The 72,089-nt window shown below is 39.0% G+C and overlaps 1 protein-coding gene and 1 pseudogene across 1 annotated transcript; both read left to right on the forward strand.

Moving 5' to 3' along the window:
- The first annotated feature begins 41,997 nt into the window (after nucleotides 1-41,997).
- Nucleotides 41,998-46,812, forward strand: Speer4f1 (spermatogenesis associated glutamate (E)-rich protein 4F1). Its single transcript, NM_027609.2, has 5 exons — nucleotides 41,998-42,140; nucleotides 43,136-43,289; nucleotides 44,509-44,640; nucleotides 45,277-45,457; nucleotides 46,191-46,812. The coding sequence occupies exons 1-5, from the start codon at nucleotides 42,002-42,004 to the stop codon at nucleotides 46,359-46,361; spliced, it is 777 nt and encodes a 258-aa protein (NP_081885.1). The 5' UTR covers nucleotides 41,998-42,001; the 3' UTR covers nucleotides 46,362-46,812.
- On the forward strand, nucleotides 59,099-59,956 carry Gm7047 (predicted gene 7047; annotated as a pseudogene).

The raw sequence follows: 72,089 nt of genomic DNA on the forward strand, positions 1-72,089 counted from the left end.
TCTAAGGTAAAGTGGCTAGATATACTTTCAGAAATAAAACTCGAGGTTCAGTGAGTGACCCTATATAATAAAGAATCAAAATAAATAGAAACTGATTGTAGAAGACAACAAATGGAAAACATGCATATCTCAAATTCCATGCAATAAATAAAAAAGAAGTGTCTCAGTAGTTAGATGTAGAGATTATTTTTAATAATATATAAAAATCACCTGGCATCCATACTAGTAAAATGATGAATGAATATATGTGTAAATTAATGTCCATCTGTAAAGGCATGGCGGGTATGTTTCTAATTCCAGAGACTGGATGATAGAGGCAGAAAGATCAAGAGTTCAGTTCAAAACCAGCCTTTACTGAAGAGTGAGTTAAAGGCCAGTCACAGAATATGAGGTGCTGCCTCAATTTCAGCAAAGACAACAAAAGTGGTGCCTTTACCTACATTTTATTTAAGGCAAAGCTACACAGCTCTAGAATATCTATTCTAGCTGTTTGGAAATTCAGAAGCTAGTTGAGATACACAGACCTCGGCTTTAGCTAATCTTGCTATGTAATGGCTTATAATTTGAGGTTTCTTTACAATATAGCTTTAATTAAATTTTATAAAGTGCCAAAGTATCTTGTAAAACCTTAAGAGTTACTTCATCATGGAAATTCTGTTACGAGAAGAAAAACTGGCAATCAGAGTATGCTTTTAATGCACAATTTGTTTCAGTCTTTTCCTTCTCGAACTTGTCTTAATTAGGGTTTCTACTGCTGTGAAGAGACACAATGACCCTAACCCTAACCGCAACCCTGAACTCTTATAAAGGAAAACATTTAATTGTGACTGAACTATAGGAATTTAATCTATTATTGTTGTGGAGGGAAGCCCACAGGCAGACATGATACTGGAGAGGGAGTTAAGAATTCTACTGTAAAGTAAATTCCCTTGTGTGCTGTGTGGAAGCATTGTCTGTCAGTTAAAAACCTGAGGCAGGAAATAGGATGTCAGAGTTCCAGTAGAGAGAGAAAAACTCTGGGACAGAGTCAGGCATGTGAAGAAATTCCATCCAAGCTCTGAGGAGACAAAACCCATTGTACTGGCTAGTTTTGTGTCAACTTGACACAGCTGGAGTTATCACAGAGAAAGGAGCTTCAGTTGGGGAAGTGCCTCCATGAGATCCAGCTGTGGGGCATTTTCTCAATTAGTGATCAAGGGGGAAAGGCCCCTTGTGGGTGATGCCATCTCTGGGCTGGTAGTCTTGGTTCTATAAGAGAGCAGGCTGAGCAAGCCAGGGGAAGCAAGCCAGTAAAGAACATCCCTCCATGGCCTCTGCATCAGCTCTTGCTTCCTGACCTGCCTGAGTTCCAGTCCTGACTTCCTTGGTGATGAACAGCAGTATGGAAGTGTAAGCTGAATAAACCCTTTCCTCCCCAACTTGCTTCTTGGTCATGATGTTTGTGCAGGAATAGAAACCCTGACTAAGACACCCATGAAACTGAGGAGAGGTAAAAAGCCATTTGGCAGAACTTAGACCATTTTAAACAAGATAATTGAGTTATAAGCTAATGAGAATGAGCCAAAACTTGTGGCCTAGGCATTTATTCATGGAGAGTAAGTCTCAGAGTCATTAGTTTGTGAACTGGAGCATATGGAAAAGCCCACAGTTACATTTTACATGTGGACTGGATGGTTTGAAGCAGGGAGAAAGAGACATGGGGAATGGCTTGAGCTTTTGAAACCCCAAAGCCCATGCCTACAATGATGCAGTTCCTCCAACAAGACCACACCTATCCTAACAAGGCCACACCTACTAATCCCTGTCAGTAGAACCACTCCCTAAGGAGCAAGCATTCAAACCATGAGCCTATGGAGGCCATTCTTATTAAAACCACCACAATGCATTTAATTTATAATATATTTGCTTATTACTCTATAACATGCCCATTCACTTTAATCCCTAACGTTCATTTTCCAAGTTTACCATAATCTTTATGTCTTGGAATTTCTTCCCTTAGTCTACCTTCCACTTTCCGCCCACTAAGCTTTTCACTGAGTGAGCTCTCCAGGGTTCTCTTTCTTATAAGTGCCCTGTGAACTTCCTAAGGCAGCTCTGGAGACTACAGAAGGCCAGAAGGCTGCCTGGGGAACATGATTCTCTTTATCAGGCATTTGGTCAAAGAGACCAAAGGAAAAGCTCGATAAAGCAAATTATGGGAGGAAGGCCTGACCTTGGTTTTGTTTCAGAGATACCGTGCATCATGGCTGGGAGGACACTGTGGCAGGTGACAAAGTGATTACTGAAGCATGTCCTAGTTTTTGGTTACAGGATTTTGGCAGCCAAGACCCAGAAGAGGGGGAGGAGTGGGTGGCTGTAAACCTCAAGAATTGCCCTCCAGTGACCCTTTAATCATGCCTCTCAGCTCATCAAACAAAACAACCAGTTGGGGACCACATGGAAACTTATAAGCCTGTGGGGGGCATTTTACATTGAAATCACAGTAAAAGGTTAGGAGCCAGAGTCTCTCTTAGCATTTTTATTCTGGTCAAAGTGCAACCACACACTATTACAGGTATAACACATGTACATAAGACCATACTCAATTTACAACTAGCTTTCCACTAAAAATACATTGTGAAATTCTATATTAGTAGCTTAAGTAACTTCGCATTAATGAATGTCATAAAATTTGTTTATTTCTTTTGATAAAACTTTTTAAAAATATTTAATTGAATATTAGTTTATGTTTTAAGTTTTTCAGTCTTATGTTTCTAGAAGTAATACTGGGGAAAAGTGAAAATAATTTAAACATTTTATAATATTTTAAAGTGTTTTCTCTATAGTAAACATATAGCAAAATTAAAATCAGTTTCCAAACCTTGTAACTGCGCGAAAAGGGCTATTTTCATCTATAATAGTAGCTATATATAACACATCTATTTCAGTATTCAGCATTTGATTTGTTTTTGTTTGTTTGTAATAATAGAGTTTGAAGCAGTACCATTTTGCATGCTAGGCAATGTGCCAACATTGAGCTATATCGCCAACCTGAAGTTATTGTAGGAGACACTTTCTCTCATTTTAATTTTACACGTTTATAAACTGCCAAGATGGCTACTTACCATCACCACTGAATTCTAAGGAGTTCTCCTTTGGTTGTCCTAAAAATGTGGTTTGCATCTTTCTCAAATATTTACTAGTAATTACATTAATACTGTATGAAACAATTCCCACTGCTCTGCATGTTACTGTGGCTGGATTTTATGTTGTACTTCATAACAAACAAAAATCATCCAATCTAATTCAATGTTAATTTTTCTCTGAGAGATCACAAGCTCTACTGAGTTCTAACTGAAATCCCATGAAAGACTTTTCTGCCAACACAGGCCTTGGAGGAGAGCTCTGCATTCCTTGGCCTGTTATGGCGAAAGTGCTGGCATGGGAAGAGACAGTGCAAGCAAAAGCTTCTACAGATAAAGCTGATTTGGGGGATCAACACATGAGAGCAATTCCTTAGTGTGTCACCAGAGTCCTGGGCCAGCAAGACATCTCTACACATCATCCCTGCCTTAAAAGAGGCTCTCAACTCATACCCACCTAAACTCAAGGTCCACAGGCTTTATTTTCGTTTTAACTCCCACACCTTCTTTTTCAGGGAGTCTATTTGGTACAAGTGAATCTCAGTTCTCTATCTCCTGTCTTGTTACTTTTCTGGATGTTTACATGTGCCCTAAGTATTCTCATGTGGGTGGTATTATTATATTGTATTTATTTACATTTCAAATGTTATCCCCTTTCCTGGTTTCCTCTCCACAAATCCCCTATCCCAACTCCCTCTCCCTGCCTCCACGCGAGTGCTCTTCTGCCCAGCCACCTACTCCTGCCCCACACCCCTAGCATTCCCCTATGCTGGGGCATCAAGCCTTCACAGGACCAAAGGCTTCTCCTCCCATTGATGTCCAACAAGGCCATCCTCTGCTTTATATGCAGCTGGAGCCATGAGTCCCTCCATGGGGGACTCTTTGGTTGTTGGTTTAGACCCTGGGAGCTCTAGGGAATCTGGTTAGTTGATATTTTTGTTCCTCCTATGGGGTTGCAAACCCTTTCAGCTCTTTCAGTCCTCCATTGGGGTCCCCGTGCTCAGTCTGATGGTTGGCTGTGAGCATCCACCTCTGTACTTGTCAGGCTCTACCAGAGCATATCAGGAGACAACTTTATCAGGCTCCTGTCAGCAAGCACTTCTTGACATCAGCAATAGTGTCTGGGTTTGGTGTCTGCAGATGGGATGGATCCCTAGGTGAGCCAGTATCTGGATGGCCTTTCCTTCAGTCTCTGCTCTATCCTTTGTCCCCGTATTTCCTTTAGACAGGAGCAATTCCGGGTTAAAATTTTGGTGATCAGTAGGTGGTTAAGATTCCTTAACCAGGGGCCATGCTGTTTTGCTTTGCTCACATTGATCATTTCTGAACATAAACCTGTGGTGCCTATCTCCACTTGAGATCAACCCCTACCCTAGGAATGCCTGTTTCTATTCAGCTGTGCTGGTCATATTATTCTGCTGCTTCAGGACTGCCTTATGTCTTAAATATTAAGTTTGTTTGCTCTATTCCCATGTGTGTGTGTGTGTTCCCTCTTAATTTAATACTCCATATTAGTTCAACCTATATACTCTAATAAAACCTGTATTTATACCTTTTCAATGAAAACCACAAAAACAAATGAACAAAATCTTCCTTAATACTTATTTCCCTACTTCTATTATTTCTATCATTTAAACTCTTCCTGAATAGTTACAGAGACAGTATTCTTAGAAATGGTGCTTTAATAATAATTACCTCATTATAAACAAAAGAAAATTATTTGTCCTCCCTGTCATTGTACTTCTCAAAGCAAGTATGCACCATGATCTTCACTGTAGTACACCTTTCATCAGCAACAAAACCAGCTTTCCATGTGACTACATCCTCTTGATTTCTCCCATTCGATATCCTACATAAATGAAGCCCAGCTCCTCAGGGAACTTACTTATTTCTATTAGCGCCATCTCACAACAAGCATAAAGACTTTGATAAGAGATCACATTGATCTATCAGTTGAAGATTAATAATAACACACATTTAAAGATATATAAAGTTGTGTTCTAACGTGCTTCCCTGCCACTTAATAAAGAGGAAGAAGAGGCATGGAATTTGAGAGAATGAATGCTGAAAGTTATCACCAGGAATGAAGAATTAAAAGGAATTATTCTGATAAATTATCAAGGATGTTAACAATAATTCATAAAAAAAAGAACTATGAGAAAGATCATAGGAGTATCATAAGTAAATTTTAACAATTATAGAAGCAAGGCACATTAAAAAAAAGTGTGAGATGAAAACCACACTCTCATTCTGACTACTGAAAATATTTTAGCAACATGACTAAGACACTGAAAGGAAATGGATAGGAAGGAGGCAAAATAATGCTTCAGTAGGTAATGAGCAGAAGGAGTTACTCTGTACTTTATACCCTGTTTTTATATTCAGAAGGAAGGGAGTCAATGAAAAGGTCAGGGTGAGGAGGCAAGCTGTTAGGATGTGATTGATGGTAGACCAGAAGGCAGGAGTGCCTTCAGAGGGACATTATTCTCCTTTGAATTCCTAGTTCCTTTCTTAATTCTTGGCTCCAAACAAAAGTAGAATAAATAGTTTTTGAATTAATAGATGAAAGAAGGAAACCCCAATGCAACCATGGGAAATGATAAAAGCATGAGTAAGCTAATAAAAATGCCTTCCCAGTTACAGACAGCATGGAGAATTTTAATGTACACCTCTTTCCAGCAAAATGGGAGGCACAGTTCTTGATAAGAGTGAGTAATGGACTAAGAGTGGGAGACTGGTTAGAGTAGAAAAGAAATGGTTGCAGGAACCCTGTAAAGGAATAGAGGGCAATAAAGATAAAATATATTTAAGGTACATTGACATTTCCAAATAAAATGACAAAATTGAAGCATCAGTCAATAAATTCCAGAGTAAAGTACAGTGGCCCTGGATTTCTACTATCAATGACTCCAGTATACCTGGTATCAAACATTAAAAACAACAACAAAACAAACAAACAACAAAACAACACAGGAGCAAAAATTTCAGTGATATGTCTCATGGGGAGAAATGCTTTCCGATCATTAGTGGTAATGCACCTACAGCAAATTGCTAAGACATCTCTATCAAATCATTTTGTTTTCTTCTCAGTTCTTTCATTTATTTATTTATTTGATATTTTATTTATTTACATTTCAGATGTTATCCCCTTTCTCGGTTTCCCCTCTGGAAACTCCCTATCCCATTATCCCATCCTCTCTCCCCCTGCTTCTATGAGAGTGCTCACCCACCGACCCACCCACCCACTCCCTCCTCTCCACCCTGGCATTCCCTTTCATTGAGGCATCAAGCCTTCACAGGACCAAGGACCTTTCCTACCATTGATGCCCGACAAGGCTATCCTCTGCTACATACATATGCAGCTGAAGCCATGGGTCATTCCAGGTGAACTATTTGGTTGGTGGTTTAGTCCCTGGAGCTCTGGTGGGTATGGTTGGTTGATATTGTTGTTCTTCTTATGGGGTTGCGAACCCCTTCAGCTATTGTGTTATTTGGGTTATTGGTCTTTCATTTCTTGAGTACTTTATGAATTTAGGATGTTAACCCTCTTTCAGATGTAAGGTTGGAGAACATCCTTTCCCAATATGTAGGTTGCTGTTTTGTCCTATTAACAGTGTCCTTTGCCTTACAGAAGCTTTTCAGTTTCATGAGGTCCCATTTATCAATTCTTGATCTTAGAGCTTGAGCCACTGGTGCCCAGATGAGGAAGTTGTTTCCTGTACATATTAATTCAAAGCTATTCCCCACTTTCTGTTCAATTAGATTCGGTTTATCCAGTTTTATACTGAGGTCTTTGAAAAACGTGGACTTGAGTTTTGTGCAGGATGATAGATAACATCTACTTGTTTTCTTCTATATGCAGACATATGTTATACTAGCATCATAAGTTGAAAATGTTTTTTTCCCCATTCTATGGTTTGCTTTTGTCTTAGTCAAGGTTTCTATTCCTGCACAAACATCATGACCAAGAAGCAAGTTGGGGAGGAAAGGATTTATTCAGCTTACACTTCAATACTGTTTTTCATCAGCAAAGGAAGTCAGGGATGGAACTCAAGCAGGTCAGAAAGCAGGAGCTGATGCAGAGGCCATGGAGGGATGTTCTTTACTTGTAGGCTTGCTTCCACTGGCTTCCTCAGCCTGCTCTCTTATAGAACCCAAGACTACCAGCCCAGAGATGCTCCCACCCACAAATGGCCCTTCCCCCCTTGATCACTAATTGAGAAAATGTCCCACAGCTGGATCTCTTGGAGGCATTTCCACAACTGAAGCTCCTTTCTCTGTGATTACTCCAGCCTGTGTTAAGTTGACACAAAACTAGCCAGTACAGCTTTCTTTATCAAAAATTAAGTGTCCATAGTTATGTGGGTTTATTTCTGTCTTCTATTTGATTCCATTGACCATCCTGCCTTTTCCTATACCAATATTATGCAATTTTTATTCCTATTTCCCTGTAGTCTGCCCTGAGGTCAGGAATGATGATATCTGTAGAAGTTCTTTTATTGTTCAAGATTGTTTTAACTATTTTCGATTTTTTTTCCTTTAGTGTTTGAAGTTGAGAATGGCCTGTCAAGGTCTGAAAAGAATTGTATTATAATTTTTATGGGAATTACATTGAATTTGTAAAGTGCTTTTGGTAAGATGTTCATTTTCACTATGTTAATCTTACCTATACTAGAGGATGTAAGATTTTTCTATCTTCTGATATGTTCCTCAATTTCTTTCTTCAGCAACTTGTAGCTCTTGTCATATAGGTCTTCCACTTGCTTATTTAGAGTTACACCAAGATAATTTATATCATTAGCGGCTGTTGTAAAGGCTGTTGTTTATCAGCCTGTTAATCATTTGTATAATAGAGGGCTACTTTTTTTAAAAAAAAAATTAATTTTGTATTCTCCCACTACACCAAAGGTTTTTTATCAGCTGTAGGATATAAGTTTTGTGTTCACTTACATAATCTGCAAATAGTAATAATTTGGCTTCTTCCTTTCTAGTCTGTATCCTGTTGATCTTCTTTAGTTGTTTTATTGTTCTGGTTAGAACTTCAAGTAATGGAGTGAAATTATAGGGAGAGAGTGGGCGGCCTTTTTTTGTCCCTGAATTTAGTGGAATTGCTTTAATTTTTTTCTCCATTTAGTTCAGTATTAGTTATTGGCTTGCTGTATATTGCTTTGATTTTGTTTAGGTATGTGCCCCGTATCCTTGATTTCTCTAATACCTTTAACATGAAGACATATTGGATTTTATCAAAGGCTTTTCATCTCTAATGAGAAAATCATGTGAGTTTTTTTTCTTTAAGTTTGTTTATATGGTGGATTATGTTGATGAATTTTCATCTATTGAAACATCCCTGCATCCCTTAGATGAAGCCAACTGGAACTTGATGGATGATGTCTTTGATGTGTTCCTGGATGTTGTAGATTTGAGTTAACACTTATTATTATATAAACTGGTTCACAAAATTGCACTAGAATCCCTCAAGTAAGATGCTGAGGGTCCCTGCCCTGAGTTGGTTCTGATTGGTAAATAAAGTTGCTCATGGCCAATGGCTAGACAGGGACACAGAAGTGGGACTTTAGGATTTGTAGTCAGGGTACCAAGAGAAGAAGGAGTTAGGATCACCATGTCAGGAAAGGAATAAGATGCAGGATTCCGAGCTTCAGAAGACAGTGTATCAATCATATAAGAGCAGGGGAAGAGTGGCTCCAGACCGCCCCTGTTGGATCTAGGGTAGCAAGGATAGAATATAGAATTTAGAAAGTAATAACTCGAGAGTACCAGAAGCTTGGCATTGGCAACATGGAAGTTTGAAAGTGACCCAGCCATTGAACTGATTAATTAAGCAATATTAAATATAAGGCTCTGTGTGTGTGTGTGTGTGTGTGTGTGTGTGTGTGTGTGTGTTTCATAAAGGAATCCAGGACATTGGGCTGGGTAGCTACGAAGTTTTGCTTCCTTCACCAAGCAATTTGAGTAGCATTAATCACCTACAGCAGTACTTGGATTTAGTTTGTCAGTATTTTATTATGTATTTTTTATGAATGTTCATAAGAGAAATTGGTCTACATTTCTTTCTTTCTTTATTATTATTATTTAATTTATTTATATTCCAGTTGTCCTCCCTTCTCAGACCTCCCTTTCACAGTTCCTCATCCCATTCCTCCTCCCCCTTGCCACCAAGAGGGTGTTCCCTCTCACCAGGTCTCTCCCTTCCCTGGGACCTCAAGTCTCTTGAGGATTAAGCCCAAAATCTCCCACTGAGTCCTGACCAGGCAGACCTCTGCTATATTTGTTCCAGGGATCTCTTACCACTCATGATGTACCTGGTTGATGGCTCAGTCTCTGGCAGCTCCCTGTGGTCTGGGTAAATTGAGACTGCTGGTCTTCCTATGGGGTCACTCTCCCCTTCAGCTTTTTCAATCCTTACCCTGATTTAACCCTAAGGGTCCTCAATTTTAGTTCAATGGTTGGGCACAGTATCTGCTCACGTCTTAATCTGCGGCTGGTATGGCCATGCCAGGCTCCTGTCTGTAACCACATCATAGCATCAGTAATAGTGTCAGGCCTTGGTGCCCTCGAATAAGGTAGATCTCAAGTTAGACATATCATTGGACTGAATTTCCTTCAGTCTTGTCTCCAGTTTTGTCCCTACAGTTCTTTTAAACAGGAATGGCTCTGGGTCAGAAATTTTGACTGTGGATTAGTAACACTTTCTCTCCACTTGAGGCTCTGTCTATCTACTGGAGGTTGACTCTACAAGTTTCCTCTCCCTAAATGTTGGGAATATTGGCTAAGGTCATGCCCATTGAGTCCTTTGAGTCTCTTACCCCCTGGGCCTCTCCACCTTCTATCCCACCCCATGATTATCTCCCTCCATTCTGTTTGTCCTCTGAGGTTCTTTCCTGTGTCGTCGTCCCCCCCACCCACCTAAATCTGACCCTGTTCCCTTTTCCCCTTCCCCTACTTTCTCCCACCAAGGTCTCTCCCTCCCTATGCTTCCTGTGATTATTTCCTTCCCCTTTCTAGGTGTAATTGAAACTAGGGCCTTTCTGTTCTCTTTCATTGTTGAGTTTTTGTGTGGTTTAGGTTTCAGGGTGACTGTGGCCTCATAAAATGTGTTTGGCAGTGTTCTGTCTGTTTCTAATTTGTGGAATAGATAGAGGAGAACTGTTATTAGATCTTCTTTGAAAGTCTAGGAGAATTCTGCACTAAAACCGTCTCACCTTGGGCTTTTTTTTTTTTTTTTTTTCTTTTTGGTTGGGAGATTTTTTTAATGATTTAATGCTTCAATTTGGTTAGGGGTTATGGGCTGTTTAAATAATTTACCTGATCACTATTTAACTTTTGTAAGTGATATCTGTTTAGAAAATCATCCATTTCATGAAGATTTTCCAATTTTGTGGAGTACAGTCTTCTGAAGTAAGAACTAATGGTTCTTTGGATTTCCTCCGTGTCAGTGCTTGTCTCTCCCTTTTTTTTTCCTTATTATTGGGTATTTATTTCATTTACATTTCCAATGTTATCACAAAAGTCCCCCACATCCTCCCACACCCACTCCCCCCCCCACCCACTCCCACCTCTTGGCCCTGGCGTTCCCCTGTACTGAGGCAGATAAAGTTTGCACGGCCAATGGGCCTCTCTTTCCACTGATGGCCGACCAGGCCATTTTCATTGCTGATTTTGGTTATTTGGATATTGTGTCTCTGTCTCGTGGTTCATTTGGCTAAGGGTTTGTCTATCTTGTTGGTTTTCTCAAAGAATCAGCTCTTGGTTTCACTGATTTTCTGTATTGTTTTCTTTGTTTCTGATTGATTTCAGCCTTGATTTTGATTATTTCTATGCCTTATATTCCTCTTTGGTGTGCTTGCTTCTTCTTCTTTCTAAAGTTTTCAGGTGTATTTTTTAATTGCTGATATGAGAACACCCTAATTTCTTTATGCAAGTTCTTAGTGCTATGAATTTCCCTCTTAGCACTGTGTTTATTATGTCCCATAAATTTGGGTGTGTTGTGCCTTCATTGAATTCATTGAATTCTAGAAGAATACAATGAATTCTAGAATGTCTAAAATGTCTTCATTGAATTCTAGAAATGTCTTTAATTTCTTTCTTCATTTCTTCCCTGGCCAAGAGATCATTCAGTAGAGATTTGTTTGATTTTATTTGTTTGATTTCCATGAATGGATAGGCTTTCTGGTGTTTCTGTTGTTGACATCCAGCTTTATTCCCATGGTGGTCTGACAGGATACAAGGTATTATTTCAATTTGCTTGCTTCTGTTGAGGCTTGCTTTGTGACAGACTATATGGTCAGTTTTGGAGAAGTATCCATAAGAGGCTAAGAAGAAGATATATTCTTTTGTGTTTGTGTGAAATATTATATAGATGTCTGTTATATCCATTTGACTCATAATGTTTGTTAGTTTCATTTTTACTTCTTTACTTTTTGTCTGGATGACCTGTTAATTGGTGAGAGTGGGGTGTTGAAGTCTCCCACTATTAATGTGTGGGTTTTATGTGTAATTTAACCTTTAGCAATTTTTCTTTTACACATGCATTTGCCCTTGTGTTTGGGGCATAGATGTTCAGAATTAAGATATCATGGTGCATTTCCTTTAATGAATATGAAATGTCCTTCCTTCCCTGTCTCCTTTTGATTAATTTTGGAACAAAGTCTATTTTATTAGATACTAGCATGGCTACTCCAGCTTGCTTCTTTGGTCTGTTTGCTTAAAAAACATTTTTTCTTTTACCTATTTAATTTTATTTTCCAGTATTTCTGTATGGGATTTATTTGTTTCTTCCTTAAAGACTTTTACGTTTTTGATTGTGTTTGCCTGTATTTTTTAAGGGATTTATTAATTTCTTCTTTAAAGGCTAAAATTTGCTAAAATTTTATTTATGCTCATTTTCTTGTGGTTTGGTTGTGTTAGGATGTAGGGCTTGCTGTGGTAGGTATCCGTGCTCTGAAGTTGCCATATTGCTGTGGCTTTTGTTGATTACATTCTTTCGAGGGTATTTATCTGGATTGTTTTGGTACCTAGATGTTCCTGTTGTAGTAGGTATTAGGAGTGGGGTTAACATTGATGGTCCTGGTGAGACAGGACTCTGATAAGTATCCTTGGTTTGTATAGTTCCAGAGCAGCAGGTCTGTATGGTTCAAGCTTTGTAGGTTTGATAAAGGTTGGCCAAGAGGTCACAGGAGAATAGAGGTTTCTCTGAGGTAACAGACTTCTCAAGACAGCTGGAGGTGTCCCAGAAGGCTGTTTCCATTCCCTGTTAGCAGCTTTCCTTGACAGGTATCCAATGGCTCTGGCATCTCTTAACATCTTGGCATCTCCAAAGCATCTTCAATTTCACAGCTTCTTGTTCCAGTGTCTAGTGTCCACACATGATTTTCTGGACTTCTCCATAGGAAGTGGGTCACTACTCTAGCTCTATAGCAGTCTAGGCCCTGGCTGATTCAATTCCAGTGTTTCTGCTGTACTTGGTTCTTATCACATACTACTGGCATATCTAATACACTGGGGTAGTCTGCTGCATAAGCTCGTTTCATGGTGCTAAGTCTCAACTTCCTTGAGTGATCCATTCACTTTTGTGCCTTCACCAGTGGCTTTTCCTGGCCTCTTACAGTGCCAAGCCTCAGTTGCTCTGCAGAACTCTTTCATGTCTTCGAAACCAGTGCCACCTGGGTGATTCTTACACTTTACAAAGTCCAACTGCTAGCACGATGTTTATCACTAGAACACAGCTTCTTTGTGCTCCCAGTGAAAACTTCCCAGAATGTTTCACCACAGCAATGCTGGTCTCTTCTTAATCACCACTAATTTCTTTCTTAGCTCCAGCTAACAAGCATCAGTTGTGACTTTAACTACTTCTATTTTTTATTCTAAAACCAGAGTATGTGGCTGAAGCTGCCAAGTTCTACTGCTTGCTGAGGCTGGAACACAGCCCCTCGTTCTACTAGATCTTCAGCAATTTTCTGTTTTTGATGATTTTTTTTCTGCCTAAATTTGGCTGTCCTTGAATTTGCTGATTCTTAATTAAGAAATCTGCATGCCTCTGTCTCCTGAATTCTGTGAATTAAGGGGTGTACTAACACACCTAGAACAAAGCTTTTCTTTACCTAGAACATGTTCTATACCAAGCTGGCCTGAACTCAGAGATCTGCTTGCCTCTGTCTCCTGAGATCAAAGGCATGTACCACCATCCTGTACCTAAGCGTTTCATGGCCACTAATCCTCAAATACAGATCACAAGCATGTGTCATCTCATGTCAAGATCTGGATCAATAGTCTTTTTCTTCTAATCTCAAGGTCTGGTTCACAGATATGCTCTTCATTTATAGAATAGAGTTCATTCCAGAAATAATGAAGTTGATATCTGAGAGTAGTCATCATAATACATTCCTTGTCAATTTGACACACAGTCATATTCCCTAGGTCTAAATGAAAACATTCCTAACATGATATCACTTGTTTAACTGCAAATACATAAACAATAAGCTTAGCTGTGTGGGATACTGCCCTGAGGTCACCAGTCCCTTAATTCCAGTTGGTATCCTTGAACACAGGTTTTAGCTCCATTCAACTTTCTGGTATTCCTTTAATCACTGAACAATATATTTTATATTTTCCTTTCTAATCTTGCTACACTTAATCAAAATGTTCTTCATAAAAGTGAACCATAGGACAAAGCCTATGTTAGGCTTTTTTGAGATTTCATTGTCAATACAATTAATCTAAATCTTTTCACCTAAGCCTCAGGCATACTCTTTAAAAAAAAAAAAAAGGTGGGGGTGGGGGGAGCAGCCACATTCTTCACCAAAATATCACAAGAACAATCTCCAGCCAACGTACTAAAAATCTGTTTTGAAACCTCTTGAGCCAAACCTCCACAGTTCAAATCACTCTCAGAACAGCTGTCTTCCTTCTTTTACTAGTATAGTCTCTTAAACCCAACTTAAAGCATTCCACAACTTTCCTAATTCAAAGTTCCAAAATCCACATGCCTTCAAATAAAAGCATGGTCAGGCCTATCAGAACAATACCCATCTCTGGTATCAACTGTCTTATTTAGAGTTTCATTGCTGTGAAGAGACAATTCTTATAAAAAAAAAACATTTAATGGGAGCTCTCTTACAGTTTCAATGGTTCAATTCATTATCATCATGGTGGAAAGCCTGGCAGTGTCTGGACAGACATTGTATCAGAAAAGAAGAGAATTCTATATATTGATCCGAAGTCAGCCAGTGGGAGAGGTCAGATCATACTGGCCGGTGCTGAGCATACTTGAGTATGTGAGACCTCAAAGTCTCTTCTCCACAATGACATACTTTCTCTAACAAGTCTATTTCTCCTTTAATAAGGACATACCTTCTAACTGTGCCCCTGACCATAGGCCAAGCATATTCAAACCTTCATATCCTGTAGCTGAATTTTTCCCTAATTCCCTACAATAATAAATATAAGAAGCCAATTACTGGGCGAGAAGGAGGCAAGACTTCTGGGTCCAAGAGAGCATGAGGGGACACAGAAGGAAAGGATCTTCCTTTTGGACTGCTGGAGCAATTCAGACACAATGTAGGCCAGAAGCTGCTAGTTTTCTGCCATCGGAAGCTTTCTAACATAGACTAGTTGATAAATTTAGGATGCTAGGTTCTGTGCCCAGCAATTCTGTTATCTGTTGATTCTCTTCTTCTTCTTCTTCTTCTTCTTCTTCTTCTTCTTCTTCTTCTTCTTCTTCTTCTTCTTCTTCTTCTTCTTCTTCTTCTTCTTCTTCTCCTTCTTTCTCCTTCTCCTTCTCCTTCTCTTCTCCTCCTCCTCCTCCTCCTCCTCCTCCTCCTCCTCCTCCTCTCCCTCCTCCTTCTCCTCCTCCTCCTCCTCCTCCTCTCCCTCCTCCTTCTCCTCCTCCTACTTCTTCTTCTGGAATTTTTTATTAGATATTTTCTTTATTTACATTTCAAATGTTATCCCCTTTTCTGGTTTCCTGTCTGAAAACCCCCATCCCCCTGCAAGCATCCACCTCTGTATTTGTCAGGCTCTGGCAGAGCCTCTCAGGAGACAGCTATATCTTGTACATTTACATCTCAGAATGTACAACTTGGAAATTTAGATGAATGAGAAAATATGATGCTTGTCTTTCTGGGTATGGAGTACCTCTGTCAATAGAATCTTTTCTAAGTCCATTCATTTACCCAAATACCTTTACTTCATTTTTCTTTACAGCTTTATAGTAAATATTTCATTGTGTATATACCACATTTTTCTTAACCATTCATCTACTAAAGAACAGTTACTTTCTTTCCATTTAAAATCTATTGTAAATCAGTCAACAGTGAATATTGCTGAGCAAGTGTTTACAAGGTAGGATGTTGAATTCTCTGGGCACAAGCAATGGAGTGGTGTAGCTGTCACATCTGGTAGATTTACTTTTCTATTTATCTTTATATTGATTGATTGATTGATTGATTGATTGATAGTGGTGGCTTCATTAGCTCTCATTTCTACCACTGCTGTTCCTCTCTTTCCAGCCCCAGCATTTGTTGTCAGTTCTTTTGTTCATCTTGGCTGTTCTAACTATTGTAAAAGGAAATCTTATAGCAGATTATTATTATTATTATTATTATTATTATTATTATTATTACTACTGAGGATAATGAACACTCTTTGAATTATTTCTTAGCCATTTTTCTTTCTTCTTTTGACAACTCTCTGTTTAGCTTCATAGCACATTTTTAACCTGGGTTATTTTTTTTTTTTTGCTTGACTCTTTTTTTGAGGTATTTTGTACATTCTGGATATTAAAACTCTCTCAGAATTTTAGCTGTCAGGGAATATTTTCATTCCTGTGAGGTTTTTTTTTTTTATTCAACTTATTGTTTTCTTGGATAGATCAAAGATTTAAATTAAAGGAAACAATATAATTCTTTTTCCAAGTCTAATTTTCATTCTTTAGATAAATGTCAGTAAAGCTACTTTTCTTATGCCCAGCACTAGATAGAATCTAAAAGTAACAAAATTATCTATTAATCTATACAGAGAACCCCTAGAAGTAGATCTCTCTCTCTCTCTCTGTCCCTTCCTCCACTCTCCTCCCGCTCTCCCTACCCCCTTTCTCTTATAATCCTTTACAGCAGCTGTCACTAGATTTCTGCTGCTTTTTAAAAGGCATCAACAGCTGGAACAGAAAAAGAAGGTGTGTAAGCTTCTGGCTTTGTTTTCTTACTTTACCTACCACCTTTTGACAAGGACTGCCATTGTTCAGGAAAAGTTTCTAGATAACGGGTGTCAACAATTCTTTACAAGCTTTTTCTTCGGTGTTGAATGAATGCACAGTAGTGAGAAGGCAGCTCTGCTTTAGGTTTGAGGACAGCACCACTCAGCTGCCAGGATGCTATTCCTTAGCTCATCTACGTTTGAACTTTGTAAGACCACGATGAACGTTTTGAGCCAGGATGAAGTTGATAAGGACTGGACTCTGGATGGAAGTGAAAGTGTGGTCAAGTGCTGGCTCACCTCCCACTTTAACTATGAGATTGAGAAGCTAACTCTGCTCACCATCTTTTCAATTGTTATCACAGCAGCCATGACTTAGAGTTACCGAGAGAAATATACAATACAAATGACATAAGACAGATTCTGGTGCACCATAGGCTCTTAAGAGAAGCATGTCGAAAAATTGTCTCCTTTCGTTTACTTAAAGAAGAAAAGCAGATGAGGAGTGGTCGCACACACCTTTAATCCCAGCAGTCAGGAGGCAGAGGCAGGCGGATTTCTGAATTCGAGGCCAGCCTGGTCTATAGAGTGAATTCCAGGACAGCCAGGGCTACACAGAGAAATCCTGTCTTGAAAAACAAAACAAACAAACAACAAAAAACAAAACGAAAAAAAGCAGATTAAATTTATTTAATAGAGATTTCTCTGGTTTCAATGCGTATTTGTTCTTACAATTTAAAGATGTTTGATTAAATAGGAGAATAAACAGCAGCTGATTTTCTTTGAAGAATGACAGAAATTTTTAGAAATTTCTAATTCTACAGGAATGCATTTACAACAAAATCTAAAATTAGGGCTTTTTAAAAGTAGATATTTTCTTTATTTACATTTCAAATGTTATCCCCTAGTTTCCTAGTTTTCCCTCCGAAAATCCCCTATCCCCTCCTATCTCCCCCTACCCCCCAACCCACCTACTCCCATTCCTGGTCCTAGCATTCCCCTATACTGGGGCATAGAGCCTTCACAGGAGCAAGGGCCTCTCCTCCCATTAATGACTGTCTAGGCCATCCTCTGCTACATATATACCTAGAGCCACAAGTTCTACCATGTGTTTTCTTTGATTGGTGGTATAGTTCCAAGGAGCTCTGGGCATACTGGTTAGTATATAATGATGTTCCTTCTATGGGCTTCAGTCCCCTTCAGCTCCCTGGGTATTTCTCTGGCTCCTTCATTGGGGACCTAGTGCTCTGTCCAATGGATGACTGAGCATCCACTACTGTATTTGCCAGGCACTGGCAGAAATTAAGCCTTTTTTAAATCCTTAAATTACATACATTTTACAGGGAAAATGTTTCCTTTTCTACCCCACGGTTTGATTATTATAAAACTAAATTGTTTGCACCTTGTGGTTGGTATTCTAAGGGATTCAGACAAGCAAACATTGGTCTACAGGAAAAGATTTTCTACTCTGCATTTTGAGACAGAGTTTCAGTATATAGTCTAGGCTGGACTGGAATTCACAATGTAGACAAGGCTGGCTACAAAATCACAGAGATCTACCTGTATCTGCCTCCCAAGTTCTAGAATTAAAGTCAATCAGAAGTAGTCAGGTCACTGAAAGTAGTGTTTTTCTCCAAAGTCATCTTTTTTAGGATTTACTCAATAAAGAGGGGCAATTTTCATCAAGAAATTTTAGTAAACTCATTGTACTTTCAATGCTATTTTTCTATAGGTGGCTTGACCTGAATTGTGAACATATTTTACAGGCAATGTTTTATCTTAAGACCTATGTATTTTGGACAAAATATCAACTTTACTGTTAAGTCATTGATATTAAAATGAAATTTTAACTAAACAATATTTTTAGAAAATATTGGATATTTTAGAAACCACATCAAATTAAATTTCAAGTCATATTTTGTTTACAAAAATTTTAATTTATTTTAATACTACTCTGAGATTAATCATGTAAGTTTTGACTGTCTGTTAGTAGCTTTTATTGCGTGATATTACTTCTAAAAGATACTCTTTCTGTCATTTTTAAATTTTATTTCTAAAACATCTATGTTTTCTCTTTCATGTCTTCTGTATTTTTGTTGAAACACTCTAGTTTTTCATCTGGTTCATTCTTAACCAATAAATGATTATTTAAGCATTTGCCAAAGTTATGTTAACATCCCTGTCAGATGATTTTAGCATCCTTGCCAACTTCAGTTCTCCCCTTTTGTTCTGTGAGATGCTAGTTTTAAAAGGGAGTTAGTCACTCAGAGAATGAACCACCTTCTGTTACCACCCTATGCTAGAGTCAAATCTCTCCATAAGGTGAAGAGTCATACGCTACATTGCTTCTAACCTGTTTTTCAAGCTTGAAGTCTTCATCAATTCTATGTTCCTTATTACATCTTTCAAAAATTCTCCCTCTCCTACCACTGTTGTATTTCTAGGATTTTACCCTGCTTAGCATGGAAAACATAGATGAATAATTGTGATGTCTTCTGTACTTGAAGACAGAACTATCTGTTTCACAGAGTGAACATCTGTTCTTTTACAAGTTAAACACACTTTGTAAAGCAAGCAAATAAAAGGCGCTTTCTTTGCCAGGTTATTTTTTCACCCTGAGTTTGACTCAGAATGTGCCACAAAGATGCAATCCCCTATGCTTTGACTGATGATTTTAAAAATATAAACATAAAAAGTTCAGGGAATATTGTACTTAGATTAATTTTAAAAATCTTTAACAAGACTACAGTTGGTTATAGGAAAAGTCATGTGATGCAAAACAAACAGAACGGGCTCTCATTAAGAAGCTGTTTCTCAGTTTATTGTACAACCATACATGTTTCAATCTGCCTTTGTTCTTGCTTTTTTAATCATGGGATTAGAAAAATCAGGATAAAATAGGAAATCATTAGTATTTCATAATGGAGTTGAGCTTGGAGGAAGGATTAGTGCTGGACAAAGCCATTCTGAGTGTAAAACAGTGTACTTGATCCCCACCCTTTTACAAAATAGTTTGCAACTTATAACATACATTGGTTTATTTACACAGATTAATCCTTAATTAATAATCTTTCTTTTTCTGTCATGCTTACTGAGCATATAATCACTAATATATGTAGTAATTCCTAAAGGAATTTATTTTGGAAAGGAGTTTTTGTTGTGTTAATACATAATGTATATTCACTTACAACCTCATAACTTTATACATGGCAAATACTTGAAAGTCTCTTCTAAATGACAGATTATTTTGCCTATGAAAAAGTCTTCCAGATCTCAGCACACTCCTGACTAAACAGACTGGATTATATATCAATTTAAGAACTTGTTCAAACTTGAACTTCTGTTGAATACTGAAATTGAATGTCTTTCCATCAGATTTGGGAATATGCCTAGCAATAGAAAATGAAACAATAATTTTTGGCTTCTATCTTAGCCTGGTTTATTAAAAGTGTTTGATATGTGTTTCCATTGCTGGCACTCTAACTGGTATGTGCCATTGCCTACAATACATTTCAAACACCTTTATTGTAATTCTTTATATCAAAAATAATGCCAGGAGGATAACAGTGGTTCTTTTTAGTTAAGTTTTAGCTTTTGGCAAATCTTTGTGAGAACAGCAATCTTCCTCAACAGATTACATATTAATCTCAATCATTGCCCATGAGTTATGAAAACATGCCGTATTATGGTTTTGGAAGGCTATTTTAAAACATAAATATATCTAGACTGTTGAAGAGTTCCAGTGAACCTTTACCTTTCAAGAAGACGCAGTAGGAAGTCTGTCAATAAACAATCTGACGGGCAATACCATGTTTAACTATCGTCATTGTTTGATTTTATTATATGTTTGTATCAGGAAACTGATTCACATCCTCTGCGTGTGATCTAAAATTACAGTCTTCAGTCTAAGGATAATTGTTATCAAACACCAAGTACCACATAGCAAAAAGCAATAAGGTACATGCCCAACACATCCTTCCAATCCCTCTAGTTTTCCCTTTTATTTCTTATGAAGTTTTCTTTCAACTGAAAAAAAAGTTACTAGTCATAGTATCAGATTTATTTTTTTCTATATTGTTTCTCATTCTTCTATGACTATTGGAATACTTGAATAACAATCTGATGTCAAACTGAGAAAGAAATATGATTCAGACCAAAACAGATATTGAAAACACTTCTTTTTTTCTTTCTTTCTTTTAGGGAATTCCTCATGTTTTCTGCCTTATTCACCTGTCTTGATATTGATTAGAAATTTCATAGCTCTGTTTTCAATAAATTAATAATAAAAATTTTAAAAACCCAAGGTCACTTTGTTGACTAATTTTTAAACCAACAAGAACTAGTGTAAGAAACTCCCTCCTTCATCTGCAAGGCAGCGAAGGCATCTCTTGTACCTGCACCTGGGCAACTCGCTTCCGAGATTCCAGAAATTTCCAGTCCATTGTCAGGAAATACTGAAATACTTAGGTGTCTATTCGTCATTATTATTATTATTATTATTATTATTAATTAAATCTTTTTTCTCAGTCCGTTTGCCATGCAGTCCATCCTCCAACTGCTCCCCATCCCACTCCTCCTCCCAGTCTCCAAGGGGATGTCCCCACCTCCCACCCACACTCCACCAGACCTCCCCACTCCCTGAGTCCCCAAGTCTCAGAAGGATTAAGTGCATGGTCTCTCACTGAGGCCAGACCAGGCCGTCCTCTGCTGTATATTGCCTAGTGTATGCTGTCTGGTTGGTGGTTCAGTGTCTGAGAGATCTCAGAGGTCCATGTTATTTGAGACTGCTGATCCTCCCATGGGTTCGCCCTCCTCCTCAGCTTCTTCCAGCCCTTTCCCAATTCAACCACAGGGGTCAGTGGTTTCTGTCCATTGGCTGGATTTAATTATCTACATCTGATTTTTTTCAGCTGCCTATTGGGCCTCTGGGAGGGCAGCCATGTCAGGCTCCTGTCTGTAAGCACGCCACAGCATCAGTGTCAGGCCTTGGAGCATCCCCAGAGCTGGATCCCAATTTGAGCTGTTCACTGAACCTCCTCTCCCTCAGTTTCCTCTCCATCTCTGTCACTGCGGTTCATTTAGACAGGAACAACTCTGTGTCATGTTGCCATCGCATAGTCAAGAGGTTTCTATTCTTAGTTGGTGAGCAACCATAAGTCAAACAAAATTCTTTAACTGTGAAAGTGAAGTGAATTGATATCGAAGGGAATCTTTTAGTCTGCATCAGATGGCTCCCTCCCAAGAATTTCTGCAGCCACTGAGCACCCTTTATCCATGCTCCTAAAATGACACTGTGGAAACCTGATTTTAAATACAACAGTGAAAATACGGCATTTAATTTATTCTATCATAAGTTAAAATATGTTTCATTTTCATTGCTTCCCACTGATAAATAATTTGAAGAGCAATGCTTCCTAGTTTTAATGTGTTGTTTAATATTTGGGAATGTAGGTTCTCTGTGTGTATGCAGTAATACCATAAGCTAAAAGGACGATAAAATTTATGTAGAAATAATATAATTTTAGACATAAAATAAAGAAATGACATTATATTTGTAGTAACCTAAGCAATAATCCCTGTGACAATTCTGATGTGACTCTCCAGCCTCTATGTAAACATCTCTTAATTGAAGCAGGGTATTACCTATTGCCAAGGCTGCCTGACTTTTTATTGGAAACGTCAGACTGAAGCTTTCTTATTCAATAAAGTTCTCTCCATAGAGGTTTAATTATTGACTTTCATTTGTGTTCCCTAAAACTATGCCATCCTACATAGTTAACATGTTCTCATATGATTACATAAATATGAATTTTAATGAATTCAAATGTCATAGTAGAGTAATTAACATCTTCAGACATGTTTGTCACATAGCAAGTGCTCAGTAACCATATATGGGCAGTGCCTAATCTCATGGATATTATGCGGAATATCATTACCTTTTCAGTAAGTAGTATTGATCAGGAGAGCATGAGTAAAACGTTAAAATTACATATGTCAGTTCCCTTCTAATATGATAATGCTGTGTCTTTTTGTAAGTTTAGAATCAACTAATAAATCACCTTAATTAAAAAAAATAAGCATCTTACTGTTTCATGTTTTACTTTGAACCCCAGGAGAATTTCACTTAGCAGTGCGAGACTGCCAAAGACAAACACATCAAAGAAAAACAGCCATGTTAAATAAGCAAAGGTTTTAGTTTTAAATATTAACATGAACTGTAGAAATGAGAACTATAAGATAAATGTGTAGGGAACATTAATGGTTCATTAAATCTTCATTTACAAGATTTTGATTAAAGATATGAAAGAGTATGTGAGTAAGTCATGGTCCTAGATAAGTTTCCTTCAGGAGTGAGCAGCGTGAGGAAGAAAAGCATCCAAGCCTACAAGGACACAGCCAGCAAGGAAGTGATCAGTAGGAAGGAATGTAACATGAGAAACGCTGGGCCGTGTGGACACTGCTCTGTAGACCATGGTAAGGACACTGTGAGACTATTGTAGTGTCTTGGCTGGAGAAATTACATTATCTGGTTCATTCTATTAAAGTATTGAGACTTAGTCTTTCAGCAAGAATGGGGTACATGTGTAAGACTAAAATATGGTGTTATGTGACTTGTAAAGTTCTTTCTAAACCCTCTCAACCTAAATTTCCATTGTGTCTTCTACTTAACAATCTCCCTTATCAGTGTCCCCTGGAAATGTGGTTCCAATAATAGGACACAATGTCCCAATGATGTGATAGGAGATGCTCAGGATCCTATTCCTTCTCACGATCTGTATGCCATTGTTCCAGATCTGCTGGATTGTTGTCAAAGCATTTCCTAAGTAACTTAAGTTATTATTGAGGAATTAAACACACATCAGTGTTTATCTTTCTAAATTTTATCCTGATTAATTTAGCCCAATGTTTCATGTTTCCTGCCTTATTTAAAATATAAATGTACCACATGATAGCTCTATTCTTTTATCCAAATTATTAATCTAATTATTCTTAAGGCAGGGACAAGAACAGAAGATTTTGTGTTTCCCTGCCTAGCATCAAAATTAAGCAGGGAAGGACAGACAGAGGTAATACTTCTTTTTCAAGTCAATACAATATCATTACCTATTTCTCAAGGAATAGAGTTCAGCTGTAAAACCACTCATTTCATTCTTCTTTCAAAATGGGTCTAGATCCCAACCCAGTAATCGAGTCTCAGAGGGGATGAATTGAACATATCAATAAACTGGAACAAAAATTTTAATCAATAAATTTTCAAATGGAGAAACTGGCAAAAGTTATACTGAGAAGCTCACACAGGACCTGAAGAAAAACATAGTGTTCTCTCTATGTATATTGCTTCTAGTTTCACATCCTTTGTTTTATGTGTTAGGATGGAAGGCATGTGGTTGTCAGGAAAATAGACATTATGGGGTATGAGCAAGAAAGGTACTCTAGTAGAATCTGGACCCTAGTAGAGCAGAGCAGTACGGGGCTCAGGGAGGTTCAAGCAGGTAGTGGATTGAAGCAAACAGGTAGGGAAACAAGGAATCAAAAGAAAGTCAAAATTCAGTATGTATGAATCAAAACTATATGAAAGCATATGACCATTAAAGTCAAGTAAAAGACATGAGAGAATAATGGAATACACATGATGATATAAAAAATAGAAAGAAAAATATTGGAGGCTAAAATTTTAAGTGGTAGTTTGGGGGAAAGATGAAATTTGAATGGAGAGGTTGAGGCAAGTCAACAAAAAGTGATGATGTGTACAGAATCCCTATAAAAACCCACCCTTTTATAAGCTAAATAAAAATAAGTCTTTAAAGGAAAGACAACCCTTACTTAAATTGCAATACAACTGTAAGGTTTTCATACATTCCATTTCTGAAACATTGCTTATGACACTGTATGCTTTTGCACACATCTAGTTCCATGGACTGAGACTGAATAGCTGAGCACCCATGGATGGGACATTTCTATCAGCCTGTTTTCTCAACATCAGACATCTCAGAAGAGGGAAGAAAAAGTATATAAAGTTGAAGGCTTGGAGGAGTTCTGTGAAATTCTGCCTGCTAGGCAGGACATTTGTATATTAACTGACAACAGATGTGGTGGTTGCCTACACAAGCCCTGGATAAGATCTTGCTATTAAAATTCTAGCCTGGATTGGGTGAGGGCTACCAAGTTCACACCCATAGATGAAAGATGGCTGATAGTGAAGAACACTTTTTCTTTCTTTGTGAGGATGGACATGGATGTGTTGCCCATGCCCAGTGGATAGTCCACATGACCATCAATAACTGAATTCAGTAGATAAAATGAATATGCATATAATACATGCCTACAGATAAAAACAAACAAATGAAGTTGGAAAGAAAATATATTCAAAGATCATAGACTGAGTTGTGAAGGTGCTAAATAAAAAAAATATTTGAATAAGATACATTGTAGACATGCATGAAATTTTCAAAGAACGAATTAGCATATTATTTATAAAAAGTGGAAAATAATTGTGAGGAGAAACAATGAGGTTTAAAGAGTGTATCAGTAACTTTATTTGCTGAAACAGCTCTTTCAATTTAGTAACTATTATAATTTATGAAACTAATTTATGGCAAGGCTTGCTTCTATCTATGATACTGAATGCACATAAGACCAGGGAGTCTGGAACACGTAGTGCCTGGCTTCTGGAGAAACATGTCCCAATGTCACAAAGCTCAGATAACTAAAGAAATGTATCATGTGATCTTGAATGTATGTGAGAGATGGAGAGAAAAGGAAGGCAGGATCGAATGATGAAAAGAATGGAATTTATGGGTAGATTCAGATTTATCTTTCAGAAAGCCATTACCATAGCTTCATGGTGTTGCTGCATTTGATATTATGGACTGTGTCCATTACTGTGGTAATAAAATGCCAGTAACTTTATTATAAATAACTAAGACACACAGGACTTTTCAAAGCCTTGGAAATATTTCCTTACCCAATCGACTCGCGTGTCCTCCACTGTGCCTTTTCCCATAGTATTGCCCTTCTCCTGGGGCTGCTGCACAGGATCCCTCAGAACCTGCCATCCAGGCAAGTTCCCTGCTGAGGATCATCTGTGCATGAAGAGGCTCCCCAATCACGGTTGTCACCTCTTGGATAGGTTGTCTCTTTCTACCTTACATAATAAGCCACAAGGACATGGGCTTTCCTCTCCAGCTGACTACCTTATTTTTCTTCATTTAATTTACTTTTGAAATCATGTTATTATTTTATCTATTTTTTCTATTCCTTCCTAGATTGTATGTCCCACTAAATGGAGATTTTTGTTTATTTATCTTATTACTGTATTTCAAGTACTTAGAACCATGCTTTAAATATAAAAGTTAAGCAGTATTTTCAAAATTTATAAATGAATTTTCATATTTATTGAGATTTCTAAAAATATTTACTTTAGTTGCTATCTGTTAAAAACCCATGAAGTCACTGGAGAAAATTATTTTAAATGTCATAATTATTTTTATTTTTAATAAAATCTCATTGTTTATTCTTTCATTTGAAAACACTTAATTATATATATTTATGAGGCATAAAATGTCCATGATTCGTGACTACAAACTGTTGTGGAGGGCTTTAGTGTTGTTTGTATTTTGATGTTCATTCTGCTTTCCCAGGAGGGGCTCTCTGGAACAGGGAATGAATTCATGTGCTCAGGTGACTTCTTGTGAACTGTCCCCTAACGAAAAAGGAACCAGTCCCTGGGCAACTTCTGGCTTGGAGAAGGGAAGAGAATAGGCAGGAGAGAGATAGGGACTTTTGGAGGAGGATAGTGAGAGGATACGATGTAGCTATTAGTGTCTCCCCGTTTAAATGGCAAATTCTCCAGGATTCGCCTCTGGAGGATTTAGATTTAATATGGCTTACCAGATTAGGACTCTAGTTGTTGCGCCCAGTGATTGAGTTACCATTGTTTCTGAACTAAGTTTGTGTGGTGCTTTTCTTCCTGTGGTGATCGGCTGGGTTCCAGAGAGAAAGGTACAGTGAAAAGTAAAGTGTGGGTTTGCCAGATGTGCACCACAAAAGGCCATGGGAGTTTTGAAGCATGGGGCTGGTGTGGTAGCAACCCATCACTGGGAATTTAACAAGCTGGGTGGAGGGATTTCTGAGCTCTGAATCAGAGAATCTCGAGATAAGAACAGGCCAGCCATTCCCCGCTAGTGCGTGGCCACCTAGCCCACCGGGACAAAGTGTAGCTGGGTATAGAGTGAAATGGTGCCGACTTTTTAGATATTTCCCTCAACAACAAATTAAAATGATTAGGTTGAGTTAGCTAACTTTCTCAATGCCTTAACATTTGTTTGAGATTTTCAAAATTTACCACAGGGATTTTTGAAACAGACGATAATCTATTATTATGTCCATCATATTGTAAAATAGAAAACCATAGTTTCCTGTTGAAATAATATATTACAACCTTTGAGCATCCGCTCCCTACTGTAGTTGGCTCCCATCTAGCCACTCATCAAGTCTCTGCTTTCCTGATGTCAGTTTCTCTAGGTTCCATATGAGTGAGAAGATTTAGCATTCGACTCTCCATGTTGATATATTATATAGTGAAATTCATGTCACTGCAGATGACAACAGCTCTTTCTGTCTCTAAGCTGCATACCGTTTGTGTGTATGTACATTGATTCGTTCATCAGTCCACTTTCTCAGCCCTTTTGAATAGAACTTCTATGAACACAGCAGTGAGACATCACTTGTAAGTCCGGATTTCATTTCCTCTAGATCTTCACTAACTAGTGGGTTTTTTGAGAACACATGGTAGTCTCATTTTTTATTTCTGAGGAGCATTGATTCTGTTCTTCATAAAGCCCTTGCTAAACCAAATGTGCACTAAGCATATCTATGAGTCCTTTTCTTTCCACATATTCACCAACAGGTATTATCACTTTGTCATTTTTAGAACAACATCCTGATGGATGTGAGAAGATGCCTCACTCTGGCTTTGTTTTCATTTCCTGTTGATTCTTCAAGCTGGACCTCCTTTTCATTTATTAGCCTTTCATGTATTACTTACTACAGTACTCATTGCACATTTTAAAATTGGTTTTCTATTGTATTGCTAACATTTGCGTTTTTCAGATATCAATGCCTTATTGGATAGATGGCTCACAAATATTTCTAAACAATTCAGAGCTTTTGGTGTCACACAACTGATGTCTCTTGATGGCCTGCTTTTTAATAAAGGGAGATGGAGGGGATGTGGGTCAGGGGAGGGGGAGGTGGAAGGGTTCTTGAAAAAGTAGAGGAAAGAAAAACTGTAGTTGGGATGTATTGTATAAAAGAATAATCTATTTTTAATAAAAACAAATTTAAAATGGTATAGTTTGCTTTTGGAGTTAAAGGATCAATTGACTTATTGTCCCTAGTGAAACCTATGATTGTTACAAAATCAAAGTAACAATGGCTTCAATGAACTATAAATCTTAATTTATTTATCTCCAGATGCTAACATTTTTATGCATAGATATTTTAGCATGTATAAGCCAGAATTGTAATTCCAATTAATTACATGATTTATTTTCAAGTTATTTGTGGTGAGTTTGAAGAACACAGATCTTTAGGATAAATATATAAATAAAGATACATATGGTTCTGAATTTTGGTCTAACATTATAAAAATAAAAAGAATAAAAGTAGTTTTATATCAATTGTAAATTTTTCTTGAGCCTTAGCTGTCAATGGTGAGGAGAGGAATCATCAGTTAGAACATGAACAAGTCAATTGGAAGGTCAAGCTATATCAATAAATCAAAAGGCCAAGCAAGTCTTTTAGATAATGGAGAAATCTCTAGAAAGTTAATGAGTTTCTGCCATGAAAAATCTATTAGTCTTGGCCATGAATTCCAAATGTACTGCAAAGATGATTGGACAATATGACATGGTGATAAATTATTATTGACATTTAATCACTCATATTTCAAAATTTAGAGATAAGGACTCCAACCCCATTCTTTTAGAGTGCCTAAGATCTTATTGAAGAAAATGATAATTTTCTGTTTTAAACCTGCTTTGACTGAATTGGGTAGCTTTGTCCTGCATTCTTCCATGAGGAGGATTTATATGCCATATGTTGTGGATGTGACAGAGAACAAATTAGCTGTGTCTACATCTAAGAAGGTCCCTAGTAAAGGTTAAAATGTTGGGTTAACATTTGATGAGACTTGGGGAGTTTTCCATCTTTTATTACAAATAATTCATTTCATTTCCAAAATAAAGAGTGATAAAAATAATGGTGATAGGGACAAGCACAAACTCGTCATGATTCAATGACATCTGATTTTACAAGATGGTAATTTCTGTTGACACCAGAAAAACCTTCCTTGAATAAAGTTAATTAACATTTTAATTGCTACTTTTTACCATCTATCCAATATTATAACTACAGATGATTACACATGCTCATAAATTGAGGTTTTAACTAGGACAACACATGCCTAGAGTTTTGCATGTTTGATTGTACATTACTAGCACCACCAAATCAAAGCCTTTCCAGAGACTGAAGTTGTGTGACAGGGAAATTTTTAGGAGATTTTAAATCTCCTGAAGCAATTCATCTTTGCCACAGAACACTTTACAATGTGTGCTTGTGCTCCTCAGGGAGATATGTTTACAACACTTATCAAATTCAAAGCAAATCGGAATAGTTGCATACAGAACATGTAACTAGCATAAAATTGAACAAGTAAAGGTTATAAATTAGAAATTTATTTGAAGAAAATAACATTTAGTATGAGTTTTACTACTTATTACTAAAAGAAGATAAAAAATACTGGTGAATAGAATCACATACATTGTCTGGCACTTAAAATCCCCACAGTAAACATTCTCTCAAAAGCAAAATAAGAAATTTATTTACTGTAATTCCAAGACATGCATCAAAGTAACATAAAAATATTGAACAGGGCATATATGTCTTCATGTTTATTAATGTTGTAAGGAACATAAAAGTCGGTTCTAATCATGAATAACAAATATACTACTGAGTTGGAAAAATCTTAATATGCTGACTTAAAGCAATTAAAACATAATTGGCATTTAAACTTCCATCAGACAGTAAATAAAGAAAGCAATATAAGTGATAATTAAAGGCACCAAATTCTGCTTAACAAAATTTGTCAGAAAACAAAGGAAGATATTTGAATAATATGCCTGTTGATGTGAATGTTCATCTGTAAATACATGAATGAGAATGCCTGCATTTCAGAAATTTTGTAACCATGAAGAAATAAAAGAATAATCCTCACCAATTGTTTTATGAGGATAGTAATGGCCTCACAAAATAAAAAAAAATTCTTCTTTGAAAATAGATATTCCTCCTTCTCTTTGGGGTACTTAAGTGGGATCTGTATAGGTCTTTAAATATTTGATGAAATTTTTCTGAAAGAGTAATCTGGTTCTGGGGTTTTAGTGATGCAAACACTTTTATTCCTGATAGAATCTTACTGTTATTGGTCTTGTCAGATTTTCTCTTTCTCAGTGATTCACTCCTAGAGAGTTTATATGGTTGGAAATGTCTGCATTACTTTCATATTTCTTCATTCTATAGCATTTATTTTGCCATCTTATAAGATTTTTGTCTTTATAATATCATTTTAATGCCCCCCTCTATTGTTTGTTTTACTTGACTTTTTCCTTATTTTTCTTGATCTAGCTAAATGTTTGTCGTTTTCTTCTTTTCAAAATTTAATATTTAGTTTCACTTATCATTTATGTCATTTTCTGGACTTTTTATTTTTTATTTTCTATTTGTGATTTGAATCTTTCCATTAATTTGGCACCTAATTTATTCTTCTTGTCCTATTTACTTTTATTTTTTTAATTGCCCTTTACTTTGTGAGAATTTCATGTATTTGTGCAATGCAACGTGATTACACTTCCTCCTCCTACTTCCACGTTATAACTCAGCTTGTTCACCTGCTAATCTGCCCCTTGCAAGTTCACTGTTTTTTTTTTTTCCTTTCAATAACTAAATCAAGTCCAGTTCATGCTGTCCATACCTTCATGAGTATGGGAATATCTCGCGAAGCATGGGCTACCTATTGATGTCTGTATATTCAAAATAGAATAATTCTCTCTCCTTCAGCAGGGGTTCCACACCAATAGCTTCTCCATACATTCTGAGGCCTGGAGGTCCCATACCCTACATGTGCCTGAGTTTTAGATGTATCTCGTTATTGTTCTCAGAGATACAAGTTTAGGTTTTTATTTGGACACTTTCATCTTTTTTTGATATGGGCACTTGAGTTTTCTGTAATCTCATCCTTAAGTCTGCTTCTGTTGTGTGACAGTTTTGTTATTTGCTTCCATTTTTATTTGTCCTGTTATTTTTATTATCCTTTTGGTTTCTTAATTGGTTTACTCATATTTTAGGAACATTTTTTAAATGCTTACATATATTCATAAAGCCTAGGAGTGCTTCCTGTGATAGATTCCTAGTTTACACTTGATCCTGATTTTAATCTTTTTAAATTTTTTGTATGTGGCCCTATGTGGGTTCTATCTTAGATAATATTCCAGAACTTAAGAGATATGTTGGATTGAATATTCTTAGAGTTTTCAGTCATTTTACATAGAGTATATTTTCTGTTTTGATTTTTATTTGATGTCTATTTAAAGAAACAATGAAGCTTCCTGTTACTGTTGTATTTTAGCTAATTATTCCCTCAAACCTGTTCATATTTGTTTTATTTAGGTATACCAGGTATTTTTTTGGAGATAAATACACACACCACCAAACACACCAGTTGTTAAAATTCCTTTTGAAATGATACTTGCCTCAAAACATAATATTTTCACTGTCTTTCTACAAATTTTTCTTTAAAGTTAGCTTTCCATTAATACAAAGTATTTGTTTTCTTTTCAACTTTCTTTTTGTTGTTTGTTTGTGAGGCACCAGCAGTTCTGGAACTTTTTCTGTGACCAGGCTGGTCTCAAATTTGGAGATCCACCTGCCTCTGCCTCCTGAATAGTGGGGTTAAAGGAGTGCGCCACCACACCCAACTCTCAGCGTTCAATGTTCAACCTACATTTTCCCTTAAAAGGGAAGTGAATCACAGACAGCATGGACTTTTCTGTACTGGCATGATTTGATTTCTTCTTTATAATATAAAATAAATAAATAGAAATAAATTTAAAATAGTGAAAATTATTCATTGATTTCCTATTAGTGGGGCAGTGAACCATGAGGGTAAGCCTGGTATGGTCTAGCCAAAGGCTGGAAGCCCCAGAGACGCTGAATGGGTTGATAGGCGCTTTGCTTGGTCCAGGCACCAGGCCCCTGTGCCCTTCCACAAGTAGATGAGGCATAATTAACATTTCAGACCAAGACAATGGGAAAAGTCACAGTCAAGTAGGCCCAAAACCTGAGTTCTCCATGCTAATGAGGTACCTAGGAGCCTGGAGGGTGTTACCAAAGCTGCTCTACCCAAACAGCCCTTCCTATAAAAAGTATTTAATCTCTGGCCCACCCTGAGAAGTGGGGTGTGGCTTTTTGTATCCACTTCGCACCATGACAATAAGCTGTTTGGAACCACAGACTCTCTTTTCATTGAGATCCACAGTGGAGAGCCATGGAGAGGACCTCTGCCTACAGAGCTGTCTAGTCTCCTATAGAAGGCCTCTGCACTCCCAACCACAACTGCCACCAAGTCTGCCACTCATCGAACAAAGGACTCTCTCAGAGGGACCAGCCAGAGCTCCCCTCTCCCCTGCCCCCAGGCTAGATCCAGTCCTCCAGCTCCCAACTCTGCTCTCAGCTCTTCTGCAACTCCCAGTCTCTGCTGTTCTCTAACTCCTCATCGCAGACCAGAGACACCTGACCCAGCTCAGGCTTTCCCTTGGCTCACACTACACTTTCCCACCCCCAGAGTAGTGTCTGTGGGCTTCCCTACAGCTCACACCCATCCCTGCAACATCCTGGGATAAGCACTATCAAACTCCCCTGTCCTACCTCCCTCCCCAAGGAGCCTTGCCCAGTGGTGGAGTGGATGGGGGCCAACAACCCTGCAACCATTTGCCTCTAAACAATAACTTGCAATTATAAAAACATAACAATTAATGTTGTTTTGAGTTAATGTCCTCCTATGTAGCTGGACTGCTTCTTGATCTTCCTATTCACCTTCCAAATGCTGACACTATGAGCCTATTTGATTCCTCAATTATTTTCTTCTTTCAAACTATTTCCATTTGCTATTTCCTAGTTTGTCCATAGATACTGTCTACTATACGAAAATACCCTCAAGAGATGAAATCATAGACAATCATGAATAAGCAACCATCTAATACATTGAAAGATTTCTTTTTTTATATATTTAAACAATTTTTATTAGATATTTTCTTCATTTAAAATTCAAATGCTATCCCGAAAGTCCCTATACCCTAGCCTTGCCCTGCTCCCCAACCTACCTACTCCTGCTTCCTGGCCCTGGCAGTCCCCTGTATTGGGGCATATAATCTTTGAAAGACAAAGGGCCTCTCCTCCACACTTTGGTCTTCCTTATTCTTGAGTTTCATATGTTTTGCAAATTGTATCTTGGGTTTTCTAAGTTTTTGGGCTAATATCCACTAATCAGTGAGTGCATATCATGTTAATTCTTTTGTGATTGGGTTGCCTCACTCAGGATGATACCCTCCAGATACATCCATTTGCCTAAGGATTTCATAAATTCATTGTCTGGGTTTGTTGTGTCTCTAGCTGCATAGGTTGCAGAAGATGGCCTGGTAGGCCCTCACTGGGAGTAGAGGCTCCTTAGTATTGCAAAGTATGCCCCAGTACAGGGGAACACCAGGACCAAGAAGTGGGAGTGGGTGGGTAGGGGAGCAGGGTGGAGGGAGGGTACAGGGAACTTTCAGGATAGCATTTGAAATGTAAAGAAAATATCTAATAAAAATAAAAAATAAAAATAAATAAATGAAAAAAGAAAAATAATATTCAAAAAAAAGAAAAAAAACAATACCGTGACATTTTGTGGTTTTCATTTGTATGTGTGTGTGTGTGTGTGTGTGTGTGTGTGTGTGTGTGTGTGTCTGTGTGTGTGTCTAGAGAATGATGTTGGGTGTTCCCTCAATCAATTTTAAAAGAAGGGTAACTTCTTATTTATTTTTCTCACAGAAAAAAACTTTGCTGTGTGATGTCTCTTCCAAGCCCAGCTGTCAATGTGGGACTAGTAAGATCTCCTTGACTGTTGTAGGCTGTTTCCTACGTCACTATTTTAACAATATTTATATTCACAGGCCTCCCAGGAGCATCAACCAAATACAGCATAACAGGGACAATAAAACTCAGCACATGTCATCATATCAAGGCTTGGACAAGACAAGGCAGGTCAGTGGAGGAAAAGGGTCCAAAAGGAAAGCAAAACATTCAGAGAGAGCCTTTGCTCCCACTGTTAGGAATCTCACAAGAACGCCAGGCTACACAACCATAACATAAATGCAGAAGACCTAGATCAGACCCGCACTGGGCCTCTGCACTCTGTGATTCCCCACGGGTCCTTGTCAGTGATTCTGGTGTCATGATTCATTCTTTCTATCTTTCTTTCTTCCTTTCTTCCTTCCTTCCTTCCTTCCTTCCTTCCTTCCTTTCTTTCTTTCTTTCTTTCTTTCTTTCTTTCTTTCTTTTATATTTTCTTTATTTACATTTCAAATGTTATCCCCTTTCCTAGTTTCCCCTCCGAAAATCCCCTATCCCCTCCTCCCTCCCCCTGCTCCCTAACCTACCAACTCCCATTCCTGATCCTGGCATTACCCTATCCTGCATTAAGGGGGGAACAGGATGATCCTGGGAGGTAGAGGCGGACCTGGGAGGGAGAGAGGAGGGGTGGAAATAAGGGAGGCAGTATCAGGTACTGGAAGGGATGGGAGAGAGCTACTGATGGTCAGGATTTCGGAAAAAAATTACATAGTGGGTGGGAGAATGAGGAACAGGGAATAGACTTTTGAAGCCCTCCGACATCAGGGAAACAAGAGGCTCCCAAGACCCAAAGGGGATGGATTTAGTAGAAATGCACAGAGAAGGGGAAGATAGAACCTGTAGAGAGCACCGGCAGTAGATAGGTATGCCTCCCCCACGTCCTCCAACCCCCATCGCAACCCCTGCCAAGGCTCTCTGTTAAGGAATGGTGCCACCCAGCCATCTCAAAGATTTTAACCAAGAAACGTTCCTGAGAAAAGGAAGAACAGGGACAAGAAATGGAGCAGAGACTGAAGGACTTCCCTACCTGGGGATACATCCTGTCTTCAGACACCAAACCAGACACTGTTCCTGTGGTCAAGAGGCTTTTGCAGACAGGAGCCTGGAGTGGCGGTTCTTTGGGAGGTGTGGCCAGCAACTGACCATTGGAGCCAACCATTACACTGAGCTCAGGGAACTCATTGTGGGAGCTTGCAGAAAAGCTGGAGGTGCAGAGGGGAATGCTGTCCTATTGAAAAGCAACATCTGCTGGCAGGACCAGCCAGTGCTCCTAGACACTAGACCACAACCCAGGAGTGTATAAGGAAGGATCTACAGCTCCAGATACATTGTAGCAGAGAATGGCCTTGCTGAAAGCAATGGGAGGCGAGGCCCTTGGTCGTGTGGAGGTTTGATTCTCCAGTGTAGTGGGTTTCTGAATCAGTAGGGCAGGAAAAGGAGGGTGGGTGAAGGAGCATCCTCATCCAGGCAGAGTGGAGGCAGAGAGTGCAGATGTAGTTTGAGGGGTTAGTGAAGGGTAACCAGGAAGTGGTATATCATGTGAGATGTAATCCAATGGAATGATTAATAAATACATTTTAAAAACACACACATATGCCATGCATTTAATTTTACCAGTGAAGACTCAGTAGCCAGCTCAGAGAGTCAGGGAAAGCACCCAGCTGACCTTCCTACCCTGATGACCTCCCAGAAGGAACGCATTCTTTATCCCTCTCCACACTGTCTTAAATATCCTTCAACTTAAAGACCTTCTTTCTGAGGCTGGACAGTGGTGGCACATGCCTTTAATCCCAGCACTTGGGAGGCAGAGGCAGGCAGATTTCTGAGTTCAAGGCCAGCCTGGTCTACAGAATGAGTTTCAGGACAGTCAGGGCTCTACAGAGAAACCCTGTCTCAAAAATACCAAAAAAAAAAAAAAAAAAAAAAAAAAAAAAAAAAAAAAAAGACCTTCCTTCTGTTCAGTTATATTCATTCCCTTTCAACTGGTTAATTGCTCTACTTTTGGATGTGGTGTTGACTTTATTTTGCTTTGCAATAAATGTGTGTAATAGGGCTAAGCCACAGGTCAGAAATGTACACTGAACAGAAAGCTCTTGGGTTACAGGTCTGTGCTAGGGCTGAGCTACACCATAAAAAGGTTTTTTTTCTTTTTTCTTTCAGAAATTAAAACAATCTTGGGGTTTACAATGTGACCAAATATCCTGCTGCACAAATTAGCAATATTCCCTCCCTTATAGAAATCAAGCTCTCTGGCAAGTGTTCTGGTTATTTCCAGGCATGCCTGAGTGCATCATCATGGGAACATAATGATTCCAAGGACATCAGAAATGGGCTCTTGAAGCTGTTGCACATGGCAAATAGAAACCTAAAAAGCACCAAGCCACCCCTGATCCTTATCATAAGGGATAAATTCCCCTCCCCCCTTGTCACATAATTCATGGCAAGATATCACCATTCTTCACCTTGGCTCAGTGTCCTATGTGCTGCTGAATGGAAGAGTTTCTGTCCAAGGGTCACCAAACAAACCACAGAAACACTAAATTTAGTTAAATGGGGAAGGTTTATTGAATGCACACCCAATTACAGAACAACCAGGGCAACAGCTGAAAACTGTATGCTAGACATTTCTTAGGGCAAGCTTCATGAAAAAAACCACAAAGAGCTCATGCACAGGGGATGGAAATGCTGCCCTGACTCAAGCCATTTTAGACTTAATAGTTCATATTGACCTTGAATTTGAAAGGTCTTATGTGAAACATATAGATGTGGAAATTCATAATATTAACAAACCTCATGACTTATAGAACATAGCAGGGCACATGGCCAGCATAACCCTGCTATGAGTCAAGATTTTGTTTCGTTTTGTTTTACATCCATGACTGGAGTCTTAGTTAGGGTTTTACTGCTATAAACAGACAGAATGACCAAGACAAGTCTTATAAAAACAACATTTCATTGGGGCTGGATTATAGGTTCAGAGGTTCAGTCCATTATCATCAAGGTGGGAGCATGGCAGTATCCAGGCAGGCATGGCACAAGCAGGGCTGAGAGTTCTACATCTTCATCCAAAGGCTGCAGGTAGAAGACTGACTTCCAGGCACCTAGATTGAGAGTTTAAGCCCACTCCCACAGTGACACACCTACTCCAACCAGGTCACACCTATTCCAATAATGGCACACCTCCAAATGGTGCCACTCCCTGGTGCAAGAATATACAAATCATCATATTCCACTCCCTGGCCCCCATAGACTTATTCAAACATATGAGTCTATTGGGGCCATACTTAAACATAGCATAATGCAAAATGCATTTAGTCCAACTTTTAAAATTCTCATAGTCTATAGCAGTCTCAACAATATTAAAAGTCCAAAGTTCAAGGCCACTTCTGAGATTCATCCAATCACTTAACTGTAATCCCCAAAGAAAGACAGGAAACCAGCTGGGCAAACTCCAAACTCTGCATCTCCATGGCTGATGTCAAAGTTCAGATCTCCACTCCTTTTTCATCTTTGACTGCAACAAACTGCTTTATCCTGGGCTGGTTCAACCCTGTTAGCAGCTTTCCCTAGCGTGTATCCCATGGCTCTGGCATCTTTAAGTTCTTTGTGTCTCCAAGATAATTTCAATAATATAGCTTCTTGTTTCAGTGTCTAGGATTCTACTTGACATTTTGGACTCCTTCTAAAGGCTGGCATCACTTCTCTACCTCTGCCCTCTGTAGCACTCTAAGCTCAGGTAAATCCACTCCACTACAGCTGTTGTTCTTGGTGATCATCCCATGGTACTGACATCTCCAATACATGACATCTCCTACTAGGCTTCACCAATAGGCTCTCTTCATGGTGCCAAGCCTCAAATCCTTTGCATGACCGCTTCAGTCCTGGGCCCTCAAATACAGCTGAGGCTACACCTTCTCCAATGGCCTTCCATGACCTCTCATAATGCCAAGCCTCAGCTGTTCTTCATGACACCTCATTCCTTCAAAACCAGTACAACCTGCGTGACTCTTCCACATTACCAAGTCCAGCTGTAGCACTAGGTACAACCTTGGCTATCTCTGGAACACAGCTTCCTTGTGGTCCCAGAAAACAAATTCCAGATTTCAACTCAGTGATGCTGGTCTCTTCTTAATCACTGCTAGTTTCTTAGCTCCAGCTAACCAGCATCAATTGTCCCAGTAGTTCCTTCCATTCTTAACTCTAGAGCCAAAATTACATGGCTGAAGCTGCTGAGTTCTGCTGCTTACAGGAACTATATAGAACGTGACCCCCTTGTACTATTACATTATCATTGGCTTTATGTTTTCCAAATCCTTCACTGCCTAAGCTTGGCTATCCTGGTTCTTGCTCTGTAGATTGACCTTGAACGCAGAGATCAACATACCTGTCTCCTGGGATTAAAGGTGTGTACCATCATGCCCGAATCTAAATTTAGCTGGGTAGGATCTTGCCCCAAGGTCCCACTCCCTTAATGTGTTATCTCCTAGAACACAGTATTTTGCTCCATTTCACTTTCTGGTATCCCTTTAATACTCGAACCATGTATTTTATATTTTTCCTTTCTAAGCTTACTATGCTTGTTCAAACTTCTCTTCATAAGACTTAACCAGAGAACAAAGTCCCTGCAGGGCTTTTTTGAAACTTCCCTTGTCAACGCAATTAATTTTATGCCCTACACCTTAGTCTCAGGCAGACTTTTCAGTCAAGGGCAAAAAGTAGCCACATTCTTCACCAAAATACCGCAAAACAGTCTTTATGCCACAGTCTGAAATTCTTCTCCTTTGAAATCTCTTGGGCCAGGTCAACACAGTTCAAATTACTCCCAGCAACAAAGTCTTCCAATTCCTACTAGGATGACCCATTAAGCCACATTTAAAGCATTCCACTGTGTTCCAATCCAAAGTCCCCAAATCCACATTCTTTCAAATGAAAGCATGGTCAGGCCTATTACAGCAATAACCCAATCCCTGGTACTAACTTCTGTCTTAGGTAGGGTTTTACTGCTGTGAACAGACCCCATGACCAAGGCAAGTCCTATAAAAACAACATTTCATTGGGGCTGGCTTACAGGTTCAGAGGTTCAGTCCATTATCATCAAGCATGGCAGCATCCAGACAGACATGGCACAGGCAGAGCTGAGAGTTCTATATTTTCATCGAAAGTGTGCTAGTGGAAAACTGACTTCCAGGCACCTAGGGTGAGAGTTTAAGCCAACACCCACAGTGACACACCTACTCCAACCAGGTCACACCTATTCCAACAAGGCCACACCTCCGAATGGTGCCACTCCCTGGTGCAAGAGTTTATAAACCATCACAACTGGGAAGCATATTACAGCAACAGCATGAAATAGACTGCTGCCTAGTAACAAATTTCCTACAGATATGTAAGGGGGCAAGCCTCACCAGAGAGAACTTTGTATCATTAGGAAAGATGTCTGCATGATGTTAGCATGTTTATACAAGGTCCATGACCTCAACAGGAGCTCTTTGGAAGGAGGACAGAGAATGTGTTTTTTACTTGAAATAAGGGGCCTCAGCAGTGTTGCTCAGACTGATCAGTGCTCATTTCATCCCACTCTATATGTTCAAGGAACCCAAGGTCTCCTCCCACCTTCCCTTTGAGCCATGTCTAGGCACAAAAAGGCCATGACACAGTGCTGGTGTCTAACTCCTAAGTTATGCTCAATTTTCAAATATTGTTTAAACAAATACAGTGTGGTCACTTCTTATTGATAGTCTTCACATCTTACTGAGGGCACCAAGTTCTTGACTACACCCAACTCTCTAAAAAGTCTGCGCCCTGGGATATATATCAACATAAATCTGGCATGGAGGTGCGTGAACACTTTCCTGTACTGAACGCAGAAAGGTGGAGGTAGAAGTTGATGTATGGTTAATTGGCCACCAAGTTCACATTGTGTTCCTGGATTTCATCTCAAGACAAGGAAGTGGAGAGTCTCTGATGGCTTCTGCGTAGCCCCTTGAAAGGTTCTCTGAGCTCTGGCCTCAGCACTTAATACTTCCTGCTGGGGCAGCAACACTAAAGGAAGCTAAGATTATCATCAGCACAGTACCACGCTAGCAGCAGTGGATATTACTCAGTTGTTCAGGTGATGATACTCACTTTCATTTGTTCTTAATGTGGGTTTAGGGAAAAAGAGAACATGGTCCTTAGAATGGAAAGAATATTTTCACTTCTCCATCTTCCCAGAAAGAAAGACTGGAAGGGAGAGAATGGTAAGTTCTTTATAATAGACAATGTGGGGAGCCGCCCTCACATTCGCCATTGCAAGATGGCGCTGACATCCTGTGTTCTAAGTGGTAAACAAATAATCTGCGCATGTGCCAAGGGTAGTTTTCCACCCCATGTGCTCTGCCTTCCCCGTGACGACAACTCGGCCAATGGGCTGCAGCCAATCAAGGAGTAATACGTCCTAGGCGGAGAATAATTCTCCTTAAAAGGGACGGGGTTTCGCCATTCTCTCTCTTGCTCTGGCTTTTTTCTCTTGCGCTCTTGCTTTTGCTCTTGCGCTCTAGCTCCTAAAGATGTAAGCAATAGAGCTCTTGCTCTTGCTCTCTTGCTTTTGCTCTTGCTTGCTTGCGCTCTTGCGCTCTGGCTCCTAAAGATGTAAGCAATAGAGCTCTTGCTCTCTCTTGCTCTGGCTCTTGCACTCTAGCGCTCTTGCGCTCTGGCTCCTGAAGATGTAAGCAATAAAGCTCTTGCTCTGGCTCTTGCTCTCTTGCACTCTTGCTCTCTGGCTCCTAAAGATGTAAGCAATAAAGCTTTGCCGCAGAAGATTCCGGTTTGTTGCATTCTTCCTGGCCGGTCGCGTGAACGCGTGTAAGAAGACAAGACTTGGGAAGTGAGGCCTTGAATGTAGCGTGTGTTTTAGTGTTGTTTTCTGAAACAGGGTCTCAAATACCCCATGTGGGCCAGGATAACCTTGAGCTCAGACAATTCTGCTTACACTTTCCAATATTTGGGCTTACAAGTGGGACCTCCAAGTCTGTGAAGACAGAACTAGTCATTATGAGAGACCTGGATAATCTAATGCTGAGCCATGTATTGCCCAGTATAACAATAGCCATTGTGTTCTATGTCTGCCCCATATTTCAGATTGTTGCTGTCATATGACAGCCAATCATCAACACAGAAAAACAACTTGACTCAGAGCAAAGTCATGGTGTCCACAACCTGTTATGTTCTGTATGAGATTTGTTAATCTTACAGTGGTTCATAAAACATTCCATGGGACCCCTCAAATTAAGTCAATATGCATTTTTATATCTAAAATGGCCTGATCAGAACTGACCACTGAATACTTCCCTAACTTTAAATGAACTGATTGTACTTTTTTCATTTCTTTTTGTTTTTGTTTTTTGTTTGTTTTGTTTTATGTTTTTGCTTTTTGGGTTTTTGTCTTTATAAGTTAACAAAGATAGATTTTTGGGGCTATGGCTCAACCCCCAAAACCTGGTTCTGATCAATCAACTTAGGGTCTGCATTTAATGAATCATTCATGTTTGACTGAGATTGGGTTTTGTGTGGTTGGTGGATCCAAACATGAACCCAAATACAAGATGCTAGGCCCTTGCTCTGTAAACTATCCTATGTCTATTGTATTTCCCTATATCTTCTGTCTGCACATCTGCCGCTCTGTTGAATATATTATTTACTTCATACAGAATCTCATGGTATCTCTCAGAGAGGGCTGTAAGAAATACTGCTGGGTAAGTTTGGTGCAGTGAGGAAAGCCTCCCCCCCCCACACACACACACACAATCTGAGGGCCTCTCATTGGTGGCTCCAATATTTCAGTTTCCTCTGCCAACAGATCTCTAGACTGTTGTCAGAAGCATGATGACTGCATGATGACTGCATGTCTCCCTCCTAAGGGATCTTGGGGCAAATTTAAATGCTAAGCACAAGGCTTCATGAGTGTGGCCCCTAACACACACCCACATTGCAACTGGCCCTGCAGGCTCAGCCTGGATGAGATTTCATGCACCTGTACATGATGAGACAGGAGTAGATTTTGGCTGCATATTCGTACTGGTATGACTTCTCAGTAGTTTTTTAATGGTTTATATTGCTGATTGAGGAAAATTTAAGGTAGGATGAGACATTTCTGAGAAGTGTTTGGAAAGGAAACATTGAGTTAGATACATAGGAATTACTTAGGTGTTGCCAATCAAGCCTAGAACAAACCCTGGCTTTGGAAGGAGGATGTGCTCAATGGCTATGCCCCAGGAAAGGGCAGCTCAGCTTCCTGTCAGTACAGGGAGAACATTAGCAGGGAACCAAAGGCTGTATGTATTCCATGACATCAGCAGTCCCTTCTTGCCTCCTGGAGAGAGAGTTCTTAGCAACTTCTGTGATGTCACAAGTTTTTAGTGACAACAAGCTCACTGAGATTTCCCAGGTGGTATCTGGCCATTTCAGAGATGACCATGTGTGTCCGACTCAGGAGACTTTTTCAGAGAGTCAATGTGGATGGGAGAGAGACAAGAGAGGGGAGCATGGATGCTGGCCTTCCATGTGAGAGGAATGAAGGACGAAGGAGGTGGACTTGGCGAATGTGGAGTAAGTCCTGGAAAGTGGATGTTGAGCTTCCTGGTAGGGGTGGCCTGAGCTGTCCTTTCTAGTAATGTGGAACTGGAAACTCCAGGTAGTGAAAAAATTTCCATGGTTATCACAATTCTTGAACATCAAGGATTTCAGAACAGTGCTTTCTCCGTCCCCTAAGGCAGGCGTTGGCAAGGTCAAAGCTGTTATGCTATGAACTTCAAGTCTTTACTTCCACTGGGTATTGTGGGTGTTACATGGGGACAGAATGAGACCTATCAGGAGTGACAGCAGATCTAAGCAATGCCAGTTTGGGGGAGGGAAATCCTGCACTTCAGTCCATGGCTTCCTTTAGTTCCTGTAGTCATCTGACATTAGTGCCAGGGAGAGAATAGTGCTCCAGATCATGACCTCATGTTCTGAGGACTACTCAGACCTCCTGTTTGTGACAGTTCCTACGATAAGTTTCTTTATCACCAATTGTGGGTGGCAGTCATTTCTATACTGTAAACAAAGAACTATCAGTTGACACACCCAGACAGAGGGGGATTCTATTTCTACTTCTGGGGTGTTTGGTGTTTGGGAGGGGGGGAATTGATCATTGTGTTGACCATGTTCTCCCCCTGCATGACTTTTTAAGCCAATTCCTTGGCTTAGAGTAACAGGTAGGATATCTGAGCATCTCCAAAATCTCAAATACTTTTGAATAATGAATTTATCATCTGACTTGTGAAACCACAGGGCTCAGTGCTCTGAAGCCAAGTTGTACCCTTGAGAAGATATCTCTCTGGTCCTCATAAGCATGTTTAGGAAGACTGGGGAAACATCTGGCTACTTGTATCACCTGATCTCTCTAGAGTGATGGTAGAACTGAGATCCACTGAGAAGAAATCTCATACTGGGACCAATCTCTTGGTGGTGTCACTAGGTTACAGGCATGTATTCCTTCTCTGTAGACAGTCTACACTCTTTGAATTTTCACATCAAATATTCTTGTATTCATCTACCTACAGTGGCTCACAGACAGACATCATCCCCTGTACCTGTCACAAGCAATCAGTTTGAGAAGGAAGAGGAGGAGCTGATGGAAGAGATCCAGCTCATTAGCCAGGAGAAAAATGGGCTGAGAGATTACCTGAACTTGACCTTGGGATCCAAGATCATGAGGTATACGTTGCTCTAAAACCTGCGGTGTCAATCTGGAATCTGCAATGACTCCCTCATCTTATGCTTTTAAAGGGGTGGGTTGTGGGAAGCTGTAGCAGGAGAACATACCTGGGCCCCATTTCATGCCCCTAAACACTGTTTAGAGGAGAGGCAACGCCTGAAGCTTTGTCAGGAGTGTGATGGGAAATAGACTCTTCTGGTCCCTCCACTTGAAAAGAGGAACTTGGAGTCTGAGTGAAAAACTCAGGGATAGAGGCAGTGATGAATTCCTAGGGTTCATTTGGAAAGCCTTTGACAGGAGGTTTCTAGGTGATGGGAGTTTGTAATTGTGTTTTTACTTGTCTGGCAGGTGACTGAGTGCTGGAACCTCCAGGTAGCAGCTAGAGGGCCCTGGTCCCACATGGTTCTTCTCAGCACTTGATTAGAATGACTGAAGTTCATGCCTGTTCCTCTTTGTGTGCCTTATACTCTGAGGCAGTAATGTTGCATACATTTCTTCTCACATTGTGTTCTCTTTGTCTCCGTCTCTCTCATTCTCTCACTCTTTGTTTCTCCATCTTGTGTATAGGTCTAAGTCTATGAGCCTGTGTGCATGCACATGTCCAGATCTGTGAATATGTTTTGTATGTCTTTATTTCTCTCCACCATTTGGAATCTAGGTGTAGGTGTTTTTGCCTGAGGATTTACCTGCCTAACAGTTTCCAGGTGATGTGGGTCCTGAGGTCTGGTAGTCCCCACTTTAAATAGCATTGCACTTTGACTATGTGGTCACAACTGTTCATATATTTGTATCCTTTGGGCAGATTATAAATCTGTGGTGATGTCTGGGCCTCATCTCCAGAATCATGTGTAATATCTGTCTCTAAAGTATTAGTTATCCAGGATTTAGAGTCCCTTTTATGAAAACAGGAGAATTAACATCACAGGTGTCTGGTGGGCAATGACCTGTAGCCCAGGCTCCTGAGAACATAACTGGTTAGTCTGTCCTTCAGCCCTACTGAGTAACACAGGGAGCCAGGGCACCCTCCACCTGAATGCCTAGCTTCTGACATTCTGGGGCCAGGATAGCCAGTTTCCCAAGGTTAAGAAAATCCCAGCATTTAGAATGCAGAGTGTGGTTTCCATGGCTGCAGTAGTCCAGGACTCAACCTGAGTTCATGTGTTCCTAAAAGCCTAAGTTCATGGAGTTCTGTCTTCCTGGGGCCGGGCCCTAACACAGGCTAAATCAAAGTTATGAAGAACTGAAGTTAAAGCAGAAGGAGCTCATGACATTGCAACACGACTTAGAGATGGCAACCATGGAGGCCCGAGAGGAAAATGAGGAGCTCAAGAAGGAGATAAATTTCTATAGGTAAGTTCTTGTCAGGGAGGCCAACACTTGTGAAGTGGCCATTTCTACCTTCCTTTGTTTCTGGACTGGAGAGTCTGCAGGTCTGGTTCTATCCTTTCTGCTTTTGAGCCATCAGTGTGCCTTGGATCTTTTGGACTCAGTTTTCCTAGGTCTCTAAGAGACTGTTACCACTGCCAGTGTTCTCCAGGCATCCTCAGGAGCCAATAGATAGGAAAGTAATTCAGATCATGAGAAGGTTATTATGCTGTCCTGGTCCTCTGGGGCTCAGGCAGGGTTTTACAGAGCTGAGTGAGATATAACATAAGGATAGAGTACCCTCCCTTTGGTTCTACTGACTACCCTGATTGCATTTGCAGCCTACTAATTGGTATTGCCACAATGCATGGGCTGTCATGGGTAGAAGGAGATCCCTCTTTCTTTTGAAGAAACATGGACCCTTTTTGGTGTTTGGACTGCAGCCAAAATTTCTTCTTCCCTGAAATGGCTGTTTGCTGTTTGTACAGATGCCATGGATGTATTGAGGTGGATTGTATTAGGTCTTCATGGGAACCAGGGTACAGGTCAGGTTAATGGGACCTGTAAGTAGAAATGGGAGGAGGAGGCTGCAGGATCTTACCATGCAGAGTGTGTTTACAGTAACCTGCACAGCCGGGCCCTAATGGAGAACAATCTTATAAAGAAGAAGTTGATGACATTGCAGCAGGAGAGCAAGGAAGTACAGGCTGAATGGGCCAGCATTCAACAGCATTTGGACGTGAACCTGAGTGGTAAAGACGAACAGGAGAAGAACAGCATCCTTGACACTCAGGAACATCAGGTAGGGACAAACAATTCAGTCAGGCTATAACTGTCTGATACCATTGGCACATTAGATTTATCTTTGCTTCAAACTTTCTAGTCCATACTCCCAAGCAGCCACCCTCCTCATGGAATGTAGCTGTTCATTGTTCTGTCTTCACACAAGCATTCTGGGAAATTAGCCTCTTGGGAGACACTGAATTAGCTTCTTTTGAGACACTGTTACCACTGGCAATTGTACCTTTCAACTCTGCTTTAATCTGCAGTCAACTAAGGGTGACAGGTGAATAACATGACACATTCTTGCATGTCTTCATGATAGGTGGAATGCTATGCGGAGGTTTGAGTGAGTTCTGGCCCCTTAGACAGGAGACAGGCAGAGGTCATATGACATCCCAGGTGCATACATCTTGGAGGGATTAGAGCCAAGTACAAATGTCAAATGAGTGCTTCTCATTATCATTGATCTGGGTGGCATGTGGCCTTCTCCTTTCTTCTTATAATCTTTTGAGGTCTCTTCCTTTGCCATGTTTTGGTTGGAGCTGATAGAAGCCTGAGTTGATCTTTTTCAGACCATGTTTTGTGAATGTTTTTGAATACGTTACCTGTCTGCAGATTTAACACCAATAATTTCAGTTAAAATATTAATGTTGACTGTCAAGTTAAGTTGAGGTATTGGGAGGCAGCAGCCTGACAGCTACCAACACTTTCCCCACCTTTCCTGTGTCTTAGTATCTGTCTTCCTCTTCCAGGTCTCAGAAACTGCAAGAGAGCTGGGATTGGCCACAGATCAAGAAGACAGCATCCTGCAGAATGAGTTGCCACCCCAGGAGGCCCCTGCTGAGGAGTTGTCACCCCAGGAGGCCCCTGCTGAGGAGTTGCCACCCCAGGAGGCCCCTACTGAGGAGTTGCCACCCCAGTAGGCCCCTGCTGAGCAGTTGCCACCCCAGGAGGCCCCTGCTGAGGAGTTGCCACCCCAGGAGGCCCCTGCTGAGCACCATCTCCAGCACCCACAATCTTCCTCAGATGAATCTTCTTATATCACTTGTCCTGAGTGGGAATAGGCCCTAACTAGGAAGCCATGGCTGATTTAGGGCGTTGTTCCCTTTTCTCTTCAGACAACGCCTCTTGGCAAAGAACTGAGCTGGCTGCACTGCTATCAAGTGTCCAAGAGGAGCAGCAGGCTGTAGGTCTGTGCTGCTAAAAGTACAGAAAGAGAAAGCAGCTGAACAATAATTTTCCTTTAGAGTTTTGGTTGAAGTTTTGATTTTTTTTTGAGTTGTTGCTATGTTATTTAGAAGTTATATGTTCTTGTTCTTATATTTCATTGATTGTTTTTGCCTTTATCTCTATATTAATTAAACTTTTAAAACCTATTTTTTAAAAATCTATTTCTTATGCATAAAAATTGATTTGCAAGTAGTGACTCTTGAGACCATCTTCCTTATTCAGGTCTTCTATCCCCTGCTGTAGATCTAGAAATCATATCCAGAGACGGATCTTTGTAAGTTCTAGGCAGCCAGGGGTATATAGTAAAGTCATAGCCACCTAGGGGTATACAAGGAGATGATCTTTTGTGTGTGGATAATTTCACTTACCCCATGGACACACACTTGATGATGTAATCACTGCCATACTGCATCCATGGTGTCATGAATTCTCTTACTTCTAACATATAGCACTCTGTAACACACATTCATTCATGATCCTGTGGACCAGGTTCTGAGTAATATACAATCATTGTTCTAGAGATGCTGAGGATTTAAAAACACTCAGAAAAGAATATAAAATAAATCAGGAAGGCCAGAGCCATATGCCTCAGTTTTACTTGCAATACAGCATCAATGATAACGACCCAGCAGATATAATGACCTTCCATGTCTTGCTGGCAAATAGCTTTTTTTTTTCTTTTTATTAGGTATTTTCTTCATTGATTATTTTCCAATGCTATCCCCAAATCCCCCATAACCCCCCCCCCCGCACTCCCCTACCAACCCACTACCACTTCTTGGGCCTGGCATTCCCCTGTACTAAGTCATATAAAGTTTGCAAGACCAATGGGCCTCTCTTTCTTTTGATGGCCAAAAGGGCCATTTTCTGATACATATGCAGCTAGAGACATGAGCTCTGGGGGTTACTGGTTAGTTCATATTGTTGTTCGACCTATAGGATTGAAGACCCCTCTAGCTCCTTGGGTACTTTCTCTAGCTCCTCCATTGGAGGACCTGTGATCCATCCAGTAGCTGACTCTGAGCATCCACTTCTGTGTTTGCTAGGCCCCGGCATAGCCTCACAAGAGACAGCTATATCTGGGTCCTTTCAGCAAAATTTTGCTAGTGTATGCAATGGTGTCAACGTTTGGAGGCTGATTATGGGATGTATTCCCGGGTATGGCAGTCTCTAGATGGTCCATCTTTTCCTCTGAGCTCCAAACTTTGTCTCTGTAATTCCTTCCACGGGTGTTTTGTTCCCAATTCTAAGAAGGGGCAAAGTGTCCACACTTTGGTCTTCATTCTTCTTGAGTTTCATGTGCTTTGCAAATTGTATCTTGTATCTTGGGTATTCTAAGTTTCTGGGCTAATATCCACTTAACAGTGAGTACATATCATTTAAGTTCTTTTGTGATTGGGTTACCTCACTCAGGATGATGCCCTCTAGGTCCAACTATTTGCCTAGGAATTTCATAAATTAATTCTTTTAAATAGCTGTGTAGTACTCCATTGTGAAAATGTACCACATTTTCTGTATCCATTCCTCTGTTGAGGGGCATCTGGGTTCTTCCCAGCTTCTGGCTATTATAAATAAGGCTGCTATGAACATAGTAGAACATGTGTCCTTCTTACCAGTTGGAACATCTTCTGGATATATGCTCAGGAGAGGTATTGCGGGATCCTCCAGTAGTATTATGTCCAATTTTCTGAGGAACTGCCAGACTGATTTCCAGAGTGGTTGTACAAGCTTACAATCACACCAAAAATGGAGGAATGTTCCTCTTTCTCCACATCCTTGCCAGCATCTGCTGTCACCTGCATTTTTGACCTTAGCCATTCTGACTGGTGTGAGGTGGAATCTCAGGGTTGTTTTGATTTACATTTTCCTGATTATTAAGGATGCTGAACATTTTTTCAGGTGCTTCTCAGCTATTCAGTATTCCTCAGGTGAGAATTCTTTGTTTAGCTCTGAACCCCATTTTTAATGGGGCTATTTGATTTTCTAGAGTCCACCCTCTTGAGTTCCTTATATATATTCATATTAGTCCCCTATCTGATTTAGGATAAGTAAAAATCCTTTCCTATTCTGTTGGTGGCCTTTTTGTCTTATTGATGGTGTATTTTGCCTTACAGAAGCTTTGAAATTTTATAAGGTCCCATTTGTCAATTCTCAATCTTACAGCACAAGCCATTGCTGTTCTATTCAGGAATTTTTCCCCTGTGCCCATATTTTCGAGGCTTTTCCCCACTTTCTCTTCTATAAGTTTCACTGTCTCTGGTTTTATGTGGAGTTCCTTGATCCACTTAGATTTGACCTTAGTACAAGGAGATAGGAATGGATCATTTCACATTCTTCTATATGATAATCGCCAGTTGTGCCAGCACCAGTTGTTGAAAATACTGTCCTTTTTCTACTGGATGGTTTTAGCTCCCTTGTCAAAGATCACGTGACCATAGGTGTGTGGGTTCATTTCTGGGTCTTCAATTCTATTTCATTGGTCTACTTGTCTGTCACTATACCAGTACCATGCAGTTTTTATCACAATTGCTCTGTAGTACAGCTTTAGGTCATGCATGGTGATTCCACCAGAAGTTCTTTTATCAGTGAGAAGAGTTTTTGCTATTCTCGGTTTTTTGTTATTCCAGGTGAATTTGCAGATTGCCCTTTCTATGTAGTTGAAGAATTGAGTTGGAATTTTGATGGGGATTGCATTGAATCTTTAGATTGCTTTTGGCAGGATAGCCATTTTTACAATGTTGATCCTGCCAATCCATGAGCATGGGAGATCTTTCCATCTTCTGAGATCTTCTTTAATTTCTTTCTTTAGAGACTTGAAGTTCTTATCATGCAGATCTTTCACTTCCTGAGTTAGAGTCACGCTAAGATATTTTATATTATTTGTGACTATTACGAAAGGTGTTGTTTCCCTAATTTCTTTCTTAGCCTGTTTACCCTTTGTGTACTGAAAGGCCACTGCTTTGTTTGAGTTAATATTATATCCAGCTACTGCACTGAAGCTTAGAGTAGATTTAAGGGATATTTTTCTACATAAAAGTATATTTATTTTCATTGAAGTTTTATATATTATGTATCGTTATGGTTATATAGATGAATATAAATGCATATACTAAAATAATGATTGGGTGAAGTAATAGTAATATTAAGTCATAAGGATGAATAAATAAGAGGAAAAGTAGAGTCATAATTTCAGTCTATCATGGACATAGAAATTACTAATTAGTCAGCAGGCTCTAAGTCCTGAATTACATGCCACTTTGATAAAAAAAGAGTTTATGCTTAGAAAGGTAAGCCTCTTTAAGCATCCTTCTCGGTTGTTACTTATTAATTCAGTGATTATTTGGGGGGTGGTTATTTATTTAGAACCTCCATTAAGGCACACAATGTTTCCAAACTTGTGTTGTAGGTAACATTCAATTGATTGATCATGAGCCGACAAATGGCAATATTTGGCATTATGAAAAGATACATACAAAACTTTTCTGAAATTTAAAAAACTAAATAAAAGTGGAAGATTTTCCACTGCTCTCATAATATTAGAAAGTGCTATGCAAATTGCTAAGAAAAACAATTAGTAGTTTTAGGTAGCCATAAAACTTGTGAAGGACTACAATGAAAAGGTTAATAAAATACCCACAATGTTGAACCAGCATTCCAGGTTAAACACCATCTAGGGGTTAAACACCAGCTGTCTAACTGGTATCAAGGCTCACTGAATAGAATGGAAGCCTTTTCATATAAGTCTAGCCAACAACCTATGACAGAAAAGGTTACTATTTCCATTTATCTATATAGTTCTCCCTCACCACCAAAGAAGCTAAAGATGTTTTTGTTGTTGTTATTGTTGTTGTTGTTTTGTTTTGTTTTTGTTTGCTTTTGTTTTCTGCATCAGATGTAAGCTACTCCAAATATACACAACTGGTCAACTGCAGAAAATATCAGCCTGTAAAGTGCCTGGCTTCATCTGGGAGATCTACACAAAACTACTTAGTCTCAGGGAACATTGTAGAAGAAAGTGTGAAAAGACTAAAAAGCCAGAGGACAAGCATACCTGCTGCTCCGGATGCTGCACCCATGAATTTGTGACAATATGTCCACCTAAAGACCTACATACATGCACATGGGAAATTTCACAAGTTCCCAACCCTAAAAAGCATTTTGGAAAATTAAGGTTTTCTAGAAAGGAAGATTAGAGGTTACCAAGCATAAGTGGTCAGTCTGAAATGTGTACATATTTTGCATACTAGCAGCACTGAGTAAAGTCAGTAATATAGAGTATATTATGTATGTATGTAATATAGAGATAAATGCAGATGCAGATACAGGTACAGATATAGATACAGACAGATATAGATTTGAAGAGGTTCTCAATTTGGGAGGGAGTGTGGGGACACAGGAAGAGTTAGAAGATAGAAAGGAAGCAATAAAATGATGTAATCACAGAACTCTTGTATGAAAATCTTACAAGACAGGTAAAACTTTAAATAAAAATATATAATTTCAAAACAGTATTTTCCATTGAAAGCATTTTTAATTCAGATACATTACTCTTATGAAGTCTCTATGCATAAAAATAGAACCACAGAGATTTCTTTTGCCTTACAACATATTGTAGGATTATTGATCCCAAAGCATAAGTCAGCGACTTGCTTTATAGTTTGACATAAAGAGAAAAACAGAGTTGATATATTTTAATTCTTATCTAACGTGTAATATTGGCTAAAAGCGATTGGTGGGATTAAAAATCATTTGAACATGCTCGTCATGATCATAACCTTTCTGGCAGCATGCTGTTTTTTAATGTTCTTGGCAGAATAAAAATGAAACAATCTGTCCAATGGTAACAGGTTCTGAGCCCAGGAATTTGTAATACTTCACTGTCTGGAGAGGTCTCACTGCTGTGAAAGCTTTCACCATGGATCTGGCCACATACCCAACCCTGTTTCTACCTCTGCCCTAGCTGGAAAACTAGTTAGTAATAATAGCATTGCTGATCTCCCATGGATGGATACCAAGGAAATTCCTAAACTCTGATCAGAATATCTCTCTGCTATGACTACTGAGCAACTATACATGGATAGGATGCTTTACAACTCTGTATTTTAATATTATCTGTTCCCAGTGTCGGAAAACACTTGAGTTCCTTCTAAGTAGATTATTTATCTTTCAGTAGTGAGCAGAACCATTTATTTGGCATTGTGTCTATGACTTATATAATGAGAGATTTTCACACATTGCACTGCAAGCAGAATTTTCAAGTTTTGTTTGTGTCAAGGGTTGCACAATATTGTTAAATTAGTCAGATTTTTACTTTGAAAATGAGGGAAATGTTGGACTCATCAAAACCAAGTTGTCAGGAATATCTGAGGTGGCTATACTAAAGTAACTCTAGATGACTGACACTTCTCAAAACAAGTGCAAAGACAGCTAAGATTACAAAGGCGGGGATTTGTCACTGCAGAGTTGCTGACTGGAGGTGAGCCCACATCCTGTGTGAAGCCTCCAGTCTTGGATCATTTGCTTGCAAGTCTGAGAAGCCAGCAGTGCATACACACACACTCACATGCACACACAAACACAAGCACACACACACATTTCAGTAAATACATGATACTCGTAAAGAAAATGTGTTATGAAGAGAAAAGTATTACTACGACATGCAAAACTAAAACAGAAGGAAAAAGGTAAAGATGAAAGAAGATGGATGATGTTGGACAACATTCTCCTTTAATGCATTACTTCAAGTCTACACATGAAGAGTACAAAATGCTAAATAGAATGTAGAAGCCAATTGAAAGCTAGGGGCAGTATTTGGAAGTTTTCTTTTTCTTAGGAAATGAAAAGTGTAATAAAAAAATTAGCACAAAGAAAGACTCTGTACATGTTCTAAGCTCCCAGTGCCCATGGTGCCCCAGGATAGAAGGTCAGAGCACGGGATGAGATTGGCAAACTGAGGCCTAACAGATTCAGTTCAGTGAGGCAGTTTATTCTGCTCTTCTCCCTATGGGCTCTCAGGCAAAACACAAAGTAAATGTTCCTAGAGACAGGAGCCATCCAGATTCTCCAGAAACCCTCTCTGAAAACTTCCATCCTTCAGTGAGATACAGGCATAAGCCATCTGGCTATTGATATTGGTGCCTGTGAGATCTGGTTCTACATTAATATAAATGACATTTTCTAAACCCAGAAGTTTGGAATCTATATTTAAATGTTATGATAATAAAAATAAATAATATAATTAAAATGGCAACATTTGAATTGATATTTTAAGGACACTGTAGTCTAGACAGGCTTCAAACTGAGTAATTCTGTTTCAACTTCTCTAGTGCTAGGATTATAGTTGAATTGATTTTAATATTATATATACCAAATGATAGTATTTATAAGCTCTAATGTTGTGGGTTTTTTCAGAAAATATTTAAAAAAATGAAGCACAGAGATAAAAAAAGAAAAACCAAATATAGGACAATATAAAATTAACTGCACACATATCATTACATTTCAAGTCTCAAACAGAAGAACAGCTGGAAGGCACAGAAACATATTTCAAAAGAAATTTCAAAACTCACAAAAGTAATCAAGTCACAGATGTAAATGTACTGTGGAACTCGGTTCAGATACACTGGCAAGATGAATACAGTAGAAAATGATAGTCTATCAAGAAGTCAAGAATGTAGTTAAATTATAATTTCAAAAACTAAAAGAATGAATTTAAAAAGGAAAGGCAAAATCAGGAATGTTGGAACTAATGAAACTAGTTAAAACAAAATCTTCATGGTGTGGGAAAAGAGGCCTATGAAGAGCAATAGCAAATATTGTGCCTACTTGTGATAACTAGAAAGCTTTTCCTTGACATTAAAACTTTTTTTTAAAGAATCATCTCTTCCCTATACATCTAAGAATCATTTACAGAAGTCCTGGTTATGTGAGTTAAACAAGAAAAATGCAAAATGTTATAGGTAGTGGTAAAAGTCTATAAGTATTTTTTTAAAAATAGCACAATATAAAAGTCCTAAATAATCCACAGGTAAAACTCGAAAAACTACAAACTATAATGCCATATTTCATATGCAAGAATTATTATTTGTGTTTTTACAAGTTACCCTAAAGATAATATAACTTGTGACCAAAATAAAATTAAACCCTAGAGAACATCTAAGTGATAGATATACAAGCCTTTCACCAAAAAATACAAATAACACTTAAAGAGGACCAAGGATTCATATTAATATATAATTTATATATAATATTAACATTCAGAATATTGGTCACCATATTGAATTTTTTAATTTCTTTTATTTTCCCATTCTATATTGACATTTCTCGTACGTGTTGACAATCTAATATGCACTATGCCCTTAATTGCCAATGGGTGGTAGATAATTGTGGCTAGAGACAAGGCAAAAGCTTTGTGGTATTTAAGATCTGTAGTGTAAGAGATAGATAGTAAAGTGTAGACACATAGTGAATCACTAATCAGAGTTTGAGATTAAATATAGACCATTGAAATTAACATATTAAAGAGATAATAGAGAAATTCCATTTAAAATGGACCCTCAAGGGATTTAATGGAGTGAGTTTAGATTGATACCCTAAGTGGAAAAGGTGCAGAACTGAATTTAGAGTGTTCCTGAAGAAGATTAGCAAAGCCTTTGTGTCTGTGAAACTAAAGGAGGAGATTGGTGACAGGGCCTGGTGATCAACCCACTTTGATAATAGTTAGTTGACTGGCTGATAAACCATGTGAAAGGCTTGCTGGGGAAATGGTGAATTTTGGCTCCTAGTTAGGGGCTATAAGTAGTACAGGAAGCAATAAGAATAACTGGGGTGAGAATCCTGACAACCTTTCCATCCTGAGGATGGAAAGATGCCCTTGGCTTCAGATATACTTGGGAATCAGATTTGAAACCCACACTTATAATGGTAAGTAGAAATCATATTGGTTGGGAATGGCATGATGTTAATATTCTATCCTAAAACGCTTGAAAGAAGAGCCATCTACCTCAGCAGTAAAGAAGAATGCTCCCAGCTCATGAGTCAGAACTCGAGTCCTCTCAGCATACAATATTACACATATATCTGCATCTCTATCTTTAGGAATATTTTCCTTTAATCTCTATTCACTATGGAACAGTAACCTATCTTATGTATTCAAGTTTTATGGATGCCAAATGGATACATATTAAGATTTACCAAGACACTAATGTTTATCAGGTGAAGTACTTGGTATCTCACACACATACTCAATATTCTTATCCTGGGGATAAACTGTTTTAAGTCTATTAGTTCATATGCTGAAGCCACAGATGGAGTTAAATTCTAGGTCTGCATAATTCTGGTGGCCACATTCTCTTCATACTTTTATCATTTCCATGCTTTGTTTCCCCTCTCCTGTGATTTACACAATGATGGGTTTCCCCTGAGTTATGTTTCCTGGCTTTTGACTATGAATCTTAGCCATAGCCTGATTTCATAGTTTCATCTTTTGGCTTCATAATCTCCTGGTGTTGTTTGCTTATTAGCCTCAAGTGTCTCCCCCAGTGCTCAAGAAACTAAAATTCTTTCTTTCATATATTTTTGATATGGCTAACAAAATGTTGGCACTGTGCACATTGCTGTTTGAAATCTACTCTAGATATATGCTGCTTATTTCCTTATCCTTGTGTCTATAACCACTGCAATGCCAACCAGCTGTTTCTCTGTCTAGCATTCTATGACATGTGCCTTCTCCTATGTGACAAGGGGTGGGACATCGTGAAACCATCTTACTTTTCTTGCAGAGCTTGCCTTCCATAGAAATTTGCACTCTTGCTAACTACATACATTTCAAGAGTAGTCTCTAAATTTTAAAAAGCGTGACATACCATGCTTTGGCTTACTTCAGTAACAAATGAGCATCCATCCTTAAAATGAAAACCAAGTGCAGAGAGATGGCCAGCTCAGCTCCTTTTTTCTTGTGCCCAGATTTGTGCATTTTTGACAACAGAACAATTGTCTTTATTCAACTAACTGGGTCATATTTGTCCTGCCAGAGAGGAATGTTAGAATAGTGTTAATTTTTAAAATATGGTAAAGAGAAAATGTAACCTTCATCTAAAAAAATTTAAATTAGTGGAAACCATCAGAGTAAATCTGGTGAATACATCCTCAACTGTTATCATTCAGTTTAGCAATGAGAGAGTGACGCTGAGAGAACTTATCTGCACTTAATGTGCAGTGCTTCCACTCAAGCTAAACCCCTAAGCCTCACATTTGATTAGAAACATCAGGCTACTGTAAGTTAGAAGACCAAATGCATTCTTTGCTGGAAAATGGAAGGAGTGGCCCCTGTCCCAGATAGGTCAGCCAAGAGCTAGAGGGAGGAGGAGAGTGGAACAAGAATCAAAATTTATTAAACCATATTGTATGCATTTAAAAAGCATATTTTATGTTATTTCTTCCAGGTAGAAAGAAGAAAAATCTGTTAACAATTTACACTGCTTATTTTTGTCCCTCCAAGAAAGGGTGTCTGTTAATTTGAAGTAATAATGGATACTTCAAGTTTTTCATTATTTTGTAACTTATTTTGAATAAATACACTTTTAAGCTTAGATTGTAATAGGGTCCTGTTTCTTCTTTGCATATGTGTGCAAATTTCACCGTCCAGCCACTGCAGATGTATAAAACTAGAAATTGCTATGATCCAAGACCCTGAGTCACTTTCCAGTCTGACTTTCCCTTGTGGCTCTGTGGAGTGAGGACTGTTTAACCTTAAACTATGGTAGATGGACAGAGAAAGTGCTAAGCCCAGGCACTCCTCAGAAGAGCATCTGTGGTTAGTAAACTAGAACAACATTAGACTGCTTCTTTCTTTTACAAACTAAAAAGCAGCATTTTTTTTTGTAGTTCACTTTTAGGCTGTCCAATAAACATTGCTTAAGAGGGGAAAATAGCACAGGGAATTTTGAGACTGCTCCTTGGAGCCTGGCTTGGGTGGCTGATTCAGAACTTTTCAGCATGTCTGGTTTCCCCAAGGTTACTGGCTTTGATTAGGCTCTGGTAGAGCTGAAGATATTCTGTCTCAGTAGATTAGGAACGCTATTTTGGACTGAGAAGTTGATGCACAGTATTTCTTCTCAAAGCATTTCTTCTCAAAGGTAACATTCAACTCAACTTGGCCAGTCAGCAGGCTCTCAGAGCAAAGTTGCTTCCATTCCATAGCCAGCTGGTCCAGAACAAATCATTGACGTTCTGAAACAGAACCTCTCTTTCCTAACATTGAAAGACGATGCCAAGGTTCAGAATGAGGCTGTCTTGTGGACATACACGTAGATCGCTCAGCTGAACTAGCTTTATCTGGCTCTGCACCTGGCCCACAAGCCTTATCCTTTTTTTTTTCCTTCTTCTTCTTCTTCTTCTTCTTCTTCTTCTTCTTCTTCTTCTTCTTCTTCTTCTTCTTCTTCTTCTTCTTCTTCTTCTTCTTTTTTTTTTTGACTGGTTTCTTTTAGAACCCCTTTTCGTGATTCAGGTGATATGAGTTCAACAGAAAAAAAAAAAATAACAGTCCATGGAAGCAATGAAACTTGTTTGTAGCTAGGCTAGATTAAGTATGAATAAATGGAAATGAAGTGCTTATGAACAAATGGAAATAAAGGGTGTTGAATCACCTAATTTCATCAATTACAGTGCATTAGGCTGGGTGCTGTCATATTTTGAAAAGATGTAGTAGCAATGCTAGTGTTAGATTAAGGGACATCAGAATATGAGTAATATACCTGTGACATTAAAAACATTTAGGGAAACACATAGTCACATATGATAATATTTTACAATGTCAGATACAAGTATAGAGATAGAGTATACTAAGATGTATAGTTTAAAAAATATTTTGAATTCCTAGCCTCATTTCTTAGTAGGTAATACCTTTTCAGGATGTCTTCTTTTAATTATATTTCTGTGCTTATGTTCCATTTTGTTCTAGCATAAATTATTTAACAGAAATAGCAGTTTTGCCCCAGTCAGAATGACTAAGATCATAAATTCAGGTGACGGCAGATGCAGGCGAGGATGTGGAGAAAGAGGAACACTCCTCCATTGTTGGTGGGATTGCAAGCTTGTACAACCACTCTGGAAATCAGTCTGTCTGTTCCTTAGAAAATTGGACGTAGTACTACCGGAGGATCCCACAATACCTCTCCTGGGCATATATCCAGAAGATGTCCCAACCAGTAAGAAGGACATATGCTCCACTATGTTCATAGCAGCCTTATTTATAAGAGCCAGAAGCTGGAAAAAACCCAGATGCCCCTCAACAGAGGAATGGATACAGAAAATGTGGTACATTTACACAATGGAGTACTACTCAGCTATTAAAAAGAATGAATTTATGAAATTCCTAGGCAAATGGATGGACCTGGAGGGCATCATCCTGAGTGAGGTAACACAATCACAAAGGAACTCACACAATATGTACTCACTGATAAGTGGATATTAGCCCAAAACTTAGGATACCCAAGATATAAGATACAAATTGCTAAACACATTAAACTCAAGAAGAATGAAGACCAAAGTGTGGACACTGTGCCCCTTCTTAGAATTGGGAACAAAACACCCATGGAAGGAGTTACAGAGACAAAGTTTGGAGCTGAGACAAAAGGATGGACCATCTAGAGACTGCCATATCCAGGGATCCATCCCATAATCAGCTTCCAAACGCTGACACCATTGCATACACTAGCAAGATTTTGCTGAAAGGACCCAGATATAGCTGTCTCTTGTGAGACTATGCCGGGGCCTAGCAAACACAGAAGTGGATGCTCACAGTCAGCTATTGGATGGATCACAGGGCGCCCAATGGAGGAGCTAGAGAAAATACCCAAGGAGCTAAAGGGATCTGCAACCCTATAGGTGGAACAACATTATGAACCAACTAGTACCCCGGAGCTCTTGACTCTAGCTGCATATGTATCAAAAGATGGCCTAGTCGGCCATCACTGGAAAGAGAAGCCCATTGGATATGCAAACTTTATATGCCCCAGTACAGGGGAACGCCAGGGCCAACAAAATGGGAATGGGTGGGTAGGAAAGTGGGGGGGGAGGGTATGGGGGACTTTTGGGATAGCATTGGAAATGTAATTGAGGAAAATACGTAATAAAAAAAAGAAAGAAAGAAATAGCAGTTTTGCCAGGCGGTGGTGGCACACGCCTTTAATCCTAGCACTCTGGAGGCAGAGGCAGGTGGATTTCTGAGTTCGAGGCCAGGCTAGTCTACAGAATGAGTTCCTGGGTTCCAGGACACCCAGAGCTACACAGAGAAACCCTGTCTCAAAAAAAAAAAATTAGCAGTTTCCACGAGGTAAACAAGATCAGCTTAAAGTAAAAAGTTAAAATCCTACTTTGAGAGTTTCCATATTGAACTCCAGTTGGAAGAGGCGAGTATGGTCTCAAAATGGAGGGCCATGAGCTGAAGGATGCAGCGCAGCTGGGGAAGCTGTTTATTGGTGGTCTGAGCTTGGAACCCACAGAAGGTAGCTTGAGAGAACATTCTGAGAAATGGGGCACACTTACAGACTGTGTGGTAATGAGAGAGCCCCAAGCAAAATGTTTCAGAGGCTTTGGTTTTGTGACCTACTCTTGTGTTGAAGAGATGGCTGCTGCAATTTGTGCTCGGCCACACAAGGTTGGTGGGCGTGTGGTGCAACCAAAGAACTGTTTCTAGAGAGGATTCTGTAAAGCCAGGTGCCCATTTAACGGTTAAGAAATTTTTTTGTTGGTGATATTAAAGAGGATACGAAAGAATATAATCTGAAGACTACTTTGAAAATATGGCAAGATTGAAACCATAGAGGTTATGGAAGACAGGCAGAGTGGGAAAAAGAGAGGATTTGCTTTTGTAACTTTTAATGATCTTGGCACAGTTGATAACATTGTTGTTCAAAAATACCACACTATTAATGGGCATAATTGTGAAGTGAAAAAGGCCCTTTCTAAACAAGAGATGCAGTCTGCTGGATCACAGAAAGGTCGTGGAGGTGGATCTAGCAATTTTATGGGACACAGAGGAAACTTTGGAGGTGGTGGAGGAAGCTTTGATTGTGGAGGTAACTTTGGAGGAAGAGGAGGCTATGGTGGTGGAGGAGGTGGCAGCAGAGGTAGTTTGGGAGGTAGTGATGGTGGATATAATGGATTTGGAGGTGATGGTGGCAGCTATGGTGGTGGTCCTGGTTGCAGTAGTAGAGGAGGTTATCGCAGTCGTAGACTGAGATATGGAAACCAAGGCGGTGGATTTGGTGGTGGAGGAGGAGGATATGATGGGTACAATGAAGGAGGAAATTTGGGTGGAGTTAATTATGGTAGTGTTGAGAACTATAATGACTTTGGAAATTATAGTGGACAGCAACAATCAAATTATGGATCCATGAAGGGGGGCAGTTTTTGTGGAAGAAGCTCAGGCAGTCCCTATGGTTTTAGCTGTGGATCTGGAGGTGGAAGTGGGAGATATGGTAGGAGAAGATTTTAAAATAAGAAACGGCAACAGTTCTTAGCAGGAGAGAGTGAGGTGTTGTCAGAAAAGCTTCAGATTACTTTGAGACAGTTGCCCCAAATACATTAGAGGAACTGTAAATTTCTGCCACAGAAGGAACGATGATCCATTGTCAGAAAAGTTACTACAGCTTACACAGGAAACTCTTCTAGTACAGGACTGTCACTGCCACAGTTTGCAAAAAGTGCAACTATTGATTAATGCAATGTAGTGTCAATTAGATGTCCGTTCCTGAGGTCTTTTATCTCTTGTAGGTTTGTCTTTTTCTTTTCATTATATCAGGTATATTGCCCTGTAAATTGTGGTAGTGGTACCAGGAATAAAAAATTAAGGAATTTTTGAACTTTTCAAAAAAAAAAAACCTACTCTGAGATAATGAAGAGAAAAAAAAAAAAAAAGAAGGAATAAGGGTGTTTAGATCTCCTAGGATCAAACACTGGCTGTGACTTGACACTGATACATAGAGACAAGACTAAGCTGCCACACTGGGTGCCTTAACAGTCAAGTGAAACAAAAGTTTGATTGTGTTTGATATGTAAAACTTAATCATTGTTAGTGTGATGGTGTATGTATAGTTTACTTCTTCCAACTGCTATATGTTAGAACCTTGATCCTCAAGAGGCAGTGCTAAGAAAGGGTAGAAGCATTGTGACATAGTGTTTGAGCAAAGCTCAGTTTTTGGATGTCGCAACTCTCAGCGGGAATCTCACATCAATTTTGCAAGATGAAGATCTTCCAGTGTTCCAGTTCTGTGTCTATTTAGTCTTTTCTTCTTCCATGTTCTTCATTCATGCTGCCATCCATTATGTGTTGATTCTTGTACAGAGGTACCTTCCAGTGGCTGAATAAATAGTAATGTCCAGCTTCCAAGTTTTTAATCTAAACAACTTTTCTTTATAGAGAATCCAGCCTCAGGGATAGTTTATAACCATGAAATAACTACCAAGACATTTTGTCCACATCAAATTTTCAGATGAAGAAATTCATTTTAAAATGGCTTTTGGACCTTAAAGACAAAGACAGTTTCTGTCTTTGCTCACTGATAAACATTGCTAAAACAATAAACGGAATCAGATCAGTGTTCGGTTGTATATTAAAGTGACCATAATTAAATGCCAAGGCAGATGAAAAACATCAGCACAAATCATGCTCTTAATGAATCCAGCTACTTTCCCTGTCAGACTGAGTATTTTTCACTATTCTGCTAGACCTGGCAATGTGGTTGGTAGGCTTAGATTTTTCAAAACTAAGTTTAATAAGTAAGGGTTTGAAAATTTTTTGACCCCCCCTTTCAAGCCTACCATCCAATGGTAGAGGAGAAAGATGGTAAATAGGACAAGGGGATGTGGACCTGTTTAGAAGTATTTCTTTGGGGGTGATTCCAATCTCCATTTTTTCAGGATACCAGCAAGTCCAGTTCAAAAGAGTCCACAAACACAAATCAGCAGTATTGGCACATTCTTGCAAAACCCGCTGGGCCTCCACAGAATTTGCAAGAATTGGCTGGAGCCATCAGGATGAGTTGGAATGCCAGGACTTCTCAGCAGAGGCTCTCTCACCAAAGTGAAGGTCAATGAAGAAGCAAGCCAAATGAAGATCTGCACTGACAGCTCGGCAAGCACCCTATCACTCATTACCTGTTGAGTCTCACACTCTCTCCAAACATCACATGTCCTCCCACAGGGTCTTGCCTCAGCAAAACACCACTTGAGTCTGCATCATGTGAGACAGCCAGAGACTTCCACTTCAGAGAACTGTCTTAGTTAATGGATCAATAACAAATAAGCAAGAACTGAAAATGCTGTGCACTGATTGGGTGATTCCATGTACTGCTTTTGGAACTCTTCCAATATCCTATAAATAGCATCAGATGCTGTACGTAGAAGAACTGATGGCACAGGTTGCATTGGCAACAGTCAAAAATCTATCAGGGATGAAGTGAAACTATTCTAGATCAGTCATCTCCAGCTAGTGCCCAGGCTGCTCATGCAGTAAAGGGATGAGCTGAGGTGGTTCGGGGAGTAATGCACTAACTCCAGACTATGCTGGACTCTGATGAATTGTGGGCTGATCTTAAGGTATAGTTGCTGTTTCAAGCCACCAAATTCAGGTCAGCATGGTAATCTCCAAACTAACAGAATAAGGAAATCAAATTGTAATTAACCTTTGTGAATACTATTACATCAGTAGTGTGAAAAGAGGGAATACGTGGAAGTTGGAAATTATTTGATGGAAGAGATGACATAGTAGACACATTAACAAAGTCAGACCAATATTGTCATCTACTCTGTCTACTTTGACAGTACATGAGACAAGATAAGCTTCAAATTATTAGTGCCCAGGTGACCGTTCAATCCGGGAGTTATTTGAGGTCACCTGGCTTTGTCTTTGGGTTTATTTTTGAAGCTGGCAGAGCCAGGGCTTAACGTAAATTAACAACTGAACACTATTAACTTCCAAGATTCAACCAGATTTTATCTGGCAAGACGTCTCTGTCCTATTCTCATAGTGAACAAGAAAAAAAAATGTCCTAGGAAATCCTGCCAGTGTGGGGGAATAGATGATTCTCAATAGTGTAGTCTCAAATCTGGGCATTGGGTGCGGCATCTTCCTTTGTATATGTCCCCATTTTCAGAAGCATTGTTAGGATTAAAAAGCTTGGCTTCCATGTAATACTAACTTGAAATCAAGAAGAAAGTTTTGTTTTTGTTTTTATTGAAGTGGCCTACAGTGCCGACATTTTTGATTTGTTATGTATTTGAACACCAGCCAATGATCACATTTTTCTAGGTGAGGGGGGTAAAGCTTTTACTGGTGTAAGAATAAAGAATTCTCCCCGTGTATCAAAGCAATAAAAATATGAGGCAAAATAACACCCCATTTAAACTATTTAATCCACACCAACCTGGATAAACCTAAACAAGTCAGTTCTTTGCTAAGATACCCATTATACACAGAATAAGCTTGATACACAAATTACCTTTCAGACAGTTCTAATTTCTAATCACTTACCCAATTCAAATTCCTGTAAAGACATGTTAAGTTTGTAGAACATTTTAATTACTGTTTAGTTTGATTGTGTGAAAATGTTTTTTGAAGAGTGAAGACATTAACTAAAATTCTCTAATTTGTAAAGGCATTCTAGAATAATAAGAAACAATGTACATAACAATGGATTTTTTATGGCCTCAAATATGCAAAAATTGCATTCTCATTATACTGATAAAAACCTTCTCTTGTTACTCAAATTTTTTTCTCAGTAAATATCAGTATAGTGCATATTTGTTGAGCATAGAAATATAGTGTATTCCTTTTGACCTGGGAGGTGCATGGCTTAGGAACTTCCCCACTATAGCAATTGCACGTGTCAGTTGGTCAGAATATATTGACCATCTGTCATCTTTTCCATTTCTGTTTGGCACTACCTGCTGGAACACTCAGTGTGCCTTTTAGTATTAAAATTATCTTCCCATTATGATCTGCTCAAGTCAGAGTGTTTCTCATTATTAGAGTGGATAACTGTTAAATCTATCACTCCTCCTGTCAGGGTTTGTCTGATAAAGCATGCCTGATCAGGGTGATGTGAGCTTAGTGGAGAAAAACGGCAGCAGCATATCAGAGTTGCCCATTGCTACCAGTAAGCTTAAATAAAAAAAGAAAATTGGTACAACATTAAGAAAAGAAACTTAGAAAAGAAAGCCCAACTGAGAACAAGTTTGCATTGACCTATGAGTGTCCTTGAATCACTACAAACAAAGTTTTAATAAATAAAATACATGAAAATATTCCAGGAAGTGGGCAGATTCTATTTATGGAATTTGGTCATCACCATGGATACATCCTTAACAATGATGTTGATATTTCATTGTTAGCATTGCTCAAGGGAAACATTCCAAGAAGAATCCAGAACAACTGCAGGAGCCGTCTTTTGTCCACTCCACCACATGCCCATTCTATTTTAATTATTCTTTTTCAGTATCCCCTAATACTATAAGATTAGCACTTTAAAAATATTTTTCTCAACCATATTTAGAACCCAACGTAACTAGATGGATGATGCCTAAAATATCATAATATTACTCCTCTCACTGAAAGATAATGAAAACGATCAACTAATACTACAATACAGATGAAATAAGCTCATGAACTATTGCTTCTTCATTCACAATCGATCAAGTATTAATGTGATAATGTTGATACTAAATGCCATAGGGAACTTGAAGATCTTGTGATGTGAAATTATTCCCGCTGTTGGAACTGTGAAAATCCACTGTACGGATCTTGCTCCTTAAGACTTTTTCTGAGATCCAATATTAAGTTCCATGAAATACCGTAAAAAGATAATAAAAGTTTTATGGCCATGTTATGGTAATGAATGCAGATCATTTTTTGTTTTTGTATTTCATTTTCACATTTATTTTCATAATAAAATATGTATATTCCCAAGCATCTATATACCTCCAAATAACAATAAAATTGTTACCTGCCAATGTCTCTATACTAGATTAAATTACAAATTCTGCAACTATATTACCTATATTTACAACCAAGTCCTGACATTTTCTGGTTATATAAGATTAGGAAAGTTTATCTTAAATAGGATTTTTTGGCCTACAGATCCCTGTAGGTGGATGGGCTTCTTTCTCTCATAGGGTCTTTTTGTCTTTTTATTTTATTATATATTCAGGTAAGTGCATATTGTACATTGAACATAAGGCTAAATGTGAGTGCTTAATTGATTGTCTGCATCATCTGTTTCCTTCTGTCTTTTGATATCAGCACGATGGATATGTGTCAAGTAAGTACTCACTGGCGACTTCAAATAGTGACTTGAAGGATATTTACTTCGTCAGCATTTTCTGCTAGGCCTAAATATGACGTTTCCTCTCCTAGAGTGCTTTACCTAATATCTTTAGTTTTGAATACTACTTCAAAGAGCTAAGTCCCTAGTCACAATGTCTTAATTAGCCATATGCACTTGCTGTGTTTTAGCAGACGACTTTTTATATTTTATCTAAATAATCTCATTATTTATAGCTTATTTTATTGTCTTTTCTCTCACCTCCTTCATTTCTTTCAGCTACATTGTGTTCTGAATATGAGAAAAAAAACCCAAAGAACTGTGTTTCATACATATTTGGGAAGTTAATTAGAAGAATGCACATCCATGCCTTTTGACAATGCCTTCAACTCATCTCCTGTATTTTCTCTACTGTATATTGTTGCCCTATTTTTATCTTGTAGTTAAAGTATGTTGACGGGGATCCCATCCATTTTGGAATACTACTTTCTTCATCATCAGTTTTCTTCTGAAAGGAAAGCTATATGGTGCATCGTCTTGGAAGTGAGCAGGCTGTGTAGCATTCTTACGTGATTTCAAGAAATTGTAGTACCTTTCTTACAATGTATGAAAAAATCTTACCCACCCAAAAGGAATACAATCCTCTAGAAAAAATATGAAGGACTATTAGAACATGCACTGGGTGATACTAACACTGCAGCCACAAGGAAATGTTTCTCCATGAAACCAGTATTTATTCTTTTTTTCTGAAAGAATATAGAGGAGCCAGACTGTTCTGCCCTTGTGCCCATGAACAGGTCTGGCACACTGGATCTCATAATAGCTACTTTCCATAGAGATCCTGCTGACTGAAATGCTCTCAAACACTGGTGACTAAGCAAATGGTGGGTGATGAGACATAAATCCCTCAGGGTAATTTGTTGCCTAGAAAGATCCTAGAAAAAGTCCTGGAAAATGGCCAGTGACCAGGTGTTTCCTCTTCTGATGCTGCCTGGCAGTGCCCATTAACAAAAAGGCTAGAGTAAAGAAACTGAGAAACACATGCAGACTCCCAGATAGCTGGCTGACATTTTCAGACACCACACATTAGGGAAAGTGTCCTGCCATTATGCATGAGCCTGTGGAATTTGCACATTAATATTAATGAATCCTCATCTGAACCCACAGGCTGATGAGACTGGCAGATATCATGGCTACCTTCCGGTAATGAAGAAGATCTATTGTCATGTCTGTTTAACTCAGGACACATAATTACAGTATACATGTAGCGTACCTTAACTTAGACATGCTTTTGAATAACTGGGTTTATTGTAAATTTCAAAACACGTTCCTCCAGCTATCACTCATTTTGACCACAGTCATCTAAGCTGTAGACTTCAGTCTTCACTTGCCTGAAGATACATACAGGTAAGTTTCTTGGGATGGTTTTATTTCAGGGGATCGAGAAACCCATTCACAACACTTTAGGAACTTCAAAAACATAAGCCTTTGTGAATGAGTCTGGACTGCTGCTTTTCCTTCTTGTCTACTATGGCCCCCGGCAAAGAAACGATAACCACCCAGTTTTTCTGTCTATCACACACATGTTGATTTTTCTTAAGTGTTATAAATTTATTTCTGAATAAATCACTAATTATCATATTCCTTAGATATGATTTCATAACATGTTAATAAAACAGATTCTATGAAACAGGTATGTATTTGGGTTTTACCTTGACTGTATCTATGTCTCTTTCACTGTTGATAATGAGAGATCAATTTCCTTGTCTGCTGACTTGAGAATAATACATAAAACAAAGGCTGGCTGTCATAATTGGCAGCATGGTTGGTGCTCTTCAATGGATTCAGATCATTTAATTAATATTTATCAGAAGCCCAGACGGAGCCTGGCAGTCTATGAGGTGCCAGCCAGCCCCACCCTCTCTGCCTTTAAGCCATCTGCTGAATTTATGAGTGGTAGGCAAATGGCCACCTTGGGAAATATGTCCCTAGGTGCCCCTATGCTGCTTCCAGTTTGTTACTCCTTTCTAGTGCCTTGAATGGCTTAGCCTGTATGTAAATGATAAGCAAGGCTTTATATCTTAGGGTTTTAAATATGCTACATCTGTAGGGTACTTGAATATCCAGACTTCTGTACTTCATAGAATACAGAAATTTAGGCTTATCATGCCAAACTCAGCATGGCCCTGGTGAGGACAGAGTGACATGGTTTCTGCCCCTGGACAGGGCTCCAGTGTGAGCCTCCAGGAGCCTCAATGGCTGCTGTGGGTGTAAGGCTTGTTTGTGTAAAAATAACATATTTTACATCCCTCAGAGGAATGTCCTCCCAGATAATGTTAATGACTCCATGATAATCAGACACCAGGAATCCAGGAGGAGAAGGTGTGTCTATGTCTGAGCAAAATGGATCTTCAGTCCAGCCCTTAAGGCTATGAAAACTGTAAATACTTAGGTTCAAAGCATGCAATATGAATTATGAGAGCTTCATTAATCTAAAGGTACAAAGGCAACTACAATAAGAGCTAGCTTGTGAGAAAGATACAAAGGCAATCAGATTCCTGCTTTCAAGGTCAGCCTAGAACACCCTGAGGTTAAGCCCAGGTGTGGTAGAAATGGTCATTCTAGGACAGCTTTCCACCTAACTAGCTAATTCCTTGTGCGTAACAAAGACCAGCAGATCTCCGAATGCTTTTGCAATGTTAAGAAAAGAATGTATGCTTGCTGTCTCTTAAGAATTGGAGTAAATGACTGGATTGATATGTAAAAAAGCAAACAAACAAACAAGCAAACAAAACAAAAAAACAAAAAAAACTAGACCTGTGCTCTGCAGGAGATGAGCTATCCAGAGATCTTTTTAGGTTAAAAAGAAAATTACTTGGAGAACTGACATCTCTCTCTCTCTCTCTCTCTCTCTCTCTCTCTCTCTCTCTCTCTCTCTCTCACACACACACACACACACACAGAGAGAGAGAAGAGAGAGAGAGAGAGAGAGAGCAGGGCATGAACAAAGCAACCTTGATGAATAGCAAGCATGCAGAATATAAACAGAAATCTCCAGAGAGAAAGCATATTATAGAAAAACAACCTGTAAAAGTTCTATCAAGCAGAACACAGGGTGTCAGCTTGAATCCATGATTTGACTTCAAGTCATTCTTTCTGCCACTCCCTTCTCTCAGAAACTGTTTATGGATTCCCCACCCCCCCCCACCCCAGAGGGACATGAGATCAGAAAAGGACACTGGGTCTGCTGGTGCTGAAGTTATACACAGCTGTGAGAAGCCTCACATATGTTCTAGGAGCTGAACTTGGGGCTTCAGTATGAGCTGTGCCTGCTTTAATAATGAAATATCAGTATTTGTTATTTATTTATTTATTTATTTATTTATTTATACAACTGTGGAATTACTTTCTCTCTCTCTCTCTCTCAAGTCTACATTTAACATAGTTTTATGTCCAATACATATTTGAGCAAAAAAATTATAGAAGTCCCCTCTATAGCATTGCTTCAGCACAGGCAAGGTATAGCATTCCAAAATGAAACACATTTAAAATCCAACAATCTATACCTAAAGTCCATGCCCCATGTCCGGTGCTGCACATTCCATGTATGTAAAATAAGTATATAATATGATTCAACATTATAACCTGATACACTACAGCTTTGCTGCCCTAAAAATTCCCATGGTCAATCTATTTAGTCCCCTTTCACCTATATTCTCACTACTACTAGTTTTCTTGAGCACCTCTAGTTTGCTCTTTCATAGAAGGACACATTCTTAGAATTTATAGTAGCAAAACTTTACAGGCTGGCTTCATAATCATATATATATGATATATATATCATATATATATATATATATTATATGATCATATATGTGTGTGTGTGTGTGTATAATTTTCCCCTATGCAATTGGAATTTTTATCGTCTTTGCATTCTTCTGGTGTGTGTGTCTGCAGTGTACATACAAGTTTATGTGTGCATGTGCATGCCTGTGTGTCAGCACTATGTGCCCATATGTGTGTCTTTTATTGCCAGAGGCTGCCTTCATAAGACTGTGCTCATTCTGGTCTTACTAGGACAGTCTGTTCATTGAATCTGAGACTTGGTTTTTGGAGCTAGGTTGGTTGGCCAGCAAGCTCTGAGAATGCTGCTATCTTTATACAACACCCCAGCACCTGCACTGAGTTTACAGACTACTGCAGCCATACATTGGTTTCCATGGAGATGTTGAAGAATCAGACTCAAATCCTCATGCTTGTACAGCAAGTACCATTGAGCTACCTCCTCAGCCCGCCTATTTGTTGACAGGCACCTAAGCTGAGTCCACATCTCAGCTATTGAACAATAAACATAATTTGCATACAATTTGCCTTTTAAATGCTGGAATCACTCCTTTGGATGTGTACATAGGAGTAAATTACAAGGTTCATATGATTGGTTTGCTTTTCATCTTTTGAGGGACACCCATATTATTCTTGACCCCATGGCCCTTTCACTAATTTACTTTTTGTAGATAGTAAATAAAGTCCCTGTTCATTCATATCCTCATCATTAATTTTATTTATGATTGTATAATAGTCATAAAACTAATGTGAAATAAAATTTACTTGCAGTATTGGAAGTATCGTATCACAGCTAACATTATTCCACCATTGTTCATACATCTTTTTGCCCTTTTCTGTTTCTCCTTTGCATGAGTATGTAATGAAATCATTTACCCATTTTTATTAGATTTGCAATGAACGGTCCCTTTGGTTTAAACTTTTTTTTTTTTTTTTAGATTTATTTATTGTTACATGTAAGTACACTGTAGTTGTCTTTAGACACACCAGAAGAGGGCATCATAACTCATTATGGATGGTTGTGACCCACCATGTGGTTGCTGGGATTTGAACTCAGGACCTTCAGAAGAGCAGTCGGTGCTCTTAAATGCTGAGCCATCTCTCCAGCCCCTGGTTTAAACTTTTAAAATTATTTTGGATAGTGATCCTTGATCACATGAGCAACTGGCAGGAATTTTCTTTAGAACACAAGATGTAGTTGCATTTCCCAGTATACACAGGATTGAGGCTCAAGCCTTAGTATAGCTAAAAGAAAAATAAAGTCTGTTAAATCAACCATTTTGGAACATAAATACAATCCCAGTCCTCAGGAAACTGATGCAGAAGGACCATATATTCAGGGTCAGACTGGGTTATGTAGTGAATTATGGACTGGAAAAACACACAAACACACAAACAAACAAAAAACCCACAACAAAACAAACTACCTTCTCTCATTCTATTCATCCCTTCTGTTGATTGTATATAAAATTTTAATTTGGGTAACTGTGTTTTTCAATTCTCAGATTTGGTTCCTGGGCTCTTTGAGTTATGTCCAGGTAATCACTGGCTGTGATGATATCTTTAAGACTCTCTTATGTGTTAGACTAGAATTTTAGTTTCAGAATTTTAGGTCATCATTAAAATCTTGGCTCCATTTTAATTTGATGTTTCTACAGCATGAGCAACGAGGGTCAAGGGTCAGTCTCCTATTTGTGGATATCATACTCTTAGTGATGTTTACTGGGATGCCATGTCTCCAATCTACATTTTTGGCACTTCTATCAGGAGTTGTTTTTTTCTGTTCTGTTTTGTTCTGTTCTGTTCTGAAAAAAAGACCTGTTTTCAGTCTGACATTCCTTCTCTTTGATCTTACTGGTTGTTGAGACATTTAGCATGTTTCAGAACTGACTCATTCGACTCTTTATTCCTAGAACTTATGACAAGTCCTTTTTGAAAATTGCTACCTTTTTGCTGGCTCTTTTCAATTGTATTTTCAATTTCATTTAATTATTTTTCCTTATTATGATGTGCTTCATTTAACTTTTAGATATTAATCATTTTGGATTTTTTAAAATACATTTATTTGGTGTATGTGGGGGGGCATATATATGTGCACTTCCCATGGCTTGTAAGAGAAGGTTAGACACAACTTGTATAACTTGGTTTTCTCCTTCCATCTTGTGAGTCCCAGAGATCAATAAACTTAGATCCTCAAGCTTAGCAACAAATACTTTTACCTACTGAGCCATCTGGCCTTCTCTCTTTTGAACTTTTTATCAGGCATTACATAGATGTGATTGATATCTATACATTAGAGATTGCCAACTCTGGTGTTACTCATGTTATTCTACTGAGGTTTACATGTTAAATTACATGCATACAGTTAACCACTTTTATGTGTCAGCCTTCTTAATAGGTGACTTTCTCCAAAAAAGGCATCTTGAATGTGTGTAGTGTGTTTAGATAATGTGTGCCTAAAGTCAGAATAATATAACCCCACCCTCTCTACAAGTCACAAGGAATGGCTGTACTCTAGTTTAGGTAAGTGATGTACAGGGAAAAAGTACTGGTAGTGCACCCAGAGAGACTATTCCTAGATAGAAAAGGTGGCCTTGATCACAGGAGTTTTCTTTTGCACCTTGGTAGTTTCTCTGTTACTCTCAGGAGTTTCAGTTCCTATGGAGGTGCTGACCCAAGTGCAGGGCCTCAGGCAACTTTAACAATTGGAGAAGGAATGAAGCCTGAGGTTTCCCAATCTTTCCACTGCAATGCTTGCCAGTGATCATTAAGTGGGAGTGGATGTCATCTGGAGCCAGGTAACATTCCTTTTAGCTGAGGCACTTGCTGGGGCAAGGGAGAGTAGACTGTGGCTGGTACCAGGAAAGATTTCTCTTCAGACCTTCTTTAGCTGTGCTCTCCAGATTAATGCACATTAGCCTTGCTAGGGACTCCTTAAGTTGAGCTCTTTGAGGAAAAGCTATGGAGTTCTCTCCCATTTGGTTAGTGAGTGCTTTTTACAGCACTGAGTGAGTGAGGAGGTGGGATGGGCTGGCTAGTCAGCTACCTGAAGTCCTGTGAAGCCACATGGCACTGATGCAGATACTTAGTCTCAGATGCCAGGCTTGCAATAGTGTTCATGAGGATGTCTCCTTTGCTCCTTTCCATGTGTCCTTTCCTGTTCCTTACACTACAGCACTGTAGATACTAGAGCCATTCCATTAAGCCAAGAGAACTTTGAGGTAGAGTTACCCTTCAACCCAGGACAATGTACCA

The sequence above is a fragment of the Mus musculus genome, chromosome 5 (assembly GCF_000001635.26).
Source record: "Mus musculus strain C57BL/6J chromosome 5, GRCm38.p6 C57BL/6J".
In the NCBI taxonomy this organism is placed as follows: domain Eukaryota; kingdom Metazoa; phylum Chordata; class Mammalia; order Rodentia; family Muridae; genus Mus; species Mus musculus.

What these genes read in the sequence shown, in the direction of transcription:
- Speer4f1 (NM_027609.2), top strand. Translation starts at nt 42,002, where the DNA reads ATGACCATGTGTGTCCGACTCAGGAGACTTTTTCAGAGAGTCAATGTG. An exon ending in GTGGACTTGGCGAATGTGGA is followed by an intron (nt 42,141 to 43,135) that starts GTAAGTCCTGGA and finishes ATCTACCTACAG; the next exon opens with TGGCTCACAGACAGACATCA. An exon ending in AAGGAGATAAATTTCTATAG is followed by an intron (nt 44,641 to 45,276) that starts GTAAGTTCTTGT and finishes GTGTGTTTACAG; the next exon opens with TAACCTGCACAGCCGGGCCC.